The sequence below is a fragment of the Oryzias latipes genome, chromosome 7 (assembly GCF_002234675.1).
Source record: "Oryzias latipes chromosome 7, ASM223467v1".
In the NCBI taxonomy this organism is placed as follows: Eukaryota; Metazoa; Chordata; class Actinopteri; order Beloniformes; family Adrianichthyidae; genus Oryzias; species Oryzias latipes.
Window position 1 is genome coordinate 34,212,619 of NC_019865.2, and position 70,806 is coordinate 34,283,424.

At 44.2% G+C, this 70,806-nt stretch overlaps 3 protein-coding genes and 2 long non-coding RNA genes across 8 annotated transcripts; 3 read left to right on the forward strand and 2 right to left on the reverse strand.

Moving 5' to 3' along the window:
- The first annotated feature begins 4,956 nt into the window (after positions 1 to 4,956).
- Positions 4,957 to 14,467, forward strand: LOC101159720. The gene is made up of 5 exons (XM_004084529.4): positions 4,957 to 5,086; positions 8,988 to 9,237; positions 10,616 to 10,802; positions 10,871 to 10,963; positions 13,760 to 14,467. Exons 1-5 carry the CDS (start codon positions 5,033 to 5,035, stop codon positions 14,151 to 14,153), a joined length of 978 nt encoding a protein of 325 aa, XP_004084577.1. The 5' UTR covers positions 4,957 to 5,032; the 3' UTR covers positions 14,154 to 14,467.
- Positions 14,468 to 14,659: 192 nt separating this feature from the next.
- On the reverse strand, positions 14,660 to 21,187 carry LOC101159484 (LHFPL tetraspan subfamily member 3 protein). 4 transcript variants are annotated; one of them, XM_011492792.3, is made up of 6 exons: positions 20,801 to 21,187; positions 20,211 to 20,431; positions 19,923 to 20,127; positions 16,847 to 16,926; positions 15,640 to 15,787; positions 14,660 to 15,567 (listed from the first exon to the last, which is right to left on the reverse strand). In XM_011492792.3, the coding sequence occupies exons 2-6, from the start codon at positions 20,427 to 20,429 to the stop codon at positions 15,539 to 15,541; spliced, it is 681 nt and encodes a 226-aa protein (XP_011491094.1). In that variant the 5' UTR covers positions 20,430 to 20,431; positions 20,801 to 21,187; the 3' UTR covers positions 14,660 to 15,538. The 4 variants fall into 4 exon arrangements, with proteins under 4 accessions (XP_011491094.1, XP_011491095.1, XP_020555594.1 ...); XM_011492793.3 differs by having other exon boundaries at positions 20,793 to 21,187; XM_020699935.2 differs by having other exon boundaries at positions 20,806 to 21,186.
- Positions 21,188 to 25,126: 3,939 nt separating this feature from the next.
- On the reverse strand, positions 25,127 to 26,550 carry LOC110013560. Its single transcript, XR_002873584.1, has 3 exons — positions 26,244 to 26,550; positions 25,759 to 25,851; positions 25,127 to 25,449 (listed from the first exon to the last, which is right to left on the reverse strand). It is a non-coding gene; the product is annotated as an uncharacterized LOC110013560 (long non-coding RNA).
- Positions 26,551 to 46,155: 19,605 nt separating this feature from the next.
- Positions 46,156 to 56,747, forward strand: LOC111947694 (zinc finger BED domain-containing protein 4-like). Its single transcript, XM_023957112.1, has 7 exons — positions 46,156 to 46,653; positions 46,810 to 47,128; positions 55,119 to 55,181; positions 55,248 to 55,361; positions 55,460 to 55,717; positions 55,824 to 56,446; positions 56,530 to 56,747. The coding sequence occupies exons 2-7, from the start codon at positions 47,045 to 47,047 to the stop codon at positions 56,639 to 56,641; spliced, it is 1,254 nt and encodes a 417-aa protein (XP_023812880.1). The 5' UTR covers positions 46,156 to 46,653; positions 46,810 to 47,044; the 3' UTR covers positions 56,642 to 56,747.
- An 11,753-nt stretch (positions 56,748 to 68,500) lies between these two features.
- Positions 68,501 to 69,190, forward strand: LOC105357956. Its single transcript, XR_002873493.1, has 3 exons — positions 68,501 to 68,579; positions 68,761 to 68,822; positions 68,989 to 69,190. It is a non-coding gene; the product is annotated as an uncharacterized LOC105357956 (long non-coding RNA).
- Positions 69,191 to 70,806: the final 1,616 nt, after the last annotated feature.

The window sequence follows — 70,806 nt, forward strand, 5'->3', positions numbered from 1 at the left end:
GCTCCAGCAATTCTATTTCAAGGTCACATTTACGGATCTTACGCTGTAAATAGACCTTGTACAGCTCTTTGGCAGGCAACTACAAAGACAGAGTAATTCCACAGGATTGGCATTTGACGCTTGCAATACATACCAGATATTAACATAAGAAGATTTATCTGCAGAAATGTCCTTACACTGCCAAGGTTCATGGTGGGGCTGCATTGACCCGCATCTGCAGCAACATCCCCAGCAATACTCTGAAATTGATATGACATTATGTATCTCGTTTAAAACAGGACTTAACAGAGTGGCGGGACATCACATACCTCGATGGGTCTAGGTCTTTCAATATCTGTCACTGCAGATGCGGTCTCTTCATCCTCATCCTGCAGTGTAATTATGTAAAGATGCTTGATCTACCAAACAGACAACTAAGGATCTAACAACATTAATCACTTACAATTACGACAGACTGGTGATGCAGGAGGCTCCATCAGTATGTACTGACCATCGGCATCTGCAATACAATAAAACCAGTCACATCTTCCATGTATATTCTCAAGCAAACACCTAATAAAGGAGAATCAGTATACATTAGACATCATATGCTATAATATTGAATGAAATATACAATTGAAATGCATAACACATAAAAGCAATGCTTTCTAAATGTGTTTGTTAAATGGTGAGTGTATATTTAATGTATTCAACACTGACGACAATAAAATCATCAATTCCACATGACTAATGTGATATACCTACATTTAACTAAGCCACTAATGTTTGTGGCCACGTCTGATGAGGTACCCCCTGGAATCCCTTCCACAACTGGGCGTCCTTTATTGAGGGCCAGTGCCAGCTCCTCAGCCGGGGTGAGGGAAGGTGGAGGTGGACCCCCGCCTGTTTGACGGGCCTCAGCCTTTTTTCTGTTGGCTACACAACCACATTACATGGAATCTTGTATTTCATGATAATTCGGTGCATTGGTATCTTGATATTAATTTTTACCTTGTTGGAGAATGTTTTTATGCTTCATCTTGACTTGTGTCAAGGTCCTCCTCGTTTTGGACGTGTTACAGCTGATAACAGAGGAACCAAAAATAATTAATTAGTCTTAGATATATGTAGACTACTTCTCATCTCCCCATAGGCTTTTTGCATCGCTATGACAACGGAAATAAGATTAAATGATTATACTCACGCGTTCACTCTGTCAGTAATTTTTTGCCTGGCAGCCATTCGCTCCCTCGCTGATGCAGCTGTATTACTTTTAAGTGTTATTATATGTTTGAAATCTTCATATGCTGTCATCAAGATCTCCAACTCCGCCTCGCTGAAGTAGAGGGCTCTTTTTTTCTCTCCATGCGTTTCCATGGTGACTCGTGAAATCGGCGATCCATTGAGAATGTCTTTATATACATGCCGTGCCCGCGCATTAACCCAGGGTTACCAAGTCGAGCGCAATTACGCCAATTCATATCCGGTGTTTTGGAACCGACATACCCCGAGTAAGCAAGTTCAGGCGGATTTCAGCCAGAGTTTAGGCTTTAAGTCAGGCTAGTTTAAACATCCTTCCTGGAATACCCCCCAGATGTCCAGGTTTATGACAATAAAAACATTCTCGATTGTCAACACCAGAAGTGGACATGCCCTTACGCGCTGTTTTTGGAGAAGTTTTTTGTTTGTTATTAGAATTTCGATTTATTGATGGATGGAACACATTTTTATGAGTCAAAATAAACTCATCTGCCAAGACCGCCGCTTTCACAAGACCCGTCACCTTCTGTTCATTTAAATAGATGACCATGCGCTCTGGCAAACATTTCTTAAACTCCTCCAATAGGATAAGTTCTCTTAAATCCTCAAGACTTTTTACTTCCCATGCAGAGCACCACTTATCAAACAAAATACTTTTTTCTCGCGCAAATTCTACAAATGTCTGGTTGGCAGTTTTTACTACATTCCTAAAGTTCTGTCGATATGCTTCAGGGACAAGTTCATAAGCCTGCAACAAAGTTTTCTTCAAAACTTCATAATCTAGACTTTGGTCAAGCGATTAAGAAGAGCAGACTTCTTGGGCTTTACCAACAAGTTTACACTGCAACAGTAAAGACCAAAACTCCTTAGGCCAATTTAATGCAGTGGCTATGCGCTCAAAAGCACCAAAATAAGAGTCAACTTCTGATTCACGAAATGAGGGAACTAATGGTATATATTTACTGATGTCAAAACCGTTCAAAGGAGAGGCAGATGTTTCTGGAGGTGACGTGGCAACAGATGATCTTTTCTCCAACTCAAGAGCTCTAATGCGAAGATGCATAGCTTGTACCTCGAGCTCTTTGTGACGGGTTTCCACTTCTTTAATACGGAGGGTCAACCGAAGATCCTCAGTGGACATATGAGGATGAAAATCAGAACCCGATTCATTTTTCTGTCTGGCATCGAACACACCAGCAACCTCTGCCCCCTTAGGCTCCACAGGATCACCATCCTCATCCTCAGCAACAGGTGACGCAGAGAACACGCCCCTCTCCAAAAGGGCCTCGCACAGCAGCTGCTTAATCTCAGCTTTCCGGACGCTGGTAGAGACTTCAAGGCCAAAGCTGTTAGCAACAAGAATCAAACGTGTTTTTGTACATCCATCTAGTTTGTCCAGCGACGGAGCCGCCAAAAAATCCTCAAGAAAAACATCCATAATGTCCCCACACCACAAAAAAAAAAAACTGCCAACCAGAACTCACCAATGACGAGCGAAGAAAAAAACCAATGGACGAGCCCCCAATTTATGTTACGCCCCCCCCCCCCCCCCCGTTTAGTGGCTCAAAAAGGACGCAACACAAAAATGAAGCCCCATCTCCCTCCAATCTCAAAAGGCAGCACACTTAAAGCAGTTTAAGAGATTTTATTTTGATTGAAACATTAGAGCTAGAGTATTTAGTTCAGAGTGGACCCAGGTCAAAATAACAAACAAAAATTGACCTACCTAACAAGAACCCAAATCTTACCTAATAAAACAAAATAAACCAAAAGACAAGAACTTACCTCCCTAACATAACATAACATAAACATGAGAAAACATGAGTCAAAGTAAATGGCAGTCCACTCCTACAACTCTAAACTCCATATAGTTGGTTTTGGGAGAGGTGGGAGATGTCAAATGAGCCTCCTTTGGTCTTCTTCCTGGTTCCTTTTATAGCAGGTGTGATTCCAGGTACAACTTCTGGCAGCCAATCCACTCCTGGTGTTGGAGCACCACACCAATCGCAGCCCGGCACCTGCACACTGACATTTGCAAGACACAAGAAAAGAAAACCACACAAAGAAAAACGTCCTGGGACGTAACACAGCACTTATTCTTAAAACATGAATCTACATTTTTGTTTTCAGAATAATGACAATGAATGCCAGTCTAACTTGTCAACATTTATTGAACTTTAAAACAATGTCTTTAAAACTGAACCAATGATTATGGTAACATTTTTGTTTTTTTGAGTCTTTGCTCAAGTTTTTGGAGAGTTTGGAGCAAAAGAAGTTGGACTCATTAAATTAAGTCTTCTAATTCTTGGAGTGACACAAAAAGTATTTCACTGCTGCATTGAAATGCAATTTAAGTATGTAACAAATAAAATTGGATTTGACTAACAGTAATTTTCTTATTTCTAGATCCTCACTCTTAATGAGATAAACAAATTCTCTACTGTGTTGATTATGAGAACGGTTTGGAAAGGTGTAGAGCAAAGAGAAGTTACAACAACTTCAAATGCTAAAATATCTTGAATCTCTAAAAACAAAGTTGTAATTCTTTGCAAGTATTAAATAGTTTGCAGTGGAACAGAGTCACAAACCAGTGCTGTGCTGGATACAGAAGGCTTTGTGTCATGTCAGGGTGAGCTAATTTTTATGTCACAAAGGTCAGGAGTGTTTCAGGAGATTAGATTGTAGTAAAGCAGAGAATAATACAGTATAGGGCTGCACGATATGAGGAAAACTCGCGATATGCGATATTGGTGATTAATATTGCGATAACAATATAATTTGCGGTATTTACACAAATAGCAAAACAACCAAAAACATCATTTCCATTTCACTGCAACAGTTTAAAAGTTATACTCCAAATGACCCTCGTCGACATAGGAGGCAAACATCAAACATAAAAGGGCTCATCTGATTGATCAACAACGTAAACAGGTCCTTCCGATTGGTTAAATGCATAAAGGGATTTATTTCATTTGTTCAATATTTCAAGCTGCCATGAGTTTGTTTTAGCACATTTAAGGTAACCATTTATTGCCATTTTCGCTGTTTTTTGCGGTATGTATATTGCACAGCTTAATGTCGCGATAACGATAAATTTGCGGTATATTGTGCAGGCGTAATACAGTATAAAACAACCAAAAAAAATAAATAAGACTCAGCTTCCTGCAAGTGAGATGAGTTCCATCAAAATACAGAGAAAATGGAGAAACTGCTCTATGATGCTTCAGAGTCCTCTAGTTTGTTTCATGCTCAAGATAAAGCTGATGTGCCTGAAAGTGGAGATTCAGCACATACTCTATGCTGACCATCATCTTTAGCATGGCTGACAGACACCAGATGGAAGTGATTAGTTACAACAAATGACAGTAAATGGGAACTGGACTGAACAAGTCCTCCCCCCTGGCGTTCAAATAGGAAACTACCATATGTCATGATATTTTTGCTGTAGTTGAAGTTGTTCAAGATTTTAACTGACTAATCAGATGCCTCAATAACAGTAGTTGCCCTCCCGTTGAACATTCAAAGCATTCGATTGACAGTTCCAAGCTCTGCTCTGAATGGCTCTTATCAGTGTTATCATTTCTCTTCAAATTGATTTAGAATTAATGCTCAGTTTAAATGTTAGCTTGAAACATTTGTATCTGCTTTTATTCACCCCCAGAAAGAGCTGTTGCTACCTTCCCCTCCCCCAACCTATTTTCCAGTTCTTTCAGAGCTCCTCCCTCTGCTGCTACTAAATCCTCCCCCACCCAAACCCTTCCTATCAGAGGAGCATCTGCAGTCGGTCTGCAGCATGGCGTCTCTCAGCCTCCTGATGCTTAGTGCTGTTCTTATCTCTGCTGCTCAGGTAAGGACCACCATCTGTCCCTGTCCTGTTTTGTCTTTCATCTGTCTGTGATGATGCATCACCATGGTAACCTGAGACGACGCAAAAGCATCATCTTCATTGTTTACATCTGAGTCTACATGCCCTGGTGAAAGCTGTTTGAAGGTACGGCCCTGATTTACTGTCCTTCAAAGCTCTGGTTTTCAGCAGAATCAAGAACCGAGTTAAGGTCCAATAATTTCAGGCCGTGGTGGCGGTGGTGGTGGTGGGGGGGGGGGTGAAAAGAGCTGGTAACCCACAGCAACAAGGCAGTTTTTTTTTTTACAGCAGAAGGATTGATGAGTGCTTAGTGTGTGTGCTTATGTGTCTGACTCCATAAGCCTGAAAAAGATTCTTTCATGGTCTCTTGAAGGAAGATCAGGGTTGTTTGCCATGACACAACAGAGCTGCATCCCCCTGGCCAATCTGAGGGATAGCACCCTGACTGTGGATAGTTCTGTTTTTGTTTAACGTGTGATAACATCATTTCTAACAGTCTGACACAAAAAAGACAAACGTCGCAGAAACAACATGAAAGTAAAGGTTACACTAAAAGACCACACCTAAACTATAAACTGAACCTAAACTTAAAGCTAATCTTGAAATCAGCAAAAAGGCCTGGTTCAAATCTCAGCTTTTGATCTTTCTATGTGGAGTTTGCAGGTTGTCCTTGTGATTGTGTTGGTTTTCTCTGGGTACTTAGACTTCCACCAGTGCAGAAATGTGCATTTTGTTTCTCTTAAAGTCTCACTTTAACTACATTTTTTTCTATTGTAAAAGTGTTTCCAGTGGTCTTTCTTTATGCAGTTTTTAGCTAAAATAAAAAAAAACTGTTTCGTTTTTTAAGACATAGTTTTTTTGCAGAGCAGCAGGATCTCACACACATTACAACAGAAAGGTGGGACCACACATACCTGGCAGGGGGAACCAGGCCCTCAGCATGGTGGTTGTGTAACTTGGGTGCTGGCTTCCTTGGCCTAGTGGCCCTCTCTTTGTAGGAAGAGGGATCCCTGAGTTCTCTGGCTAGGCCATGAGCCAGGGATCCCATGGGGATGTCCGTCTCTCTGTGGTGCTGGTTCTGATCCTGGGGGAGCCTGGCCGGCCCATTTTTTTTTTTTTTTTTTTTTTTTTTTTTTTTTTTTTTTTTGAGAGAACCCCAGATCTAGAAAATGGGCCGGCCCATTTTTACTACGCTTGTCGGAGACCCCCACTTCTCTTGGATGTCCTCCTCTTGGGAAGGGAGGAGTGGCCCCTGCCTTGCTCTCTACTGGACTTCCCACGGGGCAGGTGCAGGTGGTAGTTGCATGTAGCATGGGGTGGGTTTCCCTTTGAGGGCCTGGTTCTTGCTTGGGGTTGGGGTCGAGGGAAGATCAGAATTCCTAGGTGGTGGTTGGCTGCTCATTTTCGGGGCTAGGGGCGCTACAGGTGGGTAGGGGCTTCTGTTGGGACCTTGGCACGGTGGAATGGCTGGTCTCTGGCTGGGCTGTGCTTTGCACACTCCGTGCTCATGTGCCACTGCTAGGCGTGGTCATGGTACTTGGTATCAGAATGATACATTTCATCAGGCTTCTGATTGTTGTTAAAACAAATCCCTGTTTCATCATGACGACTCACATCTCTTTAAATAAAAGAAAGAAAAAACAATTTGAACGAATGTAAAGCTATCATGCAAAATAATAGAAACATTTTTAAAACTCAAACTTATTTTTTTAAATTAAAGACTTATCTATGAGCTCTCTCTATTCCGTGTAGTACTTGTTGCACACACACAAAAACATTTTTATTTGACAATTCTAAAAGGCTAAAGTGACTAAAGCATGAGTGAGATAAGATTGCTTAAAAGTGTAGTTCAGGGAGATGCCAGAGCAGACTAAACATAGATTGAAGAGCAGCACTGATTTCTATGGACTATTGTTTTGTGTTTTTTTTAATTAAAGCTTATTTAGGCTCAAATAATAAATGTGAGCCCATTTGTTCAATAAGCCCCAGGTTAAAGGAATTTAACTTTAACCCTTGTGCTATCTTAGATGACCCCCCCCTTCCATTGATGTGTTCCCCCTCAGGGGTTGACATAGCCCAGAAATTTGCACTGGCCCACAGGGCCAGTAGTTTTTGAAAGTTACTGGCCCGACACCGCGCACAGCGAGACCCGCCGCTCCGCAGGTGCTTGCAACTTTAGGGGGGTCCGGGGGCATGCCCCCCCGGAAAATTTTAATATGGTGCAATTTGGTGCATTCTGGTGACATCTAGCACTTATTTATACACTTTTCAATGACTAAAAATAGAGCATATCAAACTTAAATCTGCTCTAGTCTGTTTCAGATGTTTTGAAGAGAGCGCTGCAGTGTAGTAGGAAACACTAGATAAGAAGTTTTCATGCTGCCTCTAATCACTGCTATTTCACATTTGTTCCTAATCAATAGTTAAGAAGTTTTCTTGACTTTTTTCCTCTGACTGCCTTAAGGTTCTGCTTTTTTTTACTGTTGCAAAGTTACATTTACTTTTTAGTTACTTTAGTTACCTAATTAAATTAAATAATTGAAAAATTAAATACAATTAAATTACTGAGATCATTCAGCTAACTAGAAATACTTACTGCTTACAGTGTTGTAAAGAAAAACAAAATTAAGTACTTTGACATTATACTCCATTTGAGTCTGAGATTCAGGTATTTTGAGTTGCCTTTGATTCTTTGACATTCAGCTTAAAGCTTAGTGCATACAGTTTCATCTTCAATGCATTCATTAAATATCTTGCTGTCCATAGTACTAATTCCACCCGTCACTCCATCTAACATATTCCTATCTATTCCTGCCATGTCTTCCACATCTCTGACATGCTTCAGTCTCTCTTCAGTGACGGTGTTGGATTTATGATCATCGCGGTGAAAAACCACCAGGGGGCGCGCTGATATGTGTGTCAGTTTAAATATATCTGCCTAAAATGTAATAATAACCCACTGGCTTGTTCCTTCGTTGTTGCCGTTTAACATTGTTTAGTATTGAATTGTTACATTCAATAAAGTTTGAAAAAAAAATTGAGTGAGCGCGTGCCGCGTGGTGCTCGGCAGTGACAGCCGCGCAAGCAGGCGGGAGAGGAGAAGAGTGATAAAAGGTTTCCCATAGAAACCCTTGAAGTCTAAACACAGGACTAGCAGAAAAAGTGAATTATAAAGACGAGGTAAATCTACACGTTTTCGCAAAATATACTTTATTGTAAAAGGTGAAAAATGTATTAATTGTTAGATATTTTAGTGGCCCGAGCGGACAAGTAAAAAATAAAGTCTTGTGGTCCGTACTGCTCGAAAAACAGGACCGGGCCAGCGGACAAATGGCTATGTCGAGCCCTGCCCCTACCATGACAAAGGTGGATAAAGGTGGAAAGATTTCATGTAATCCATGGACACCAGTGAAGATCACAAATCATTGAAGAAAAAAGGTTCAGAGCACTGTTTAGTGGGTCTAGATGACCCAACTCAATGTTTAAGTGCCTAGGATAGCACAAGGGTTTCGAGTGCTGAGAAAGCTGCATTTAAACTGGATCAGACTTCCATCAACCTATTTTACAAACCTGCTGCTGAATATTTTTTGAGGTCATGGTGGTGCTTGAGCCTATCAAAGCCACTATTGGGCTAAGGTGGGGTTCTCTCTGTTTATCCAGGCTTCCAGGCTGTCCAGGCTACATAACCACACACACAGTCATTCTTAAGGACAATTTAGAGTCACCAATTAGCCTTTGAAACATTTTTTTGGACTCTTGCAGGATACCTGTTAATGCCAATGAGATTTATTTGTTTATAACTCGTGCAGTAAAAATGAATTTACCGTACCTGACTTAGCCTCAGATTATCACTGTTCTTTAACCTTTAACCTTTCTGGTTCAGGCAATTCCTGCAGGTCACGGTGAAAGGCGTGGCCTAGATGTATCAGTGGGCAGAGCCACACACCGTCACAGAAATGTCCCTGACCTGCTGCAGTATGAGGACAAGATGAGGTCATATCCTCAGTCAGAGGCCAGGGCCAACGACCTGTTCTACCATTCACAGGCCTGGAGGGACAGGGGGCTAGGCCAGGCCCTCCAGCGACTGGTGGAGACAGATCAAAGGAGGGAGCAGGAGGAGGACCAGAAAGCAGGTTGGAGAACGATAGAGCAATTTAGCTCGTTGACCATCATATGTCTCTGTTGACGGGGGTGGGGGCTCACTATTGAGGGTAAATGGCAGATACTTGTTTATCACTTTTCTACCTTGATTTAAGGCCCAAAGTGCTTTACAGTCACAGTCCCATGCACACACACATTCACACACTGATGGCGGTTCCACTTTCTTACACTGGAACCAACCTCAACAAGCAAGAGCAACATCAGAATCAGAAATACTTTATTGATCCCACATGTGGGAAATTTGTTTGTCACCATAGCAACTGACAGCAGAGGGAAAAAAAAGACTTAGAATGATATAAAAAAACAAGAACAAAGAAAATGGAGCATAAATGCAAACATCAAGGTAGTATAATTTAAAAAGCTATTTACAGAACAGTGCAGGTGAAAAGATGTGCAAAAGAAATATGCAAAATAGAAAAAAACTAAATAAATAAATAATGAAAAATGTGCAAAGGCTATCTTTTGCATTGTGATTTGTTGTACAGGGTTCTTGCATTGGGTATGAAGGATTTCTGGTACCGGGCAGTTTTGGAGCGGAGCTGTCTGAGCCTCCTAAAGAAGGAGCTCCGCTGTTTGTCCAGAACAGGGTGGAGAGGATGCTCTGGGTTGTCCATGAATGAAAGAAGTCTGTTCAGTGACCTCCTCTCCATCACTGCTTCAAAGGTGTCCTGTTTGCAGCCAATGACAGAACCCGCCTTCCTGATCACCTTGTTCAGTCTGTTGGTGTCACTGACTGCAATACTGCTTCCCCAGCAGACCACGGAAGAGAACAGGGTGCTGGCTACCACAGACTGGTAGAAGATCTCCAGCATCTTGCTGCACACATTGAAAGACCTCAGTTTCCTTAGGAAGTAGAGTCTGCTGCAGGCCTTCTTGTACACAGCAGTGCTGTGGCTCCTCCAGCTCAGTCTGCTGTCGATAGTCACACCCAGATATTTATACTCCTCCACCGCTTCCACATCCTTGCCCAGGATGGACTTCAGTGTCTTGCCCAAAGACACTTCAACACATGGGCGGGCGAGGCGGAAACCAAACCTGCCCTCCCCTGATCAGAGGTTGATCACTCTAACTCTACACCATGGTGAACAATGGACAAAGCTCCTTCTCCAACATATATTTTTTCAAGAATTTGCTATGTTTCAGTTTAAAGTAAGGTTGTACCAAACTCCGATTCAATAGGCAAGAACCAAGGAACCCAGCTAGATTCACTGACTTTGTGATTCATTGCAGTCTTGATCATTCCTAAAAAGCCAGATTATTTAAAATTTGTTTTGAAAAATATTTAAATATGTTTTCCCTTCATTGTAAGCTCAGAAGTCTTCTCTTCTTAACACATCTATCCATCTGCAGTTTATTTGGGTGCTTTGCTCCAGCTCCTGAGTGATGCTAAGGGGGCTGGATTGGGGGTTGAAGAGGATAACCAGGAACAAGTTGTCCAAGACTATGATGAAAGTGGTAGGGGGGTGAGCATTGGGAGGTCCCCTGCTGACTGGCAGAGCCTCATGGAGCTGCAGTTAGCGGAAGCTTTGCTGGACAGGTGAGTCTTGTCAGGTGATTGTCACTGTTGCAGAGAACACAAGTTAACTCACTATTCTTGAATCTCAGGATGGACTTTAAGCTGTTTCAGACTCTGCTGCAGAGAGCTGGACAAACGCAGGGCGTCTCATATAGACCAAGCAGCAAGCAGGACACTCTCAGGTGAGTGTGGGAAGTGGGGCTCAGGTGAGGTGCATGTTCAGATGCATCAGGTGCATCAAGAACTGATGACCAAAGGTGGGGTGCATATTCAGCATTGGTACACAAAAACATTAGAAGATTAACTTAAAAAAATACTAGATTTAGAGGACATGTGACATTTTCCATCCTCCCATTGTTTACACTCTGTCCTGCTAGCTTATCATTCCACATAATGCCCAACATTAGTGCTGCCACAAAAATGGTGAGAAATATTGGAGCTATCCAGCCGTACAGTTTTGATCCAGATGCATCTCAGACTAGGAAAGCAAAGACATTCGAGGATCTATTTGTCTGCAAGTGGATGCCTCAGAATGGAGCAGAAACTGTGCTTGTGGCTTGCCTTTGTATATCCTACATCACATTTACCGGTACAAGCTTTTCCAAACAGCATTTTGTTGTCTGCTTCTGATTCACATCAATTTGAATAAAGAAATACTCAGAGATGCAATTCTGTGAGGAAACTGGATTTTCTAGAAAGGACTGTATTAAATAAAAATATTATTATTAGGTTGGTTCGTTTCCCCTTTTCAGTTTCCAGCACACAGAAATGAATGAATAACAACTCAGAGACAGTTACTTATCTTTTGTAGATTTACTCCGCACAAAGACCGCAGATTTGTACGCAGGGTTACAGACAGATGAACAAAGTCTGAAGGAGTGCCAGGAGTGGCAAATGTATGCAACTTTAAGGAACTTAGTTCAACATCTGATTTGCAGTTTTGGAAGAAGGAGAATTCAATTTGAACCTAATCAGTGGTATAGTGATTAGCATTGTGGCTCCATAATACAAAGATCATAAGGTATATTCATCACAGAACTGGTTGAATGTATCAATACATTTAACAGTTATTGTAAGGCTATTATTTTTAGGGATTAGGTTATAAAAAATAAACTTTAGCTATTAAAAAACTTACTGTTTTCAAAACTAAATGAATCCAAAAAAATGTTACCACTCACCATGGAAATTATAGGTACATCGAAAATGTGTTAACATGGTGGTGCAGTGATTAGCATTATTACCTCACACCAATAGGTCCTTGGTTCATGCCCCATTGGAGACCTTCTTGTGTTGAGTTTCTATATTCTCTCTGTGCACCTGCTTTATTCGAGTTGACTTAAAATTGTTCAATAATAGTTTAAATTGTAAGATAAATGATTGTATGACTCTGTCTGGGGTTGTATTATCTGTAACCCTTGTGCTATCCTAGGCACTTTAACATTGGGAGTTGGGTCATCTAGACCCACTAGACAGTGCTCTGAACCTTTTTTCTTCAATGATTTGTGATCTTCACTGGTGTCCATGGATTACATGAACTCTTGCCACCTTTATCCCCCTTTATCATGGTAGGGAGAACACGTCAATGGAAGGGGGGGGGGGGTCATCTAAGATAGCACAAGGGTTAACAGCTGAGGGTGAATACGACTTTGGCCATAAACAGCTGCAAGAGTAGTTGTACTGAACTAAGAGAAGAGGTGAAAATGGCCTTTGCTCAAAATAGCTGAAGAAGTTTTCATAAGAGAACCAGAATAACTTTTTATTTACCTTTTTTTACAGTAGATTAAATGGAAATGAAAATAGAGTAATATAATCGTAAAAGGAAGCACAGTACAATTACTGTGACATTTACGGTGTCTACTGCATTTCATTTTACAGTAGTACAACTGTTAAATGAAATACAGTAAAGTATCCATGCACTGTTTCATTTTACAGCTTTATCAATTTAACATTAACTGCAAAATTTGAAATAATTCATTGTACAGTAAGAAAGCTATGAAATGCTTTACATTAATTACTGGCATCCAGCTGCCAGTAAAATCTACAGCACCTATTTTACAGTGAACTTTCTTTCCTGATGACATACCAAGTACATTCCTACCTGTCTACATGATGACATAAGCTGTAGTTATCCAGTCATCTGGGAGTACCTCCTGACCACCCAGAACCTGTTTCAACAGCTTCTGAAAAGTCATGCAACTTTGTTCCTGTAACAGTTTCTACCAGTTTGTCCTCTTCTCTACATTTGCCCTTTCTTCATCTGCTTCATCACCAGAGTCATCCTACACACCACTACCCTCTGCTGTTTGGAAAAACTCTCACCTAACACTACAGCTGTAGTGGTTAGGGCGTTTTGTTTTTATGGTCATTTTGGTATTCAGTTCTTAATGTCAGAGTTTAAACACTAAACTAAATGAGGTTCCCCTAACCGTCTCCCCTTGTAAACGGGTTGGGCAAGAGTGCCATTCAAGGTAACCCTTGTGCTATCCTAGGCACTTTACCATTGGGAGTTGGGTCATCTAGACCCACTAGACAGTGCTCTGAACCTTTTTTCTTCAATGATTTGTGATCTTCACTGGTGTCCATGGATTCCATGAAATCTTTCCACCTTTATCCACCTTTGTCATGGTAGGGAAAACACGTCAACGTAAGGGTGGGGTCATCTAAGATAGCACAAGGGTTAAAACTGCCACTCACAGCTAGAAGTGGGACAGGACTGTAGGTGCCTCTGTGGCCTTAAAAAATCAAATAGTGAATAACCAGTGGAAGGAAGACCTCTGTGGGCTGATAATTTGTAGTGGGGGCGTTGCCTTTCAGCAACAGAGATTTTCCAAAAACACTGGGTCATCTCTCATTATCACTCTGATTCTCAGGTCTGTTAGTCTTTGAAGTGCTGGATCCAGCGGAGCAGAGCTGCAACTTTAGCCAATATTTAAACTTAAGGCCAATGGATTGATCCCTAACTCTTGTCTCCTGTCCAGGAGGTTGGTTGCAAGAATAATTTCCACCATTGGCCCCCAAACCTCCCCAGTTCTGGCTCTGTCCGGCCACAGACGGAGAAGGAGGGACCTGTCGCTGCAAACAGCTGAACCTATCAGCCCCAACCTCAGAACCACCCGCCGTGCCCTTGAAGACATGGCTTCTCCGTTGTCCAGCATTGACTCCCCCCTCCTTAGGGTTAAAAGGCTTGAGGAGGGGGATGAAGAAGATAAAAAGCTCCCCCCTTATGGGGCCACACTTCAGAGGATTAAACGCATTGACACCTTGGCTGCATCTGAAGAAACAAACCATGTAAGTCGACGCCACCGAAGAGCTGCTGTGAACTACAACTCAAAACTACAGATGGATCAGATTCTTGAGTACATGAGGGGTTAAGGGGAAGAAGGGGGGGGGGGGGTCCTGCTGTTGTCTTTTTCTCTGCTTTAATGAAAATTCTGTCTGTGTATGGTACAAAATTACCCATGATCTTCTGCAAGTGTCATGTTAGCTCTGTAAAAAACAGCTTCTGAGATCTAACTTGGTCGTACTCACTGTGGCCACCATAGTAACCTACCCCTCCCATGCCATTAAAAAGTTTGTAACCATGGCAACAGCCTCCCAGCTCTGTTATTGGTTGTTTTCCCTGCTGCGAGGAGTCATCTGCTGCAACTGACTTCTGTCACAGAGACTAATAAAGTTAGTGACATCCATCTGCCTTATTTTATTTCATTTGTGGAGTGAGGGCTCCCTCAAGGATTTGTGCTACATTCAAGGACAGCCAGAATTAAGAGCTTTTCTGATTTCTGATGTTTTCAGGCATTCTAGGAACATTCTTTGGATTCATTCTTACAAACACACCGCAGAGAACTTCCAGCGTTTGAAGGACTTCACTGACACAAATCTGTATGTTTAGAAGCATTTTATTAGAACAAACACCACACTATGATTCATATCTTCAAACTTGTCACTTTTTAAAATGACGTAACTAAAACCACTGTCCAATAACATTTGTGAAAAGACACATTTTAGATCTTTCCTATGAAATAAGCTGCAATGGACCATAACTCAGAGATGTTTATATTCACTCAGGCCACATGAGCAAGTTTTGTGATCTTCATATTTCTGCAGAACTTAACTTACACCTTTGGATGGCACCCATATCTAAAACGATAAAACAAAGCCACTCTAACCATGGTCTGCTCTTGCACATTGAGTTCTATGATCCCATGTATCCCCGCTGTAAGATGCTGCTGATTACCTGGATCAGGTGTGTTCTATTTGTCAGATCCTGGAATCACCTGATCCAGTTCATCTGCAGAAGATGGGCAAAACAGGTGTAGGGATCTGGGGGAGCTCCAACATTCAAAACAAGAAAACCATCTGGTTAAAGTGGCATCAGTGTAAGGTTTCATTTCCCTGAGTGCTCGTTCTTACAGGGTACAGATCTGCAGGGTTGTCTCCTGCCTCTCTTCTGATAGTCCAACAAAAAGTACAAAAACAAACTGACAAAATTAGACTCATGACATCAGAGCCCACATTCTGATTGGTCATAACTCTTTCAGACGTAGGAATCACTTCAAACCAGAATGCTGCTCATCAGAAGTCCTGATCCCACACATTTCATCATTTGTCAAGTATTTCCTGTTAACCGCAGCTGCTTCCTGCTTTATGTAAGAAGAGAAGAGAAACCAACATGCCCAGGGAGTAAAATGGAGGAAAAGTCAGGAGATAAAAGTATGATGCTCCATGGATCAGGAGAAGGACAAAGCTCACCAGGAAGCTCAGGCTGTCATCAGCAGACCCGAGGTCACTAAAAACACAGCAATAGTCTTAGATAAAAACAAGACCATCATCTTCTCCTCCTCCTTCTCCTAATACTTACCATCATGGGAATTAGGTGGCAGCAGTGCATCCTGTCTGTTAGCCAGAACAAAAGCCAGGGTGGCCAGGATGGAACAATCCAGAACTCCCAGCACAGCCAAGATGAAGGTCCAGTGGACCGAGCAGTTTCCAAGAGAGAAGCTTCCCACCTGGAGGGAAGGGAGGGCCACATGTTTACCCAGAACAGGTGTCAGCATTTCTTTGTCTAGTTTTAGAAGCTAAAGCTGAATCTGCGGGACAAGTCAGAATTGAAAATGGCTGCTGTGCTCAAACCAAAGCTGAATTTTCTGAATTTTTACATCTCTGTCTGATATATTTGCTATTGTTTGGTTTATAAATTGTATGCTACTTCTGAAGAACAAACTGTTTGCTGTGTTTGTCATACATAGTGACAACAAATTTCTCAAGAATGCCAAGGTCTGCATCTTCTATGGTAGGTGGGTACAGACTCAGTTTGCTGAACACTGGGCTTACTTCAGGACAAACTGCCCATGTTTGCCATGCAGTTGTCTTCCCTCTACCTCGAAAGGCTGAGACCACGTCACAGCCTGCAAAGGCGTGGAAGAAGAGCATGCCACTACATTTCTCTTGGCCAAGGTTCGTGGCCAAGTTGTGAATTGGGAACCAACTAGTGGACTGTCCCTGGCTGAATTCTATCCAAAGCATTTGTAAGCCAATATCCCGAAGACTCGCAAAGACACCAACTGCTATGACAAGGATGTCTGTGTCGCATTCCTTGATCAACACAGACTTTGTCTTCTGTTTGCCTGCATGAACTGCATGTGTGAAAATCCTGGAGTCAGCTTCTTCATGGTTACAAGGATATAGGCTGTCAAAATTGATGGGTTTGTTCGACAGTGCCTGATGTCCTTTGGTCACCACTACGATTTTGTCGGGACACATGGATACAATCTTGTCTGCTAGATACTCAAACAGTTCGGTCTTATTGTCACTGTCTCTGAGGGAGCTCAACCGGATGGGTGGCAGCTTGGTTTTGTCTGTCACTCTATGCCGACTTCATTTACCTCGCTTTGACCTAGTTTCAGCCTTGAGGCTTGAAGTCTTGTATACATAATAGGTTTGTGGTATTTTATGTAACACACACATATAAATGTGTAATGCTGGGGGAGTTTCGTTGTACCTGAACCTCTCACATTTTTTGAGATGAAAGAGTAATTAAACCTGGATGCAAAGTTCTAACTCCTCACCGAGTCTCCACACAGAGCTCGCATCTCTGGACTCTCCCACGAGTCTGGAAACAAAAGACAGGCCAGCGCCAGGCAGAAACCTGTAGACATACAAAAGAAAAGAGTGGTTTGTCTGTGTCCACACAGACAGTCCTGAGCAAGAGAACACAAGAACAATAAAGAGGCTCGAGAGAAAGGTGAAAAGATGTCAGGTAACGCGCAGGAGGCGGTTCACTGCAGAACATGAGACCTAAATGTTTCGTAACCCTTGTGCTATCCTAGGCACTTTAAAGGCCCGTACACACCGGGACGAATATTCGCCAGGCGTTATTTGCCAGCGTTTTTCGCCACGTTTTTTGTGTTCACACCCAGGCGATTTTCGCTGACGATGAGTGGAGTGAACACGCAATTTCATTCCCTGACATTAGATGGCGCTTAATGTAAAACAGAAATACTCCTGTACACAAGGTGGCGCTGCGCAACTTTACGCTTCTTAAAGTCGCTTTTCACTCAGAAGAAGAGAGCAAGTATTTACACGCTTGTCAGAATCAAACAAAGAAAACATGAATATTTCAAGCACCAGTAGCTCCAACTGGTGCTTGGTTCGGGGATATTTTAGAATGTCCGTCATTATTTCTTCGCGGCTGTGTAGACGCTACTTGGCGTCTATCTTCTTCGCTGGTATGTGTGCTCAGCAAGGCAGTTTTGTGTTTGAGCGCCCCCAAGTTGTGTTTTACTGTAACTTCAGAAGCTCCAGACACGTGAGCAAAAGCGCCATTCTCATTGGTCGAGTAGATTTCGACGCGACGCGTCGAAAAAAAAAAAACGAACCCGAGGCGTTTTTATTTTTTGACGCTTTAACGCGTGGCGTTTTTTCGCGTCGGTGTGCACAATCTCGTTGGTGCCCTTTGTTTAGTCACGAGGCGTTAAACGTCGGCGAAAATCGCCGGCGAAATTCGTCCCGGTGTGAACAGGCCTTAACATTGGGAGTTGGGTCATCTAGACCCACTAGACCAGAGGTGGGCACTGAGGGCCGCATTCCTGCATGTTTTCCAGCATACCCTGCTCTGGCATGTTCTAATTGGCTGGACACACCTGAACCAGGTAATCAGCCATGAGTAGGGCAAGACTATCTGGAAATCATGCAGACACACCGGCCCTCGAGGCCTGGAATTGCTCACCCCTGCACTAGACAGAGCTCTGAACCATTGTTCTTCAATGATTTGTGATCTTCACTGGTGTCCATGGATTACATGAAATCTTTCCACAGAACATGTCAATGTAAGGGGGGAGGGTAATCTAAGATGGCACAAGGGTTAAAGCCCTGAGACTGCTCTTTACCACTGTTGTTACTGCTTGCCCAGAATCCCACCGGGTGTTCCATGTGAAAACACAGCAGCTCAGAGACATCCGCAACACCGTGGCGGGGGGGGGGGGGGGGGGGGGGGGGGGGGGGGGGGCAGCAATTTGAAGATTACACAAATGACACAAGAGTCATTTGTGTATTAACCCTTGTGCTATCTTAGATGACCCCCCCCCCTTCCATTGACGTGTTCTCCCTACCATGACAAAGGTGGATAAAGGTGGAAAAATTTCATGGAATCCATGGACACCAGTGAAGATCACAAATCATTGAAGAAAAAAGGTTCAGAGCACTGTCTAGTGGGTCTAGATGACCCAACTCCCAACGTTAAAGTGCCTAGGATAGCACAAGGGTGATGTTGGTCTTTGTTTTGTGTATTTCTCCAACTGATAAAGGGCCATGCTGCTTACCCTCCCCGTTTCAAAATTCTTTGATAACCATTTTTCACTTTCTCCCGGATCAGGGACGTAACAAAGAGGAAGAGTGCGAAAAGCTTCAGCTAGAGAACCTTCTGAGGAAAACTGACAAGAAGTAGCAGGAATATTTGCAGGAGGCAGAGACCAAGTCAGTTGGGAGGGATGTCAAAATGTGAGCGACGCTTTGAAAAAAGATAGAAATGTCTTCATTCCCTCACAGCTGCTCGCTACTGCACTTCTGGGCCAAAGTTCCTCCTTTATCACACTTTTAGCTCTGAGCCTCTGATATCACCGATTTGAAGAAAACTGAAACAGTTGATTTACTGATAGTTAATCATCTGTCTAACAGTAATCCTGGCCGATTTGAAGCCAGAGGCAAGGATTTTGGTGGCACCCCATTGCATCACAGTAAATTTCACAACGAGTGTAAATATGTATATGTGTATATGTATGTATATGTAAATATAATATGTAATAACTTTGTCTCCACAATTTTTTTATTTAAATAATGCTATTGCACATTAAAATACGTAACCCTTGTGCTATCCTAGGCACTTTACCATTGGGAGTTGGGTCATCTAGACCCACTAGACAGTGCTCTGAACCTTTTTTCTTCAATGATTTGTGATCTTCACTGGTGTCCATGGATTCCATGAAATCTTTCCACCTTTATCCACCTTTGTCATGGTAGGGGGAACACGTCAATGGTCATCTTGACCCCATAGGATAGCACAAGGGTCAACTTGAATTACTAAAAAACTACAACACCACCTCCTCAATCTGACAAACCAGCTACGGCAGGTTGCAGCAAAGTCATTTACAACATCTTCCTATGACAACTGTTTTACGACCACATTGTTCACACTTCTGATGTCAAATCCACTTGCATTGCAGTAGATTTCAAGTACATTATAGTCAATTACAGGAAGAGTGGCAGAGATTCTCAAAGCAATTCGCAGCTATCTTATCAGTGAAATGAGATAGCCAGTGAGCTAGGTCTATCCATCGGAGGAGAAGTACTTGATGCTGCTGCATCACTTCATGGTTTTCTGGGCCCATGTGCACGGTTGAATTCTAATCTGACCATTGATCCGATCAAAGCATCTTGCCCATGTAACCGCGGCTACTGTTTCACTGTTGTATTGCAGAGGGAAGATGTCGACATGCCTTTATTGCATCTTTTTTTTTTTCCCTTACAGAAGTGTGAATGTTGGGTGTGCACATTTCCACCTGCTAGCAACCATTTTTTAGGCATATGGACCCCCGTAAAAATGAGGCCCCTGGGCTCTTCAGGAGCCAGGGTCCTGGGAGCACAGACCTGCCGTCAGCTGCAGCCAGGCACAAATCTTGTAGACGGTGACAGCGCTGCAGAACCTGAAGAGACAGAGACAGAGGACGCTGGTCCACACAGCCCATAAAGAAACCCCCACCAGCACTGCAACAGACTGGAAGCACGGCAGAGGGGACAGGCTTGAGACACCCCCTCGGCAGTCTGGGATTGGCCACTCTGTCTCCATACACACCTGAAAACAAAAGATTTGGGAAGGAGGGGGGGTCATGTGGGCGGCAAGCAGGACATCAAAGAACCTGTTATGGACATTCTCACCTCAAACAGTCCTATAGTGCCTTTGGGCAGCACGGGGGCTGCCTGGAGAACTGGGGTGTCGGAAGTTCCGATCCAGGACGGCTGCAGGAGAATGACCACCTGTACAATGGCTAAGCAGAGCGTGCACACGGCCCAGAGCACGCCCACCGCCCTGGCACTGCGCACAAACTCTGTCTGGTAGAGACGGGCGAGGTCCATGATTCCGGGACACTGTGACATCCCTGAGAAAAAAACCATTTTCAGGGTCAGAGAGGACCTTAGCAGAGCACAGGCTTCTTCTGGACATCAGAGCTGAATAAAACAATCACTTAATTTAAACATCCGCCGTTCCGGAATCATCAGCAGCTCCAGAAAAAAGCAGAACATTCAGAAATAATCATTCTAACGTCCAGAAATGTTTGCAGCTCTAGAAACATCTGCAGCTTTGGAAACATTAGATTTTTCATTGCTGAACATCTGCAACAAGAGCAAACGAAAAGCCACCAGCAACCTCAGATCTGCTGCTCCAGAAGACGGACATCTGCTACATCAGAATCAAATTTTCCATCAGCTAATGTTGATCACGGTCACGCGCCTGCACACCTGCTCACCTTACCGCAGAGAAGCACGCAGGGGAAAATCTGAGCCAATCAGCGGCTGATAAACCTCCAAGCGCCAACAGACTGACGTAACGGAGATCAAAAACAAGAAATCCAGCGCAGGAGACGCTGTCCATCAGAGGAAGAGGAGGAAGATGAGAGTCTCAGCGCAGATGTTTAAAATGACGATCTAAGGAAGAGGAGCCGCAGGAGACTCTGCGTGCTCAGCCGTGCCCCCTTTAGGACACCAAAGGAGCTGCAAAACGCAGCAACATTTGGGAAAAGTCATTTCGGCGGAGACCAAATTCATCCAGGAGAACTTAAGTGGATCCGTGATCCAGTTCCAGTTGATGACACGAACAGATTGTACAGCACACTGTATGTGTGTCCGGTGTGTGTGTGTGAGAGAGAGTGCGCGTGCGCGCGTGTGTTTGGGGGGAGGGCTGGACTCTCTGCTCCCCAGTAAGTTGAATGTTAATGTTACATTCTCACAAAATGAGAACAGTACACTCCTCACATTTCTTGCTGATATTTTTATAACTTTTCATGAGACAACACTTCCGAAATCCTATCTGAAGTCATCTCTGCTCTCTTTTCTATCAGATCCATCACCAATCTCATGTCTGTCTCCTTCACCTCTTGTCTGTGTTCTTTTCCACTAAATCATAAGGCCAAGCAAAAATTATTTCATGTTTTAAATAAATTAAACTTCTTGCTAATGCATGTTTTTTTTTAAATTAAGGATACTATTTAAAAATGACTGACCTGGAATGAACTGGCTTTGCCCTGAACGTCCACCATCAGACCAGCCTGTTTCTTTCCTCCATCTGTCCTGATTCTTTTTATCTTCTTGTCTTTCTCTCCATCCTCACAGCTGTTTGATATTAACTTTGTGTTAGGAAGAATAGAGTGACTAAACTATTTGTAAGAATTGAAACATTTTTAATTTGAAATTATATTTTTATTGGATATCAGTCAGTGGTAGGATAGTGCATCGCAAGCTAGGCGAGGCAGACCCAGGCGCTGGAACCTGGAACGAAAACACAAGGTGAGTAAGTTGGTAAGTCAAGTTTTAATGATATTCGGGGTTGCTTGAGATCTTGATATGGCTGGAGGCTGGAGAGCAGCGGGTGAAGTTGTTGGAAGTAGCTTGAGGTAGTTATGGCTCGTGGCGAGGCTGGAGGTTCTTGGTGTTCCGAGAGGTTCTGTGGCTCAGGTAATCCGGTGACTCAGGTGTCCACTCATGGTCAGAATGTCCTGAAGGCGAGGCAATACAAAAGTTAGACGTGAACATGAACACTTGGACTAAACTAGACGAGAAACCAGGTTATGCACCATCAGGGGCAACAAACTGGTGATGAATGCTGGTTCTGGATCTCCTTAAGTAGGTTTGGTCAGTGATGAGGTGAGTGGAAACAGCTGGGAATCATCAGGAGCCAAGCAGAGAGGGGAGGGGGAGGAAAGCTGACAGAGGCACCATGATAGATAGAATAGAATCGATTTCTTTACTGTTGTCAAAGATCTCCAAATGTTCAACTAAAATCCAAAATGTCTTTTAGCCCAAGTGATATTAAAAGCAACAGGCTGTAAACTAAATAGGCATTCAAAAAAAAAGTTTTTTTTCAAACTTTTAACATAAAAAGAAACAAAACACCATCTAACCCACCATCACATACTTCTCCTTTCTGCCCATAGGAGCAGCTTTTATCATTGTTTAGTTTTCTTACAGTCAAAGGATAAAAAAATTTCAGTCTTTTGGTACATCTAGTTAAAGAAATTATTTATGTCCATCTGAAACAAAATCAGTACAAACAAGCTCCTTTATTTTCTCTCCATTATCAGTGATACTGTAAATCCTGCTAAGTACAGCTGCAAGACACTTGTGACCATTTTACTATAGTAGCTTTAGCCTGAATGTTGTCAAGCTTTTCTTCATTCACATTTTTTCCAGTGTAGAGCTGCTCAAAGAGGCTCTGTGTGCTCTGCTGTTATGGCATGCACAACAATGGCCCTTATAGAAAACAACAGACATACAGGAATAGTCTATTTTAAAACCAGCACCTAATTAAAAAGAAACTAATAATTCTAATTATGTTTAATACTGGAATAATTTTAAGGGGAATAAAGCATGTTTTTGCTGGTCTGCTACAATTTACTCTGCTCTGATTCACTCATACCAGAATTCTGCCAGTCTGCATAGTGCAGACGCATACATTTTGTAAACATGGCACCGCAATATGTTGCTCTGTTCAATTCCCTCTGTCTGTAAACCGTAAAAAATATTGAGAAACCTTATAGGTTATAAAATATTTGATTAATCCTAGTGACAATTCAAGGGCAATTATTCCCAGGTTTACATGACCGATCCTGACACTGTCGTAAAAAATCGACTTTGTTTAATCCAGAAAAGTCATGAAAAGAGCTGGAAACCCCGCTAGCATTGAGCTATCTAGCATGCTAACACGGGAGAACAATGGTGATAGTTTTTCATGCAACGTCTTACTTTCTAACATCTTTTTTCACTAGCAGCTACTGGTGGAGCTCCTCATTTGACTGTGCTGGCGACCTCCGGTTACATAAAGTACAAGTTTGATAGCTTACTATAGTAAAATATTTGAAAAACATGAAAAACTTAGCGGCACATTCTGAACTGCTCTGTTGACGTAAGACTTTGTGTTTTTCGGTAGCCAATGAGCTTCTGGATGTAGGGATGTCCCGCCTCCCCTCTCCTTGACTGACATGTCACTGTTTTTAAGTGTCGACAGGTTTTAGAATCAAAACCGCAAAAAATGAAAGCGCAACTCAAAAAGACAATTTCAAAATAAAACTGCAACTCAAAAACAGGATATCAGAAAGGCGAGAAAACAAATCGGCAACTGAGAAATATGATTGTGCTTTGGGTTATAGCTTTTGGTTGCAAATTATAGGTTTTGGTTCTCAATTTATGCATTTTGATTCTCAAATTTGAGGTTTTGATGCGCGGTTTTACTGTTTGCAATTCTTTAGGCACTATATTGACACCATATAAATCAGTGTTTCCTTGATCAAGTCATCTGCTGCACATCTCCAGCTTACAAGTGAATGCCCTGATCTTGTCTGCCAGGTGGGGGAGGTGTGTGTCTCTGCCTTGAAGCTGAAGATTTAAATAATTCAGCTTTCAAAAATTTTAATGAGAAAGGACAGTTTCATCAGAAACTGATCATCATAAAACTTGCTGGCAATGTCATACATATCTTACTCCTCCAAAAACACAGATTTCTTCTCTGAGCTCGAAGACGTGTGACAAACCTTTCCTCAAGAGAGCCACCTGGCCCCGCTGTGGAACACAGCTCCCATCACTTCACAAAGTGTGGAGAACAGCCGCATTTTCAGGGTTCTTGTTTTGTACGAAATGCATCAACGTCTGGGCGGCATTACCGTTCTTCTAAGACGTTAAAACAGCTGTTGACAACAATAATTACATCATCAAATGTCCCGGTTAGAATTAGGTTAATGTAAGTGATGTAGGGCATGCGGTCCGGTAGCGCGGTTTGTTTATGTTCCGCTGCGAAAAAATTCAGACGTCCAAAAATTAGTCCCCCCCCAACTTCTCAGCCTTGTCCCACCAGGTGACTCCCGCCCCCCATGACAGCCTGAGAACGACTGTGATATATTCTTTCGTTACAGCCACTTCAGCTCCGCACACAAGACAAACAGGTCTGTCCTTTATTTTCACGAACAGATAATTTGCCTCCCACCTGTCTTGAAAGCTCCTGTTGTCCATCTTTCATTTGGTCTTTTTTGTGGAGGGTGAAATTAATTTGTCTGATATGACTGGAGCATGGCTTTCAATGACTGTCAACAGAAAAAAATTGCGCTGTCAATGCTCTGGGGTTCAGTGTGTAGTCTGTGGTCAGTGCTCTGACCATAGACTATATTGAATTGCATGGCTGTCGTCCTTCAAGAATGTTTTTACTAAGGATGATGCACAAGAAAGCCCAAAAACAGTTTGCTAAAGACAAAATAGACTGAGGACGTGGATTACTGTAATCATTTGCTGTAGTCTGTTGAGACCAACAGAAACCTACTTGGTTGAGATGGCGTTACACATGCATGGTGTCAAACAGGTTGACTGCAGTGGGTAAAAATCATCGAGGCTTCTGATAGGAACAACCTTGGATTGCTCAGGGGAGGCACAGAGCTTGCCGTAAATCTTGCTGTCTTTTAGTGGCTGTACAGTCAAAAACCACCCGCAGCTTCTTTTTCGTCACGGTTCAGTTGGTACTTCAACAGCATTGCCCTTCTCGATGGTGTTCATAAAGCTCCTGTAGTGTAGTGTAGCTCCTGTATTCAGGAATCTTTACCAAAAATGACTTTTATTCAAGAAGAAGATGGAAACAAATACAGTATCTTGTGGATTTATTCTGAACCAGATGGACACATGAATTTCTTTTACAACAACAAAAACGGCAGAAATGGCTGAGGCCCAAAAGAAATTTCATGGCTCAAGATGTCGTCCTCCTTGTGGACAGTTCTTCCCCATGCAATTTTTGGCTTATGGGGAAAGTGGTGGAAATGATAACTGACTCCATTGGGACGGTGAAAAGAGTAAGGATAAAGACCAGGACCAGTCGGCTTAGAGAGGCCTGTGAATAAACTGTGCCTGCTTGAAGAAGAACTATCTGAAAAGTAAAGACAAAGGAAAGAAGATGTGTATTATGGATATTTGAAGTATCTGGCTCACTATGTTTGAGTTTTTAATTGCTTAGTCATCCTGCCAATCAATTAGGGGGCCGAATTATGCTGGAGCCAAATTCACTGTTTATATTTATTATTTACTTAGTTAAAGTTTGAGCTTCCAATTAAATAATGCCACATCACAGAAACTGCGTTGTTAGATTAAAGCCTGACAAAGTTGGAAGCGACATAGTTTTTTGACCATGTGTTTGTGTAATTTTAATTTTTGGAATAAAAAGTTGAATGAAGAACACCTTTACTTGCGTTTCGTATAACAGTTGCTGGACAGACTTCAAACGGTGGTACAGGAGAAAGTGCATCTGCTTTATGCCTCCGTGGTGTTTTCTCTGAGAACCAGAAGAAGAAAGAAAAGGGGGGGGGGGGGTTAAGATGGGGGGGACAAGGGGGGGTAGTCAATAATAATACAGAGTCATAACATAAGAGTGTCATAAGTAAACTGTATGACTTAGTTCTCACATACACACATCAACACACACCAATAAATAGTCTGCACACAGCTATTCACAGGTTTTAAGTCTATTCATACATAGTAGACTTATCTCACAGGGCGCACCAACTGAAATTAACTTATGCACACAGAGAGAGGTTGGTATTGTGGGATACTTGTTTATCACTTTTGTACCTTGATTTAAGGCCCAAAGTGCTTTACAGTCACAGTCCCATGCACACACACATTCACACACTGATGGCGGTTCCACTTTCTTACACTGGAACCAACCTCAACCAGCAGGAGCAACATGGACTTCAGTGTCTTGGAACCCCCAGGGCTAGGCAACAACTTTAAGCTCTCTGTTCTCGCACTTCATGCAGGTCCTCTGTGGCGTTTCCATGTCAGCCGAGAGATGCAGTCTCTCCAGCGTGTTCTGGGACTTTCCCAGGGCCTCCGTCCAGTGGAACATGCCCAGACCACTTCCCCAGGAGGCGGTCAGAAGGCATCTGGACCAGATTTTCTTCACCTGGGACAGGAGCACTCCACCCACCCAGATATCAATCAACCAATCCAACTTTATTTATAAAGCACTTTTCACATAAAAGTATAACACAAAGTGCTTTACACTATCATAAAAACAAGCATTAAAATAAAATGTAAAAATAGGGCCCCCCTCCCTGCACCTACACACAACCCCCCACTTCCTTCACACCTCCCACCCCCCTAACTGATGGGGAAAGATAATGAGAAACAGGCTGAGTATGAACACAAGATGTTGGAAATACTAATAATTGGAACCTCCCTGTCTGTGAACAGCCGCATTACCAGGCAAATGCAGCATCACAGGCCCCGCTCCACTACAGCTAAGTAGTGATGCAGGTTCCCATCCAGAGCCACAGGGACTGAACAGCAGCCGATCCAGAGGGAGAGGTCCCAACTGAGGAGGCACTGGAAATAAAAATGAGAATGAAAAAGAAAACTTATTGATAAGAGCAATAAACAATAAACCATTGAAATAAGGAAAATTAAAATGAGAATAACCTTAACAATCTATTGTAAGTTCATAAAACAAGATAAAATAGATAAATAAATAAAAATAAAGAAATAAAGAGAAATAAATAAATAAAGGTAGTAAAAAATTATTATTATTATTTTTTTTTTAAACTTGTCCTGTCCAACAGCTGGGCAGGCAGATGAGAGCTGAGGGCCTCTTGTGTTGGACATATTTTACTTTAACAACAGGGGTTATTAATCTTCAGACAAACCAAAGGTATGTCTGAATAAACCCCTTTTGTAATTGAGGCCAAACTTTATTAATTTCAACCATGTTTGAAAATCTTTGGTGTTGGACCGGACGGAAAAGGAAAGAAGGGAAGAAGAGAGAGGGATGTCAGAAAGAGGGGGGTGGGATAGGAGGGTGATCATAGGAGGGGGGAGGGGGGTAAAACCATGAAGCAGCATAAAGCAACAAGCTACTGGATGTTTATCATTACGGTAAGGTACAGATAGAATACAAATCTCAAAGGGGCGGGGCCTGTCCACACACACACTTAAATGTTATAAATACACCTTTTAGCTGCAAAAATGACCACATGTCAACATGTACACAATACAGATAGTGTTCACACACGCATACTTATGCCTACTTGCCAACTAGTGCGAGATATTTCATTCATTCACGCAATTTGGTTCTTACTGCCTTTTACGCCTTGAGACGCTTAGGGCAGCAACGAAATCATTCCACTTCTGACGGTCGCGGGCCAGGGTGATGATGGTTCCCCAGGTGTGTCCAAATACTTTCAACTCGGTTTCTACTGTTCGGCGCCAGGTGATCTTCGGCCGTCCATTTTTTTCTTTTTCCATTCTTTCTTTTTTCATTTTTGTTCCTTTTTCCTTTTGTTAGAGAGGGGGGGGGGGTGATAGTGAGAGGGGGAGGTAAGACCATGAAGCAGCATAGAGCAGGCAGGTTTACTGGTTGTTTATCATTACGGTACGGTTCAAATGTAGTACAAAAAGGGCGGGGCCTGTCCACACACACTCAAATGTTATCAACACACCTGCTAGCTGCAAAAATGTCTTCACAGGAGTATTTCTGTTTACATTAAGCGCCATCTAATGTCAGGGAATGAAATTGCATGTTCACTCGGCTCATCGTCAGTGAAAATCGCCTGGGTGTGAACACAAAAAACGTGGCGAAAAACGCTGGCGAATAACGCCTGGCGAATATTCGTCCCGGTGTGTACGGGCCTTCAGACCTAGCAGTGTCCCTGGCTTGATTGAGCCAACAGGACAATATCATCTTCAAAGAGCAGAGAGGAAATCCCGTGGTCCCCAAACCAGACCCCCTCTGGCCCCTGGCTGCACCTAAAATTATGTCCATAAAGATTATGAACAGAACTTGTGATGAAGGGCAGCCCCGCTGGAGTCCAACACGCACTGGGAACGGGTCTGACTTACTGCCGACTATGCAAACCAAGATCCTTTTTAGGTCATACAGAGACCGAAAAGCCATCAGTGAGGCTCCCCGGACCCCATACTCCCAGAGCATCCTCCACAAGAAACTGTAGGGAGGCCATTCAAACGCCTTCACCAAATCCACAAAGCACATATAGACTGGATGTCCATGATTACATGAAATCTTTCCACCTTTATCCACCTTTGTCATGGTAGGGAGAACATGTCAAAGTAAGGGTGGGGTCATCTAAAATAGCACAAGGGTTAAGAAGGGTGTAAAGCTGGTCCACTGTTCCACAACCAGGACGAAAACCACCCTTTTGTTCCTGGATCTGAGGTTCGACTATCGGGCGAACTTTCCCTGCCAGTACCCTGGCATAGACTTTCCCAGGGAGGCTGAGCCCTAGTAGTTGAAACACCTTCCAGTCCCCCTTCTTGAAAAGGGGAAACACCCCCCCCCCCCCCTTTCTGCCAGCCCAGTAGTACAGTTCCTGACTGCCACGCAATGCTGCAGCGACGTGTCAGCCAAGACACTTCCACAGCTTCCAGAGACTTGAGGCGCTTGGGGGGGTCTTCATTCAACTCCTGGTCAGTGTTGGGAGTAACGCCGTTTAGGTATAACAGCGTTACAAACAGTGTTTGAAGTTAGGTAAGGGAGTAATCTAACTAACTACTTTTAACCCCACTACATTGCAGTTCTAGTTACTTAGTGTAACGTATGTAGCGCATTAGCATCAGCCTGGAGCGCTTCTTCTTTTTTTCCTCTCAAGCGCTTCACAGCGAGACTATCTTCTGTGTGACGTGGGGAGAGGGGTGAGAGTCCAATTCGAGATCATGATTAGCTAGGGAGTTGAGTGGGCGGGTGCATGCTGATGCACTCCTAGATGTGCGTGTTCAGCACAGCAGGCAAGATCAAAACAACAGGAAGTTTTAGCGACAAAGATTGCACTTTCAGGCTGGACATGATTTTACTTTACTTGAAACTAAAGGAACAAATTTATGTTGTGACCCAATAAAAAGACATTACTGACATCCATCTAGTGGTGTTTAAATCAGTCACCAAGCTCCTGTGCGTGTGCTCCGGTGACAAAGCAGCACCAATAAAACAAGATAAAATGGATTTTACAGCCAAGTAACTTGCACAGAACTGAGCAGAATTATTGCAAAGTTATGTTGTTGAAATCATGCTAGTGCTGACTATGTTGAATCAGAGTCATTTAAAGATCAAGGAGAGCCAGACTTTCCCCTCCTGCAGTAATAAGTCCATAATGTACATTGATGACTGTTACACCCCTTTTTTAAGTCTAGGGGTAATTGAAGGGGCATAACATAAAAAGTAAATTGTTTTGGACAACAAATTTAAATGAACAACACGAAACGAATGTCTCCATACAAATACAACAAATGTATTTACAAATTAATAAATAACAAACAACAATAACTTAAGGTGAAGCTGAAAGGCTTCAAGGTGAACCAAGGCCAAAATAAACAAAACTCCATCTATCTAAGCCCAGATAACCATCTTACCTGAACCCAAAGAAAAGGGAAAACAAATACAAACATTGACCTCCCTGGACTAACATAACCAGGAGAAAACAATGGCAGTTCACCTCTACAACTTCACTTTAACAAATTAGACAAAGCAAAACTACAGAGTTGGCCTAAACACAAAACACAAAGAATTAAAAAGTAAAATGGAGAAGCGTGCCAAGCTGCAGTGGAGACCGTCGCAGCCAAGCTCCCTTCTCACAGGCTGGAGGTCCACAAGGTGCTTTTGAAGGCTGCCTCCATCAGCTTGGGTCCAAATGAAGGCCACACCCTTTCCAGCACAACACCTGAAATATAATCAGACACACATACATACAAACTTCCACAAAAACACAAAAGTCCCACTCTGATACAAAAAAAAAAAAAAAAAACCCAGAACAAACAGAATGAACAAAACCAAATACGGCCACAGCCATAACATCCCCCTGCCCAAGATAAAACTTCTTTCCAAAGTATTTATCCAAAGTGGAGCACATATACAAAGTGGTAGCTCTCACAGAGTACCACACAAATTCAAGAAGCGTCAAAAACTTAGGATGCGCCACACAAACCCTTTGACGGCCACACAAGACCCATCACACAAACGCAGTCTAAGGCACACCTGTGTAATAATCATGCTGTTCAATCAGCATCTTGATATGGCACACGTGTGAGGTGGGATGGATTGTCTTGGCAAAGGAGAAGTGCTCACTATCACAGATTTAGACAGATTTGTGAACAATATTTCAGAGAACTGCTTATTTTGTGTATGTGGAAAATGTTTCACATCTTTGAGTTCATACCATAAAAAATGGGAGCAATAACAAAAGTGTTGCGTTTATATTTTTGGTCAGTGTATTTAGCAGAAAACAAACATTAACATGTTTTAGCTCTCAACAAACATTTATGTTCAAAACACTTGACCCCACCCTTCCATTGACGTGTTCTCCCTACCACGACAAAGGTGGATAAAGGTGGAAAGATTTCATGTAATCCATGGACACCAGTGAAGATCACAAATCATTGGAGAAAAAAAGGTTCAGAGCACTGTCTAGTGGGTCTAGATGACCCACCTCCCAATGTTAAAGTGCCTAGGATAGTACAAGGGTTAAATGAAACATTGCTTGTGACAGAACAATACAAACTAACAGTCTTTAGGTTGGTGGGAGGTTGGCTCCAGTGTTTGGGTTAGGTGTCTAAATGTGTGTGTGAATATGTGAATGGGTTTGTGACTGTAAAGCGCTTTGAAGAAGGTAGAGAAAGCACTATACAAGTATACATCATTTACCATAAACAGCTCTTTTTTTATTTATTTATTTTGATTTATGTATTTTGTAACCCTTGTGCTATCCTAGGCACTGTAAAGCGCTATATAAGTATACGCCATTTACCATACCCCATGTCACTAAAATTTTGAATGTACTTAGAGAGTTAGTTCACCATGCCAAGAAAGCGTTGTAGTGAGGCAACATCTGTGTCATGTTGGTGATAGCAGCAGTCGCAGCGGGGTCAGCCTTGTGGCCTTTGCTCGTAAAGATGTGACCGACATAGCAGACTTCATTTGGGCGAAATCTGCATTTAGTTGGATTCAGTCTAAGATTTATTTCTCTCGCTAGCTTGAGCACCTTTTCTAAGTTGACATCATGTTCTGTAGTGTTGCGGCCCCCAACAACGATGTTATCTACGATCACTGAACATGGAAAACCTGCAAAGAGCTGTTCCATAGTTCTTTGGAACACTTCACTGGTAGAGTTAATATTCAAACGGCATCCGTATGAACATGTAACGTCCAAATGGTGTGCTGAACGTCGTCTACATCTAGGACTTCTTGTCTAATTTTGATCTGCCAGAAAGAGTTCTTTGCATCCAGTACAGAAACTACTGTTGCACCTGCCATTTGGGCAACAATTTCCTCAACACTGCGCATAGGATAGTGGGATCTTTGTAACCCTTGTGCTATCCTAGGCACTTTAACATTGGGAGTTGGGTCATCTAGACCCACTAAACAGTGCTCTGAAGCTTTTTTCTTCTATGATTTGTGATCTTCACTGGTGTCCATGATTACATGAAATCTTTCCACCTTTATCCACCTTTGCCATGGTAGGGAGAACACGTCCATCGAAGGGTAGGGTCATCTATCATGCTGCTTCATCAGTGCAGGAATGTGCTGGGATGTGTGGGCGACAGGAGGATTTGCACAGGATGAACTGAGAAAAGATTTAGCAGCACATCTGAGGACAGAAGAGGAGGATGGGACACTAGTCTATTAACATGTGCTTTTAACAATACACATGAAATAAAATTAATAAATAAAAACTAGAGATAAATGCACGATGTAGACTATACATTATATATATTATATATAATATAATATTCAATGTACTTTTTCTGATATGCAAATGATAAAAGTCATTCATTTATAATTTCAATATTATTGTCATTAAAGTGACTCAGTAAACTGCAGTTAATATAGCCTGTGGGAATGTTATGTATAATGACATAATGACTTTAACCCTTGTGCTATCTTAGATGACCCCCCCCCCTTCCATTGACGTGTTCTCCCTACCATGACAAAGGTGGATAAAGGTGGAAAGATTTCATGTAATCCATGGACACCAGTGAAGATCACAAATCATTGAAGAAAAAAGGTTCAGAGCACTGTCTAGTGGGTCTAGATCAGTGTTTTTCAACCTTTTCTGAGCCACGGCACACTTTAACCTTAAAAAAAATCCCGCGGCACACCAGCATCCCAAAAAAAAAAAAGGAGAAACTCATGGTCTGTATTGATCTACAGTACCTCCACAATCTCACATGCATTTTTGAGATAATTGTGTCAGAAAAAGCTGGAAACTGCAGCTGTTTTTTTTTTCTAAAAAATGCGATAAAAGTTAAGTTAGAAGATTTAAAAACAGATTGATGTGTGTTCGTTGTTTCAAGACGTTTAACAACAGATCTCCTTGTGCGCTGTCAATCTCATGACCCAATGCATCATGGGAGATGTAGTGCATAAAACGGCTGGAGATCGGTTTTCGGAGCTTCAGTGTTTTGTTCACTTGTTCCACGGTCTGATACCGGATTCTGTGCAAAGCTACACCGCTAAAGACGAGCTTTAGCTGCTATTTTTGTTAGAACTGAGCGACTTTACGAGCTAAATCGGGACAAGGAAGTGAAGACTTTAACCACTTCTAATTGGTCAGACTGATGACATGTGATTAAGCTCCCCAAGAATGATTGGTGGAGACAGTTAAAGGGACGGGACTTTTCCAAAATACAGCCGAAGGTGCAGCTGAATCGCGGTACTGTACAGTCATTCTTATCAAAATGTCTTTAATAAAATAAAATAAATGTAAAGAAAATGTATTTTACATCTTTTATATTCCTAACTCCTCAGTGTTTTATCAGGGCCTTTTTGGATGAACAGAGAGCTGAAATCCTGGAGATGGGAAATGTTTTTAGATCAGTTAATGAGGACAATTTCCCACGGCACACTTGACCATCTCCCACGGCATACTAGTGTGCCGCGGCACACTGGTTGAAAAACACTGGTCTAGATGACCCAACTCCCAACGTTAAAGTGCCTAGGATAGCACAAGGGTTCCAGCGATTCAGGAGCCGGTGGGAATAGCTGTGAAATCCTTAGCAGCCAGTAAGGAAGCTGGCGTGCTCTTCATCTGCACTCCTCTTCTCCCCCCGCAGCACCTCCTTTGAGCACAAAAGTCTCATACAAACCAGAGGAGTCACATGACTGAAAAATATCTGCGAATAGGTGAAACCGCTAATATTGAAACACAAATAAGCGGGGGAAGACTGTTTAAGGGGGAAGACAAACATGGAATAAATAACTTCTTGGAATATCAGCAACTTAAATCTGTTATTACTAAAAAGTTTAAAACAGACACAACGATTTAAAGCTACCAGATGTAGTTACCACTCTGATTAATTTCTCAATGAATAAAATTCTTTCCAAAATACACAAACTTTTATGTAATTTAGATAATAATATTACGCTTCCGACAACAAAATGGAATGCGGATTTGAGCATCAGCACAGATGAAAGCTTCTGGTCAGAACTTTTTTTTTTTTTAACTTGTCCTGTCCAATAGCTGGGCAGGCAGATGAGAGCTGAGGGCCTCTTGTGTTGGACATATTTTACTTTAACAACAGGGGTTGTTAATCTTCAGACAAACCAAAGGTATGTCTGAATAAACCCCTTTTGTAATCGAGGCCAAACTTTATTAATTTCGATCATGTTTGAAAATCTTTGGTGTTGGACCGGACGGAAAAGGAAAGGAGGATGTTAGAGAGGGGGGAGGGGGTAGGAGGGTGATAGTAGGAGGGGGGGGGGGATAAGACCATGAAGCAGCATAGAGCAGCAAATTTACTGGTTATTTATCATTACGGTAAGGTTCAAATGTAGTACAAAAAGGGCGGGGCCTGTCCACACACACCTGCTAGCTGCAAAAAATGTCCACATGTCAACATGTACACAAAACAGATAGTGTTCACACGCATACTTATGCCTTTAAATCAATTAGTGTGAGATATTTCATTCTTTCAATCATGCAAACTATTAGTGCAAAGGTGAGCTAACACCTGTGCTCAGGTGAGTGTTCATGTTCTTCTAAAATGGATGGTGGAATGTGAAAAGAAGGAGGGGGAGTGCCCAGCCACCCCCACACCAAGACCCCCGCCGCGGCAGCAGTCGCAGCCGGAACCCCCCAACGCCACACGGCAGCAGGCAGGGAACAACCACCCCCCGGGCGACCAAATCCGCCACCCAGGCTAGGGCCAGCAGGACCGCCGCGAGGCCCCCAGAGCCAGAGAGCAGGGAGGCATGGGGGTAAAAAGAGCGCTACCCCAGCCCAACCAGGAGAGCAGCCCCCCCGCCGCGCTGGAAGAGCCCAACGCAGGGCCCCACCCGAAAAGGGCACCCACAGCCCCAGACGAGCACCCCATTACCACCCAGGAGTTCTGGGCATCCCCCCGCCCCAACCCCAGGTACGAGCCAGGACCACCCAAGGGAGACCCGTCCGCACTCCAGGCAGCCACCCACCCGGCCCACGGTTGGTCCAGGGAGGAGCAAGGCAGGGGCCAGCCGCCCCCGCCCGGGAGGGGAGCACCCCGGGGGAAAAAAAGGGGCCCACAAAGGGTGTTGTAAACAGGGCCCGACCAGGCTCTGCCACAGTTGGAAATTTGGCAGGACCCAGCGCCCAGGGGCAAGGACCAGAACCCACCCCCCAGGGACACGGACACCCCCGGCTCAGGTGTAATGTGAACCCCCCCCGCGAGGGGAGAGAGCACCGCCGGGCCCAGGAAACCGGCACCCAGGGGACACAACCGTCGTTGCCAAGGGCCCCGTACCCCCCACCAGGGAATGGGTAGGGGACAGATGGTCCTAGGTCCCACCGTCCTTGCAAAATGTGTGTGCATGTATGTGTGTTTGTCTGGGTGTTTGTGTGCATGTGTGTGTGTTTATGTTGGAATGTATATTTTGAGGGGGGAAGGGCGTGTGTACTAAGGGGGGTGCAGTTAAAATTGGCGGGTAGGGCACTGAGGGAACATCTCCTGATTACTCACAGTGATGTCCCCTCACCCTCCCCACCAAGGGGCCCTAAATGTCGTAGGTGCAGTTAAAATTGGCGGAAAAGAGGACATCTGCTGCTTGCTGGCAGTGATGTCCAAGCACCCCCCCTACCAAGGGTCCTACATGTCTAAGGTTCAAATAAAACCGAATGAGCCCCACTCCATACGGCATCCATGGGAGGGGGACCACCGCCAAGTAGCTCCCCCCACAAAGCGCATCGCAGGCTAAACCCCCCACCCCTTCACCCTAATATGAGGTTATATGAGGAAGGGGGTAAGTTGGGGACAGCTGGTAGACTGTTCCCCGGTGGTCAAACAGTCATCCCCCAGCCCCCCCCAGCATAGGGCCCAGGTCCCCCCCAGCCCAGGGGTCCCACTCCCTGAGCAGTAGCACCACCCACCCCACACAGAAAGAGAGGAGCCAAAAAGCAGCAAGCCCAGGCCCCCACCCCCAAGCGCCGGCCCTAAAAGAGCTCTGGTCAGGCTTGGACGGGACCGATGCAGCCAACCTGCCGGGGAAACAGCCGATTGCCTCAGCGGAGACTCCGTACCATCAACCCCCCAAGGTCCCGTACCAATAGTGGGCCCCCCCTCCCCCCCAAAACGCTCCCCCACAGGACAAGGCCGACAAGCCCCCCTCCCCACCCCACCCAAGACCCCGAAGCGGATGACACCCAGAGGGGGTCCCAAGAGGATTGTCCCGTCTCGTCCCAGAGCCAGGGAAGGGCTGATCCCCCGCCAACCAACCCCACACCCCAAAGGGACTACCCCCACAAGCCAAGCCAGACCACATCTCCACATCCCCCCACCACGCACCCCCACACCCAAGCCCAGAGGTCCACGCAGCGGCCCAGCCCACCCCACCCAGGCACCGGACCCGACCCCCCGACCAACGGAGGCCCCAACGCCCCCCGCCGGGCACCGGAGGCCCCGACCCCCACCCTGAACCACGGCAGAAGGGCAAAGAGCAGCGACCGACCAGGTCCCCCACCCCATAAGTCATGGAGTTAGCTATGGGAGACTAGAGAGACTGAATTCTTTCAAAGTTACTTGAACTTTAGGCTGACATTTTTTCCAAGCAGATTTCTGTGTTGACTTATATTAATATTTTTCTTGTTTTTCCAACTTATTAAAATAGTTTTTTAGCAACACAAAGAGTTATGAAAATGATAGATACTAATCCTCCTTCTATATCGATGGCACTCATGTCACCAATTCAATTCAATTCAATTCAATTTTATTTGTATAGCCCAAAATCACAACAACAGTCGTCTCGATGGGCTTCGAAGTAAAACATGAAATCAAAAGGATCACGAATACAAAGAGTTCAATAGAAAAATACTAAAATGAACTAACAAACTGACTAAGCTATACTGGCATCCCTGCCCTTAGACCCCCCTTCGCGGTAAGGAAAAACTCCCAAAAAAACCGGATTCCGGAAAAAACGAAAAAACCTCAGGGGTGCCCACATGAAGGAGGGATCCTCCCCCAGGACGGACAGGCGATTTACCAGAACTCTTAGAGAAGAATTAACTTATCTATATCTACAACTACATATATAAAAGTCCAGCAGACGAGCTTCATCCAGCCGTGGTTGTAGGGACAGTCAAAGGCGCGAGTCGAGCCGGAGACAGGAACCACAGCCAGGTGTAGGAGCAGGAGCAGAGACGAGGTACTCGGTCAGGCACAGAGCAGAGACGAGCCAGAGATGAGCCAGAGGCAGGATCCACAGCCAGGTGTAGGAGCAGGAGCAAAGGCGAGGTAAACGGTCAGGAACTGGAGCACGGATGAGCCAACTGGAGTCTGGAAGCACTCCCACTCCCCAGGAGGGGAAAAGAGGGACAATACATGAATCGCACTGCACCAAACAGAGGCATGGAGAACTAAATGATAAATTATGATCAAGAATAGAGGAAGGGTAGAAGTAAAAACAGGAAAGAGGACAGAACCCCAGTGCACCATAGTTACCCCAGCTTCAACTTCTAGCAGCCTTTTAAAAGAAATAGTTATTATTAAGTTTAATTTAAACAAACTAACATTAAGTTAAATAATCTCTGAATACTAACTAGTCTGACAATAAGCCTGTCCAAAGAGGAATGTTTTCAGTCTAGCTTTGAATGTAGAAACTGAGTCGGCCTCTCTTACATGAGCTGGGAGTTTATTCCATAAGACAGGGGCTTGGTGGCTAAACGCTCTACCTCCAACCGTACTTTTACTAATTCTAGGAACCACAAGCAGTCCTGCATTTTGCGAGCGAAGTGTTCTGATTGGTTGGTAAGGGACTATGAGGTCCTTAATATAGGACGGGGCCATTCCATGTAAGGCCTTATAGGTTAACAGGAGGATCTTGAACTTAATTCTAGAATCAACTGGGAGCCAATGAAGCAAAACTAACACAGGAGTGATGTGATCTCTTCTGCTGGTTCCAGCTAACAATCTAGCAGCTGCGTTCTGAACAAGCTGGAGACTTCTTAAGGAACTCTTAGGACACGCTGCTAACAAGGAGTTACAGTAATCCAGCCTCGACGTAACAAATGCATGGATGAGTTTTTCAGCATCACTCTTAGAAAGTATATTTCTGATCTTAGCAATATTCCGCAGGTGAAAAAAGGCAGTTCTACACGGCTGAGATATGTGAGCCTTAAATGATAAATCCTGGTCAAGTAAAACCCCAAGGTTTCTAACTGTGGAATTGGGGGCTATACTTATGTCATCCAGGGAGACTATCTGAGCAGACAGAGCATCTCTGAGGTTTTTAGGACCAAGTATAATGACCTCAGTTTTTTCTGGGTTCAGGAGGAGGTAATTAATTGTCATCCAGGTCTTGATGTCACTGATGCAGGCGTTCAGTTTCTCTATCTGGTCATTCTGGTCAGGCTTCATGGATAAATACAACTGCGTATCGTCGGCATAACAATGAAAATTAATGCTGTGTTTCCTGATTATGTTTCCTAGGGGTAACATATAAAGCGTAAACAGGATCGGTCCCAAGACTGAGCCCTGTGGGACTCCATAGTTGACTCGAGTGCTCTGAGAGGAATGTCCATTTACATTAACGAACTGATACCTATCAGACAGATAGGATTTAAACCACTGGAGAGCAGATCCTCTGATCCCTATGTCCTGCTCTAATCTATGGAGTAAAATACCGTGGTCGATAGTGTCAAAGGCTGCACTGAGGTCCAACAGGACCAGAATAGAAAGTAGTCCCTTTTCTGAGGCCAATAACAAGTCATTAGAGACTCTAACTAGTGCAGTTTCCGTACTGTGGTGAGGTCTAAACCCCGACTGAAAGTCTTCAAAGTGGCTGTTGTCCTGTAGGTGGCAGTAAAGCTGCTTAACTACAACTCTTTCTAGGATTTTAGAAATAAAGGGCAGGTTTGATATCGGTCTATAGTTGGCCAAGATGCTAGGATCCAAACTGGGCTTTTTCAGAAGAGGTTTAACAACTGCATATTTAAAAGACTGTGGCACGTAACCCGTTTCCAGAGAGGCATTTATCATTGTTAATATGGGATCATTAATTAGGGGAAAAGTTTCTTTAAAAAGTCTAGTGGGAATTGGGTCTAACAGACACGTTGAGGATTTGGAGGACGTAATAATTGATGTTATTTCCGCTTGATCCACAGCAGTGAAGCAGTCTAATGTTACAGAGGTCTCTATGGATGCCTCCATTTCTACCGCTTCAGCCTGTTGTGGGCTGATAGTAGGAATAACTTGATTTAACTTATGTCTAATATTTGAGATTTTACTATCGAAAAATGTAAGAAGCACACAAAGTGACGGTGAAGCTGTGATTGAAGCCTTAAGCCAGACTGATAGATCGTCACATACCTGCTGCCAGAGAGCCTGGACAGGTGTGCAGAACCACACTGCGTGCATATAACTGTCGGGTAGATTACTGTCACAGTGCTCACAAATGTCTGAGTTACTGAAACCCATCTTGAAAATCCTCTGTCCAGTGTAGTAAATTCTGTGTAGAGTTTTAAAATGGATTAGCTGCAGATTTGGACTTTTTGTCAGTTTAAAGGTGTTTAGACAAAGTTCTGACCAGAAGCTTTCATCTGTGCTGATGCTCAAGTCCGCATCCCATTTTGTTGTCGGAAGGGAAATATTATTATCTTCTTCTTTCTGTTTCGGCTTTTCCCATCAGGGGTCGCCACAGCGAATCATCGTTTTCCACCTCACTCTATCATGAACATCTTCTACCCTAACATTAGCCAACTTCATGTCCTCTATTAAGACATCCATATATCTCCTCTTTGGCCGTCCTCTTGCCCTCCTGCCAGGCAGCTCCATCTCCAACATCTTTCTACCAATATATCCACTATCCCTCCTCTGAACATGTCCAAACCATCTCAGTCTGGCTTCTCTAACTTTGTCGCTAACACAGGCAACATGAGCCGTCCTTCTGATGTACTCGTTCCTTATCCTGTCTAACCTGGTCACTCCTAAGGAGAACCTCAACATCTTCATCTCCGCTACCTCCTCTCAGCCTCTTGTCTCTGTCTCACTGCTACCGTCTCTAACCCATAGAGCAGAGCTGGTCTCACCACTGTCTTGTACACATTTCCTTTGAGTATTGCTGACACTCTTCTGTCACACAACACTCCTGACACTTTCCTCCACCCACTCCAACCTGCCTGCACTCGCCTCTTCACCTCTTTTCCACACTCCCCATCACACTGAACTGTTGACCCCAAGTACTTAAACTCCTGCACCTTCTTCACTTCAGCCCCCTGTAACCTAACGCTTCTACCTTGATCCCTCTCCTTCAGACACATGTATTCTGTCTTACTATGACTGACCTTCTTCTGACCTTGCCTCTTCTTTCCAGAGCAAACCTCCACCTCTCTAGCTGTTCCTCCACCTGCTCTCTACTCTCACTGCAAATTACAATGTCATCCGCAAACATCATTGTCCAGGGAGATTCCTGTCTTACCTCGTCTGTCAGCCTGTCCATCAGCATAGCAAACAAAAAGGGGACTTAAAGCTGATCCTTGGTGTAGTCCCACCTCCACCTTGAACTCCTCTGTCTGACCTACAGCACATCTCACCACCGTCATACTTCTCTCATACATGTCCTGAACTACTCTGACATACTTCTCTGCCACTCCAGACGACCTCATACAGTACCACAGCTCCTCCCTCGGCACCCTGTCATACGCCTTCTCTAAATCTACGAACACACAATGCAGCTCCTTCTGACCATCTCTGTACTTTTCCATCAACATTCTCAAAGCAAAAATGGCATCAGTGGTGCTCTTACGGGGCATGAAACCATACTGCTACTCACAAATCTCCACCTTCTTCCTAAGTCTGGCTTCCACTACTCTTTCCTACAGCTTCATTGTGTGGCTCATCAACTTTATTCCTCTATAGTTGCTGCAGTTCTGCGTGTCACCCTCGTTCTTAAAGATCGGGACCAGAACGCTTCTCCTCCATTCCTCAGGCATCTTCTCACTCTCTAGATTCCTATTGAACAACCTCGTTAGAAATTCCACTGCTGTCTCTCCTAAGCACTTCCATACCTCCACAGGTACGTCATCAGGACCAACGGCCTTTCCGCTCTTCATCCTTTTCAGAGCCTTCCTAACCTCATCCTTTCCAATCTCTGCTACTTCCTGCTCCACAACAACCACATCTTCCTCCCTTCTTTCCCTGTCATTTTCCTCATTCATCAGCTCCTTAAAATACTCCTTCCATCTTTTCTGTACACTCTCCTGGGTTGTTAGCACCTTTCCATCTCTGTCCTTAATCACCCTTATCTGTTGCACGTCCTTCCCATCTCTGTCTCGCTGTCTTGCTAGCCTGTACAAGTCCTTCTCTCCTTCCTTTGGGTCTAACCTGTCATATAGCTCATCGTAAGCTTTCTGTTTGGCCTTTGCCACCTCTCTCTTCACTCTACGCTGCGCTTCCTTGTACTCCTGTCTACCTTCCTCAGTCCTTTCTACATCCCACTTCCTTTTAGCCAACCTCTTCCTCTGGACGCATTCCTGTACTTCCTCATTCCACCACCAAGTGTCTTTACCGTCTTTCCTCTTTCCAGATGACACACCAAGCACCTTCCTACCTGTTTCCCTGATAATCTCTGCTGTAGTTTCCCAGTCATCTGGAAGCTCATCCTGACCACCCAGGACCTGTATCAACTTCTGCCTAAATTCCTCACAAGTTTCTTCATTCTGTAGCTTCCACCACTTAGTCTTCTTTTCTGTTTTCCCTCTCTTCTTCTTCCTGACCTCCAGAGTCATCTTATATTTCCCTTACACACCACCATGCGGTGGTGTGTAAGGGAAATATTATTATCTAAATTACATAAAAGTTTGTATATTTTGGAGAGAGTTTTATTCATTAAGAAATTAATCAGAGTGGTAACTACATCTGGTAGCTTTAAATCGTTGTCTCTGTATTTAAACTTTTTAGTAATAATTGATTTAAGTTGCTGATATTCCAAGAAGTTATTTATTCCATGTTTGTCTTGAAGTTCCTGGGGAGTTATGAATCTTCTATCAATAATTATGCGCTCTAGTGATGTTACGCCCCCTGCTTGCCAAGCTGAGAAGTGAATCATTTTTTTGTTTATAAGGATGTCCGGGTTGTTCCAGATGGGTGTCATTTTGCACGGTTGAAATGATGATTTTGATATTTTGAGAAATTCCCACCAGGCTGTTAAAGTGGCATTTATATTAATACTTTTGAAACAATCCTGTTTAACTGTTTGGCTAATAAATGGTAGATCTGACAGGTTGATCTTTCCACAAAACGCCTGTTCCAAGTCTAACCATGAGTTGGTTTCTGGATTATTTTTTAACCATTTTAAAATGTCTTGTAATCTATTTGCAAGAAAGTATTGGTGGAAGTTAGGTAATTCTAATCCTCCACAGCTTTTTGCAGATTTTAAAGTTTTTAGACTACTTCTTGCAGGTTTATTGTTCCATAAAAAGCTTGATATGGATGAGTCTAATGTTATGAACCATTTTAGTGGCGGTTGTGTGGGAATCATTGAGAAGAGATAAATAACTTTAGGTAAGATTTTCATTTTAACCGTGGCTACCTTGCCCATAAGGAACAGAGGCAGGTTGTGAATGTGTGTGAATGTGTGAGTGAATGTGTGTGTGACTGGGTGAATGGGTCTGTGACTGTAAAGCGCTTTGTCCTTGTAGGAAGAAAGGCGCTATATAAGTATGCGTCATTTACCATTCTATATAAGTATACGCCACAGAGGCAGGTTGGTCCAGCGTGTTAGATCGTCCTGTATATTTTTCAGTAATGGGGTGTAGTATAGCTGCACCAGTTCTGATAGTTTGGGGGAAAAACTGATACCTAGATATTTGATATTTCCTGATTTGACTGGTATTGTGAGTCTTTGCACCGCATTCCTGTTGAGTGGTAATAAAATAGACATTCCAATTAATGGAATAGTCTGATATGGAGGAGAATTCATTAATGATTGTTGCTGTTTCATTTACAGAATGTCATGTCTCGTCAAGTTTCCTGTTGTCTCGTGTGGGGTTTCCTGTTTTGTTTTGAAAGTCTAACCTACCTCTCGTTCCAGACCTTCCCCTTCCTGCTGTGTCTGCTCCCCACACCTGTGTCTGCCTCATCATCCCTGATCATTCCCACCTGTGCCTCCCCTCCTCATGTATTTATAGCCTGTGTTTCCCTTTGTCCTGTGCCTGTTTGTCATGTGCTTTCACCTGCCAAAGCTAGCTTCTCTCTTGATTCAAGAAATTAAATCCTTAAGCTCTGCATCTGAGTCCAGTCCTGTGTTCTGCCTTGTCAGTACAAACAGGCCAGAATGGACTCAGCAGAGAGCAGTAGTTTAACATCCATCCTGCAACGCCTGGAAGCCCGCCTTTCTCAACAGGAGGACTTCCAGAAGGCCCTGGCGTCTTATATGGTTCAGGTCTCTACCCAAGTTCAAGACCTCCGTTCAAGTTCCCCCTGGACAATCCCTCCTCCGGGACCCTCTGCTTCCATCCCAGTTCCTCCTACCTCCATGCCTGTCAGGAGCCAGGAAATCAAGCTCGCCCCTCCCGATCGTTACTCTGGAGAACCTGGACTGTGTAAGCCCTTCCTCACTGATTGTTCTATTCATTATGAACATTCACCCCATGCCTTCGTTTCTGACAGAGCCAGAATCGCCTTCATGATCTCCCATCTAGCGGGGAGGGCTCATGCATGGGCCATGGCTGAGTGGGCTCGTGACTCCCCGCTCTGCTCATCTCTCATCGCCTTCCAGGAGGCGCTTCAGAACACTTTCGACCCGGTGTCAACCAGCCGGGATAAAGCCCGTGAGCTCACCATCATACGCCAAGGGGGGGACTCTGTCTGCGATTACGCCATCCGATTCCGCACCCTAGCAGCCGAGAGCGGGTGGAACTCGGTGGCGCTGTATGATGTCTTCATGAAAGGGCTGGCTCCGCGCATTCAGGAGCAGCTCATTCCGTTGGATTTACCTCAGGGTCTTGACTCTCTGATCGCTCTCGCCATCCGCACGGATAACCGACTCCGTGAACTCGTCTCCCGACGCGGCAGCGGATCATCAGGAGGCAGGTCTTCTCGCGGGGCTGAATCCGCGGAAAGACGAAACCACCGCCGATTCTCAGCCGACCCGCATCCCTCCGTCACGGCGGACAGCTGTGAAGAGCCCATGCAGGTGGGAAGGACACGACTTTCGGCGGAGGAACGACAGCGACGCCTGCAGGAGGGCCGGTGCTTCTACTGTGGGGAGATTGGTCATCCCGTTTTCTCCTGCCCCGTGAAAAAAACAGCAACGGTGAGTCAGATCTCCGCTATGGACGGACGCACACGGAGCCTCACGTCATTAGTGGTGACCCACCACGGCTCCTCCACAGCTCTCGTAGCTCTCATTGACTCCGGGGCTGATGTCAGCCTAATGGACTGGAAGCTGGCAGTCAGCTTAGGTCTTAAGCCACAGCCTCTGGACAGACCCATCCAGGCCCGGGGCCTCCATGGGAGGGGTCTTTTTAATATCACTTATGTCTCAGAACCCCTCAAACTGTCCATAGGAAACCATTCAGAAATCATGTCTTTCCACCTGTTTGAGGGCTCCTCTAGGAAGCTGGTTCTGGGATTTCCTTGGCTGCGTGAGCACAATCCCCGGGTGGACTGGGCGACCGGGAAAATACTAGAATGGGGGCCAGGATGTGACGGACACAAAAGTCCCCATGCTGCAGGTAAACGAACCATCATAGACAATAACCCTGTTCCTGTTCGTTCTGCTCCAGGTCCAGAGGCCCCTGACCTGAGCACAATACCCTCATGTTACCATCATCTGTCTGAGGTCTTCAATAAATTCCGGGCTCTGAGCCTTCCACCCCATCGCCCCTACGACTGCGCCATCGACCTGGTTCCGGGATCCATCATTCCTAAAGGACACCTGTATTCAATCTCAGCTTCGGAACGCCAGGCGCTTAATAAATACATTGACGAATCTCTGGCAGCGGGTCTCATTCGTCCATCCTCATCCGCAGCTGGTGCCGGGTTCTTCTTTGTCGGAAAGAAGGATGGGACCCTTCGACCCTGCATAGATTACAGCGCGCTCAACAACATAACCGTCAAAAACAGATATCCGTTGCCGCTCATGTCCTCTGTTTTCGACCAGCTCCAGCAGGCCAGGGTGTTTACTAAGCTCGATCTCCGTAACGCCTATCATTTGGTCAGGATCAGAGAGGGGGACGAGTGGAAAACAGGGTTCAACACCCCAAGAGGCCACTATGAATACCTGGTCATGCCCTTTGGACTCACTAACGCCCCCGCCGTTTTCCAGGCCATGATCAATGATGTCCTCAGGGACTTCTTGGATCATTTTGTGTATGTTTATTTGGATGACATCTTGATTTACTCCCCGGACCTGGACTCTCATGTCTCCCATGTCTCCGCAGTCCTCCAGCGACTTCTAGATAACCACCTTTACGTCAAAGCCGAAAAGAGTGAGTTCCACGTTTCCACCGTCACCTTCCTAGGTTTTGTTGTGTCAGCAGGGGCGGTAAAGATGGATCCAGCCAAGGTCAGCGCAGTCAGGGACTGGCCGACACCTGACAGCCGAAAGAAGCTGCAGCAGTCACAGAATGTAAATTCCTTAAAAACAGTAATATGTCATATGCATAGAGACTAATTTTATGATGGCTGTGTTTGGTTTTAATTCATATAATGCTCTCATTCTGTCCTGACTGAGAACGGAAATAGACCCAGATGCTGAAACCCGAAAAGATCACGCTTGAAGCCCGTTGGCAATGAAGGATTTTATTTGCCGAGGATGAACGGGAATCCGTGGAGCGGGAGTTCTGTGGCGAGGAGCGGACTGTTGGTAAGTATCCCTCTTGTAGCGGGGTCTTGTTCAGGGGGTGGTCCCAGAGAACTGCTGGTGGAGCGGTGGTCGAGTGTGGCGTGTGGCACGGCGAGGCTGGAGGACTTGGCGTGATGATGGCTGGGAATGAACGAGGTGGAAACTGGACCCAGGCAGGGGGTTGGTTGCAGAGATTTGTCCTAAAGACAGAAATGATAGCTTGAGTAGGAAGTTCAGGAGTAGGGATGGCCCGTTTGACACGGGGCTTCGGCGCGCGGTTCACCTTCATGAAACAGAGTGTTTCGGCACAATGTTTTGAAGCCTGTGTCAACCAGCGCAGATCACGTGATTGATGACGTATGACGCGCCAAATGCATCATTCACCTGAACCAGGTTTCAGATCTCAGGTGTGTTCGATCAGAAGGGCGCGATGTTGTCTATAAATATAGATGAATCCCAAACAACGTTTCCCGACCAGTTCTGTTGTTTCCCGTGTATCGTAAGAATCAACGTCATGGCACCCGGTAAAAAACGTTCTGTGGCTTGGGATCATTTCAACTTGATTTCTCCAAATAAGGTAATACACTATTAACGTTATTTTATTAGTAGCCATTGCTGATTATGTCAGTTTTATGGGTATGTCTGTCAGTTGAAAGGAAACATTTTTATTCTTTCCATTTCTTTTTTAGGTGCAATGTTTAATTTGCAAACATGAATTTGCATTTAATGACAGTACATCCTCCATGATGCGACATCTCCACTCGGTTCATCATGTTGAAACTCCGCAGTCGGCAAATCAAGCCTTCAATCCACCTCATATTGGTAATAAGAATATATCCAACTAATGGCACATTAAGTATGAACTTAAACAGATAGCTCAGTGGAAAAATCAGTGACATGAGTATGCTTAGGTTGTGGGTTCGAGGCTCAGCTTCTACAATTATTATTTTTTTTAATCTTCATATGTATATTTTGCAGTGTCAAGAAAGCAAGAACTTGATTCTGCATTGGTGGATATGATTGTAATGGATGCACAACCATTTTCAATTGTTGAAGACAAGGGCTTCAAGGTAAGGTGGCTAATATTATATAGCATTTACATTATTTATGTCTTTCTGGATATAATAAGCTGTATTTTATTTGTCACTTTTAGGCTTATGTCAACCTGTTGTACCCATCCTACATAATTACTAATAGGAAGGCATTGAGGACAATGGTGGAGGAGAAGTATAAAGCCAAAAAGGAGAAGGCTTTAGATGTGGTTAGCAGGGCCTCTGCTGTCAGCCTTACAGCAGACATGTTTTGCGCTCGCAAAGTTCAGCTGGAGCCGGAGGAGCACGTGATGCTGTAGTATCGCGAGAGCCGACGAGAGGAGTGTGGTGAGTTTACTTGGCGGCGCGTAAGTTGTGAACAAACATTTTTGATTTATTTAATTACACCGCCATATTTAAATAATCCAGAAAGTTTAAAAAATAAAAATCTGAAAAAGTTTGTCAAGCATTTGCCAGCCTGGATGACCTGGAGGACCTGGAGGATCTGGAGAATTACATCGACGAGTGTTTCAATACCTGCCTCACGAAGAAATCCAACACCGCCACTCCGTCCACCAAACGCAACCGTCCCGAAGACTCCCCGGGGGCTGCCTCCTCCCCAGGCAGCAACATGAGTGATATCCTGGATTCAATTGATAAAAGGCTCTCCAGCCTTGATTGCCGTTTAAATCTGCTGGAGAGCCTCCATAAGGAATTCCAAGGTCTGCGAGAGTCTCTGGAGTTCAGCCAACAGCAGGTGCAGGAGCTCGCAGCGGAGAACCAGGCCCCTCAGAGAGACCGTGAAGATCTTGGGCCACGACACCGCCCGTCTCTCTGAGGAAAACCGATCCATCAAGGAAACCCTCCTGGATCTTCAGGCGAGGAGCATGAGGGACAATCTAGTGTTCGCAGGGATTCCAGAAGAGGCAGGGGAAGTCCCGGAGAACATTGTTAAGTCCTTTATAGAGGTCCACCTGAAACTCCCCAAGGAAGAAGTCCAGAAGATCTCCTTCCACAGGGTTCACCGGCTCGGAGGAAAAAGGCCGGACAATCAGCGTCCCCGTCCTATTGTTGCTAAATTTGAACATTATAAACAAAAGATGCAGGTAAAAAGCAGAGGGCGAGAGCTGAAAGACACACATTACAGCGTGAATGATCAGTTTCCAGGCGAGATCCTCCGCCGGCGGAAAATCCTCTTCCCGCTGAGGAGGAAGCACCTGTCTGCTGGAGCCCGTGCAGTGGTTGCCGTTGATAAACTTTTTGTGAATGGCAAGCTGTTCCGGGAACCAGAGGTAACACCCTGGCTGTGCTGAAGGCTTTCAGAGGCGCACTGACATCTGCGCTGCCCAGAAGAAACCCGCAAACTTAGTTAATTGAATAGGAAATAATCGGATCATCAATAATCCACACCTCTCAGGAAAAGTGTTTTTTCTTTCTCTCACATTCATGTTTCTGTTGTTGTTTCGTTGTTTTTGTTTTTTGTTCTTTCTCTTTCCCTCTCTCTTTCCTCTTGTCCCCCCCCCCTTCCCATGTCCTCATATGTGAATCAGGTAAAGTCAACGCAACCACGGTGAGTATTTATTTATGCACGGAACGGGCGCGCGCGCATACTAGCGCGCATAAGAGCATGCACACGCGATCCCGCACACACACGTTGATAAACTGCAAAAACCTCACTTAGGCTCACACAGGACGCACATAACATGCAGCTCATAGCCAAGACACGTTCACCCACAACGCATAGCGCTTGTCAGTGTAGCAGGTACGCACAGCGGGCACGCGCACACGGACGGGCACACGCACTATTTAGCCTTGCACTCTCCCGGTTAGAACAGCTATGAACAGTCTTAACATCGTTAGCTGGAATGTGCGTGGACTTGGTTCTGGGCCAAAGAGATTGAAAGTGTTAAATCACCTGAATGATCTTAAAGCAGATATAGCTCTGCTGCAGGAGACCCATTTATCATTATCAGCTGGTCATCTCCTGTGCTGTTCCCAGTATCCAGCTATGTATTCTGCCAGTTTCAACTCCAAACAAAGAGGGGTTGCAGTTTTGATTAATAAAAATGTTACATTTACTCATAAGGATACAGTTACTGACCCAGAAGGCAGATTTGTAATCATTAATATATCCATTCAGAATAAAGACTTTTGCATCGCCAGCATCTATGGTCCTAATGTTGACGACTCTTCCTTCTTTCACAGATTCTTCACCTCACTCTCAGTTCACTCTGACTCCACAATCATTATAGGAGGAGACGTCAACCTTGTTTTGGACCCTGAACTTGACAGACTCAGCACAGCAGCAAACCAGCGTACATGGCAGTCTGCAAGTATTCTAAAGCAGTACATGAATGATTTGGGTCTCTGCGACGCGTGGCGCTCATGTCATCCAAGCACTAAGGGGTTCACCTTTTTTTCTCCAGTTCACCATTCACAATCTCGTTTAGATTATTTATTAGTCAGTAACTCCCTTTTGAAAGAAATTAAAAGTTCCAACATTCATCCAATTATTATCAGTGACCATGCACCAGTTTCTGTTACTATTTCAAGGGAAGTACCCAGACCCTCGGGTTCAACCTGGAGGTTTAATACGTCTCTGTTAAAAGACCAGGAATTTATTGAATTCTTTAAAAAAGAGTGGGCAACCTTCTTAGAATTCAACGATACTTCTGAAATATCACCAAGTATTCTTTGGGAAGCAGCAAAAGCAGTCATGAGAGGGAAAATCATCTCTTATTCAACGCATAAAAAACGCAAGGAGAAAGCAGATTTATTAGAATTAGGAAATAAAATAAAAACTCTGGAGACTGCTTATGCTGCTTCTGCACAGGAACACATACTGGGGGACCTGAAAAATTTAAAGCTGCAGTTAAATGACATCATCAATAAACAAACACAATTCCAGATACAAAGGCTTCGACTGGAAAGATATGAAAACTCAAATAAATCTGGCAAATTTCTAGCTAATCAGCTTAAAATTAATAAAGAAAAATCAACAATCACTTCGATTATGGACCAAACAGGGAATGTCACCCATGACCCGGTAAAAATTAATAATGCGTTTAAAGACTTTTATCAAAACTTATACACTCCACAGATCAATCCATCAGAACAAAGCATCAACTCATTTCTCAACAATATAAACCTGCCCAAGTTAAACGAAGATCAAATCACAAATTTAGACTCTCCGCTCTCGTTGTCTGAGCTTCATGAAGCTCTGTTACTTATGCCTAATGGTAAAGCACCAGGGCCTGACGGCTTTCCTGCAGAGTTTTATAAGGAATTCTGGGAACAACTGGCACCAACGTTTTATAAAACGGTAAAATTTATCAATGAAAGCCAATCTCTACCACCTAACATGAACTCTGCCAACATTATCCTTCTTCTAAAACCAGACAAAGACCCTACGAGTCCTTCAAGCTATCGCCCCATTTCTTTAATTAATGCAGATGTAAAAATTATCTGCAAAGCACTAGCACAGAGAATAGAAAAAGTCACTCCTCACATAATTGACTTTGATCAAACTGGATTCATCAAAGGCAGACACTCGGATGACAATGTCCGCAGACTCGTTAACATAATAGACTTTGCCACCATCAAAAACCAGGAAATGACTATACTATCACTGGATGCTGAAAAAGCCTTTGATAGAGTAAATTGGAAGTTCCTCATTGCTGCCCTCCATAAGTTTGGGTTTGGAGAATCATTCATCAATTGGATCAAAATATTATATCACAACCCCAATGCATCAGTTAGAACTAATAAACAGACTTCCAACAGGTTTTTTCTTGGAAGAGGAACTAGACAGGGTTGCCCACTCTCCCCCTCGCTTTTTGCAATATTTATCGAGCCTCTAGCTGCAGCAATAAGACAGAATGAGAGTATTAAAGGAATTAAAACCAAACACAGCCATCATAAAATTAGTCTCTATGCAGATGACATATTACTGTTTTTAAGTAATATACATTCTGTAAATGAAACGGCAACAATCATTAATGAATTCTCTTCTATATCAGACTATTCCATTAATTGGAATAAATCTGTTTTATTACCACTGAACAGTAATGCGGAGCAAGGACTCACAATACCAGTTAAATCAGGCAATATAAAATATCTAGGTATTTATTTTTCCCCCAAAATATCAGAACTGGTGCTGCTAAACTACACCCCATTACTGAAAAACATACAGGACGACCTAACACGCTGGACCAACCTGCCTTTGTCCCTTATGGGCAAGGTAGCCACGGTAAAAATGAAAATCTTACCCAAGGTTAATTATCTCTTCTCAATGATTCCCACACAACCGCCATTAAAATGGTTCAAAACATTAGACTCATCCATATCAAGCTTTCTATGGAACAATAAACCTGCAAGAATTAGTCTAAAAACTTTAAAATCTGCAAAAAGCTGTGGAGGATTAGAATTACCTAACTTCCACAATTACTTTCTTGCAAATAGATTACAATACATCTTAAAATGGTTAAAAAATAATCCAGAAACCAACTCATGGTTAGACTTGGAACAGGCGTTATGTGGAAAGATCAACCTGTCAGATCTTCCATTTATTAGTCAAATAGTTAAAAAACAGGATTGTTTCAAAAGTATTAATATAAATGCCACTTTAACAGCCTGGTGGGAATTTCTCAAAATATCAAAATCATCAATTCAACCGTGCAAAATGACACCCATCTGGAACAACCCAGACATCCTCATAAACAAAAAAATTATCCACTTCCCAGCTTGGCAAGCAGGGGGCATAAAACAACTAGAGCACATAATTATTGATAGAAGATTCATAACTCCCCAGGAACTTCAAGACAAACATGGAATATATAACTTCTTGGAATATCAGCAACTTAAATCAATTATTACTAAAAAGTTTAAATACAGAGACAACGATTTAAAGCTACCAGATGTAGTTACCACTCTGATCAATTTCTCAATGAATAAAACTCTCTCCAAAATATACAAACTTTTATGTAATTTAGATAACAATATTTCACTTCCGACAACAAAATGGGATGCGGATTTGAGCATCAGCACAGATGAAAGTTTTTGGTCAGAACTTTGTCTAAACACCTTTAAAATGACAAAAAATCCAAATCTGCATCTAATCCATTTCAAAACTCTTCACAGAATTTACTACACTGGACAGAGGATGTTCAAGATGGGTCTCAGTAACTCAGACATTTGTCAGCACTGTGACAGTAATCTACCCGACAATTACATGCATGCACTATGGTTCTGCACGCCTGTCCAGGCTCTCTGGCAGCAGGTATGTGCCGATCTATCAGTCTGGCTTAAGGTTTCAATCACAGCTTCACCGTCACTTTGTGTGCTTGGTGACATGAGTGCCATCGATGTAGAAGGAGGATTAGGCTCTATCATTTTCATAACTCTTTGCATTGCTAAAAAAACTATTTTAATAAATTGGAAAAGCAAAAAAAATATAAATATAAGTCAACACAGAAATCTGCTGCTTGATCATATCAGCTTGGAAAAAATGTCAGCCCAAAGTTCAAGTAACTTTGAAAGAATTCGGTCTCTCTGGTCTCCCATAGCTAACTCCGTGACTTAGGGGGTGGGGGGGGCATGGTCGTCGCTGCTCCTTGCCCTTCTGCCGTGGGCCGGGGTGGGGGTCGGGGCCTCCGGTGCCTGGCCGGGGGTGGTGGGGGCTCCGTTGGTCGGGGGGTCGGGTCCGGCGCCTGGGTGGGGCGGCCTGGGGCGCTGCGTGGTCCTCTGGGCTTGGGTGTGGGGGTGCGTGGTGGGGGGGGTGGGGTGGTGGTCTGGCTTGGCTTGGGGGGGTGGTCCCTTTGCCTGTGCTGGGGGGGGTTGGCGGGGGGCGCTGCTCGGGGGGGGGGCCCAGCGGCGCTGGATGGGCTTCCCGTCTACACCTGGGGCTGGGATCGGCCCTTCCCTGGCTCTGTGGCGGGACGGGACAACCCTCTTGGGGCCCCCGGTCACTCTGGGTGTCATCCGCTGGGCTGCGGGGTCTGGGGGTGGGGTGGGGTGGGGGTCTTGTCGGCCCTGTCCTGTGGGGGGGCATTCTGGGGGAGGGGGGGGGGGGCACTATTGGTACGGGGCAGGGGGGGTTGACGGGTCGGGGTCTCCGCTGAGGCCATCGGCGGTTTCCCCGGCCGGTTGGCTGCCTCGGTCCCGTCGAGGCCTGACCAGAGCTCTTCTAGGGCCGGCGTTTGGGGGTGGGGGCCTGGGCTTGCTCCGGGGGGGGCCGGCGCTTTCTGGCTCCCCTCTCTCTGTGTGGGGGTGGTGGTGCTGGGCCTGGGGTGTCTGCGCCTCCGGGGGTGGGGCCCCGGGGCTGGGTGGGCCTGGCCCCCTTGCTGGGGGTGGGGGCGGGGGACGGCTGTTTGACCACCGGGGGACAGTCTATCATCTGTCCCCAACTTACCCCCTTCCTCATATAACCTCATAATAGGGTGAGGGGGTGGGGGGCTTAGCCTGCGATGAGCCTTGGGGGGGGGGGGGTTACTAGGCAGTGACCCCCCTCCTGTGGTTGCCGTATGGAGTGGGCCCCCCCTCTTTCGGTTTTATTTGCACCTTAGACATGTAGGGGCCCTTGGTAGGGGGGGTGCTTGGACATCACTGCCAGCAAGCAGCGGATGTCCTCCTAGCACCCTACCCGCCAATTTTAACCGCACCTTAGACATTTAGGGCCCCTTGGTGGGGAGGGTGAGGGGACGTCACTGTGAGTAATCAGGAGACGTCCCCTTAGTGCCCTACCCGCCAATTTTAACCGCACCCCCCTTAGTACACACACCCCTCCCCCCTCAATATATACATCCCAACATAAGCACACACACATGCACACACACACTCTCTCAAACACACATACACGCACACACATTTTGCAAGGAAGGTGGGACCTGGGACCATCTGTCCCCTGCCTCTTCCCTGGTGGGGGGTACGGGCCCCTTTGCAACGGCGGCTGTGTCCCCGGGGTGCTGGCTTCCTGGGCCCGGCGGTGCTCTCTCCGCGCGGTGGGGGGGTTCACATTACATCTGAGCCGGGGGTGTTCGTGTCCCTGGGGGGTGGGTTCTGGTCCTTGCTCCTGAGTGCTGGGCCCCGCCAAATTTCCAACTGTGGCCGAGCCTGGTCGGGCCATATTTACAACACACCTTGTGGGCCCTCTTTTTTCCCCGGGGTTCCCCCCTCCTGGGCGGGGGCGGCGGGCCCCTGCCTCGCTCCTCCCTGGACCAACCGTGGGCCGGGCGGATGGCTGCCTGGGGTGCGGAGTGGGTCTCCCTTGGGGGGTCCTGGCCCGTACCTGGGGTTGGGGCGGGGGGATGCCCGGAACTCCTGGGTGGTGGTGGGGTGCTCGTCTGGGGCTGTGGGCGTCCTTCTCCGGTGGGGCCCTGCGTTGGGTTCTCCCGGCGCGGCGGGGGGGCTGCTCTCCTGGTTGGGCTGGGGCGGCGCCCTCTTTCCCTCCGTGCCTCCCTGCTCTCTGGCTCTGGGGGCCTTGCGGCGGCCCTGCTGGCCCTGGCCTGGGTGGCGGGCTTGGTCGCCCGGGCGGCGGTTGTTCCCTGCCGGTTCCCGTGTGGTGTTGGGGGGAATCCGGCTGCCGCTGCTGGTGCGGTGGGGGTCTTGGGGTGGGGATGGCTGGGCACTCTCCCTCCTTCTTTTCACGTTCCACCATCCATTTTAGAAGAACATAAACACTCACCTGAGCACAGGTGTTAGCTCAACAGACTGAATGACTGAAATATTTCACACTAGTTGGTTTTAAGGCATAAGTATGCGTGTGAACACTATCTGTTTTGTGTACATGTCGACAGGTGGACATTTTTGCAACTAACAGGTGTGTTTATAACATTTGAGTGTGTGTGTGGACAGGCTCCGCCCTTTTTTTGTTTTGTTTTTTTTTTACATTTGAACCTTACCATAATGATTAACAACCAGTAAACTTGTTGCTTTATGCTGCTTCATGGTCTTATCCCCCTTCCCCTCCTATTATCACCCCCTACCCCCCCTCTCTCTAACGTCCCTCTTTCTTCTTCCCCTCTTTCCTTTTCCGTCCGGTCCAACACCAAAGATTTTCAGACATGTTTGAAATTAATAAAGTTTGGCCTCAATTACAAAAGGGGTTTATTCAGACATACCTTTGGTTTGTCTGAAGATTAATAACCCCTCTTGTTAAAGTAAAATATGTCCAACCCAAGAGGCCCTCAGCTCTCATCTGTCTGCCTAGCTGTTGGACAGGACAAGTTCGAGGAAAAAAAAAAAAAGAAAAAAAAAGACATGTGGACATCCATTAACATGGACGCTTACTTGGCTGTAACATGCCATTTTATCACCGAGGAGGTAGGTATCCCCTGCTTTGTGCAATGCTTTGGTTTATGTATCTCAGTTTGATTTTGTTCATTCTAGGTGGAGCTGGCCTCTGTGGTCTTGGGGGTTCTGAAGTTTCCCCAAACCCACACTGCAGCTCACTTGGCTGAGGCCAAAAATCTTCTCATGGAAGAATGGGGAATTAAAGGGAAGGTGCGAGCCAGATCAATAAAGTACAATATCATTCATCAATATGGCCTCCCACTACCTAATATACATGATTTGTGAACATGTTGTAATCTTTCTTCCAGGTGACAGGCCTGGTTACAGACTGTGCTCCCAACATGGTTGCGTGTGCTAATACATTACTACTTCGGTACATAATGTGTTTTGCACATATGCTTAATTTGGTGGTGAAAAAGTCCCTTGCCCAAACCCCTGAACTAGAGGATATCCGAAGTAAGGGGCGTAGGATTGTTGGTCTTTTTAAGTCCAGCACCACAGCGAAGGAGAAGCTGTCAGAGATGCAGCGACAGCTGGCCAGGCCAGAGCACAAATTAATACAAGAGGTGAAACTTTTTTTTTTTTTTTTATCTAAGATAGTACATTTTTTTGCAGTTGTTTATTGTGTTACTTTCTTCTCTCCTTTAAAATGTGCTTGCTGTCTTATCTTAGGTGGAAACAATATGGAACAGCACATTTAATATGTTGGAAAGGCTGTTTAAGGAGAGAGAGCCACTGGGGTCAGCTCTGGCCATCCTACATACAGACCTTCCTCCACTCACCTCAGAGGACTACCAGGCCATACACCACTGCTTGAGCGTTCTTTCACCGTTTCAAGAGGCCACAGTTGAGCTTTCGACAGAAAAACGAGTGTCAGCATCCAAAGTCATTCCCATGGTCAAAATGCTGAAACATTACATCTCAAGCAGGTGTGGTCAGATCACACACCCACTTGGTGAAAAACTGGCCACTAACTTGAAGAACAATCTCTATGAGAGGTTTTCAGCTCTGGAGAAGGTCACTGCTCTGTCAATGGCAACCTTGTTGGACCCAAGGTTTAAAGAGCTGGGGTTCTGCAGCCAAGGCTCTGCCCACACGGCCATAGAGCGACTCACTAAAGAGTGTGCTGCAACAATGCAGGCGCAACTTCCAGAGGCACAGCCACAGTCGCCACCTAGAGAAGGTCCTTCAAGTCAGCAGGAAGATGGTAGTCTCTGGGCCCTGCTGGACAGGCATGTGGGGGTTCAACAGCAGGTGACCAGCACAACTGCCAGTGCAACAGTGGAGGTTCAGAGGTACAGTAAAAATTAGAATCCTCATCATAACTTCTGCTCATTTTAAACTGGTGCATGACAATAGGCTATTAATGTCCTTCTAGGTACTTAAAGGAACCTCACATCCCAATGGGTTACCCACAAAGTTTTATACCCACATCTCTACAAGCTGGCAATGAAGTTTCTATAATCACCAGCTTCATCTGTGCCTTGTGAGAGGATCTTCACCAAGGCTGGCGAAATCGTCAGCCAAAGACGAAACAGGCTGAAGCCCAGCACAGTGGAGAAAATTCTGTTTTTAAATAAAAATCTATGACATGTATCCCACCCAGTCATGTTAGATTCTGGTTCACAAGCACTCATTCTCACTTTATAGATGGCATTCACAATGTAACACAAGCACTTCTCACAAATCTTCAAACATTGTCTTTGTTTTATTTCCACACTGAAGTGTTACAAGGGCAAGGAACTTAGTGGAGTAAATTATGCCACCAGATGCCGCTGTTCTGTGTGGTTTCGAAGCCCCAAATGCTTCGTTCATTTTTCTGGCACATTTACATGAAGCCCCATGAGAGCTTCATGGGGCTTCGATTCCCATCCTTATTCAGGAGTAATCAGAAGTTTACTAGAACACGAGGAGCATGAGACCAGGTACTTCACCATAGTTGGTAACGATCTGGCGATAAATACTGGAAACCGGCCCTCTGATATACTGTGGGGTTGATGATGGAAGTGGCTGCAGCTGGGTCTAATCAGTGGAAGCCTCCAAGGGGACCATGACACATTCTGTCTTATTGCTGCAGCCAGAGGCTCAATAAATATAGCAAAAAGAGAAGGAGAGAGTGGGCAACCCTGTCTGGTTCCTCTTCCAAGAAAAAACCTGTTGGAAGTCTGTTTATTAGTTCTAACCGATGCATTGGGGTTGTGATATAATATTTTGATCCAATTGATGAATGATTCTCCAAAACCAAACTTATGGAGGGCAGCAATAAGGAACTTCCAGTTTACTCTGTCAAAAGCTTTTTCAGCATCCAGCGATAGTATAGTCATTTCCAGGTTTTTAATGGTGGAAAAGTCTTTTATATTAACAAGTCTTCGGAGATTGTCATCCGAGTGTCTGCCTTTGATGAATCCAGTTTGGTCGAAGTGAATAATGTGAGGAATGATTTTTTTCTATTCTTTGTGCTAGTGCTTTGCAGATAATATTTACATCTGCATTGATTAGACAAATGGGGCGATAGCTTGTAGGACTTATGGTTCTGGTCAGAACTTTGTATAAACACCTTTAAATTCACAAAAACTCCAAACTTGCAGCTAATCCATTTCAAAACTCTTCACAGAATTTACTACACTGGACAGAGGATGTTCAAGATGGGTCTCAGTAACTCAGACATTTGTCAGCACTGTGACAGTAATCTACCCGACAGTGACATGCATGCACTGTGGTTCTGCACGCCTGTCCAGGCTCTCTGGCAGCAGGTATGTGCCGATCTATCAGTCTGGCTTAAGGTTTCAATCACGGCTTCACCGTCACTTTGTGTGCTTGGTGACATGAGTGCCATCGAAATAGAAGGAGGATTAGTATCTATAATCTTCATAAACAGGATAATTGACTAAACTGGAAAAATAAGTCAATACAGAAATCTGCTGTTTGATCTTATCAGCTTGGAAAAAATGTCAGCCCAAAGTTCAAGTAACTTTGAAAGAATTCAGTCTCTCTGGTCTCCCATAGCTAACTCCATGACTTAGGGGGTGGGGGGCCTGGTCGTCACTGCTCCTTGCCAATCTGCCGTGGTTCGGGGTGGGGGTCGGGGCCTCTGGTGCCCGGTAGGGGGCGATGGGGGCTCCATTGGTCGGGAGGTCGGGTCCGGTGCCTGGGTGGGGCAGGCTGGGGCGCAGCACGGTCTTCTGAGCTTGGGTGTGTGTGTGTGGGGGGGGGGGGGGGGGTTGAGTGGTGGTCTGGCTTGGCTTGGGGGGTGGTCTCTTTGCCTGTGCTGGGGGGGTTGGCGGGGGGCCCTGCTTGGGGGGGGGGGTCCAGCGGCGCTGGATGGGCTGCCCATCTACACCTGGGGCTGGGATCAACCCTTCCCTGGCTCTGGGACGGGGCAGGGCAACCCCCTTGCAACCCCCGGTCGTTTTGGATGTCATCCGCTGGGGCTGCCGGGTCTGGGTGGGGGGGGGATGCTTGTTGGCCCTGTCCTGCAGGGGGGGAACTTTCGGGGGGGGCACTATCGGTACGGGACCTTGAGCAGCAGGGAGCAGCAGATGTCCTCTTAGCACCCTACCCGCCAATTTTAACTGCACCTTAGACATTTAGAGCCCCTTGGTGGGGAGGGTGATGGGACATCACTGTGAGTAATCAGGAGATGTCCCCTCAGGGCCCTACCCGCCAATTTTAACAGCACCCCCTTAGTACACACACCCTTCACTCCTTAAATTATACATTCCAACATAAACACACACACATGCACACACACGCATTTCACAAGGAAGGTGGGACTTTGGACCATCTGTCCCCTACCCCATCCCTGGTAGGGCTACTGGCCCTTGGCAATGGCAGCCGTGTCCCCTGGGTGCTGGTTTCCTGGGCCCGGTGGCCCTCTCTCCACGCAGAGAGAGGGATCCCTAAACTTTCTGGCAAGGCCAGAAGCCGGGGATCACATCACACCTGAGCCGGGGGTGTCCATGTCCCTCAGGGGTGGGTTCTTGTCCTTGCCCCCGGGTGCTGAGCCTCGCCAAATTTCCAACTGTGGCCAAGCCTGGTCTGGCCATGTTTACAACACCCCTAGTGGGCCCCCCTTTTCCCCGGGGTGCCCCCCTCCTGGGCGGGGGCGTCTTACATCTGAACCTTACCGTAATGATAAACATTCAGCAACTTGTTGCTTCATGCTGCTTCATGGTTTTATCCACCCCTTTCCTATGATCACCCTCCTATCCCCCTCTTTCTAACATCCCTCTCTCTTCTTCCCTTCTTTCCTTTTCCGTCCGGTCCAACACAAAAGATTTTCAAATATGATTAAAATGAATAAATTTTGGCCTCAATTACAAAAGGGGTTTATTCAGACATACCTCTGGTTTGTCTGAAGATTACTTACCCCTGTTGTTAAAGTAAAATATGTCCAACACAAGAGGCCTTCAGCTCTCACCTGTTTGCCCAGCTGTTGGACAGGACAAGTTGGGGGGGGGGGGGGGGGGGGAATGATAGTCTTTTTTATTAGCCCTTGTGCTATCCTAGGTATTTTAACACTGGGAAATCATTCTTCAATGATTTGTGATCTTCACTGGTGTCCATGGATTACATGAAATCTTTCCACCTTTATCCACCTCGGTCATGGTAGGGAGAACACGTCAATGTAAGGGTGGGGTCATCTAAGATAGCACAAGGGTTAGAGAGATGGTGAGAGTTGATTTGCCACCAGAGGCACAGGTGAGCGTAGGAAATGTCCTGAAGTAGCACCGGCTGAAGAAATCTCCAGCAAGTCACAGTTTGTTGTGTTGCAATTCTGCATGCAGATGTTTCTCCAGTTGCTGTTAATACTTTCATGAAAGGTCCTAAAAAGTCCTACAGGAAAAAGCCTCCATTAGGTTTTATGAAATATTTATGGCAATTAATACATCATTTTAGTCAACAGATCAAACCCATTATTTCATATAAAAAAGATCATTTCATGGATAAGCATTGTGTATTTTATTTTTCTTCATTATTTACAATAAAATGGGGGGACATAAATAAAATAAAATGCTACATTTTTCTAAACTTTCTTTTGTTTCTCTAATTTAGACAAAGCAAAAAGAAATAGGTGACAAAGATTTTACCCAGTGAGAAAAAGAAACTCATAGCATAAACTTAGAGAAAAACTACAGGAAAAATATTGACCAATGTTTTATGGGTAGATTTTAAGGTGGTGTAGTTGCTTTTTGAAAAGTCGTCAGTAGACCACACCGCTCGCCATTTGGATTAAAAAAGCCCAAACCAAATGAACTCCTGGGAGAATCCCAAACAATCAAAACCTGCATCCTGGACTTGTCCAATCCAGACATAGTTATACAAAGCAAATAAGTCTGACAACTTGAACCTTATATTGTTGCAAATGTTGTACAAATAGTGGATGTTTTGTCCCATTGTGTGAAAGCGGGCCATTCACCCGTCTTTTGATAAAGCTTTAAGCAGCAGGGGTTGACACCCCCCCCCCCCCCCCCCACTGTACTATCCTTGTGCTATCTTAAATGACCTCACCCTTACATTGACGTGAAGAAAAAAGGTTCAGAGCTCTGTCTAGTGGGTCTCCCAATTCCTAATGGTAAAGTGCCTAGGATAGCACAAGGGCTACATAAGTTTGCTTCCTTCCACTCCCTTTTAAGCAATCTTTGATTTAATATCTAATCATCCTAAGTTTGATATGTCTTTGAATGAATGTATGAATGCTTATTGTATTTTTTGGTGCATTATTCTGTGATTGCTTGAAATAAACCATTTCAAATCAAAATCAACCTCTTCTTGGTCTTATCTAACCTCTTTACTGGTATTGCCAATTTCGGCATCTTTTTCCCAAAGTAATATTAGAAAAAATATTTTCTTTTCTGACAAGGAAAAACTCAGTTTTTTCGTTTGATTACCAAGGTTAGTGATGTTCTACAATGGATGATAAAAAAAATCGAGAGAAAAGGTTCTAATCAGTCCAGAGCAGTTTTTTTTAAAACCTGTGAAAGTAGTGTTTTGTAGTTTTTAGGATTTTATCAAGTTTTCTTAGAGTGAAAAAGTGACTAAAGTTTATTTAGGGCGGCCGTGGTGCAGCGATAGGGTGGTCGACCTCTGATAGGAAGACTGAACGATCATTTGCCCAAGTGGTGAAGTGTCCTTGGGCAAGACCCCACCTTGCATCTGGTGGAAGGTCGCCACTAGTGTGTGAACGTGTGTGTGTGACTGGGTGAATGTAAAAAAAATAAAAATAAAGTAAACTTAATGAGACCGTTGTAAACACAAAACCCAGAGAGACCTACAGACAACATGCTGACACCTAACAAAGCAGTGGCTGAATGGAATGGAATGGAATGGCTTGGAAAGTGTATGGAACGTTCACTTAATATTTGGATCTCATGCTAGTTCAAAAAAAGTTCATTTGACTAAATATGCAGATTTATTAGGATCAAGACAAAAAAAATATTTTGAAAAAGAAGTAGGGAAATTAATTCAATTCTATTTTATTTGTATAGCCCAAATTCACAACAACAGTCGTCTCAATGGGCTTCGTATTTGTAATTGAAAAAGTGAAACGAACTCAAAAGGATCATGAATACATAGAATTCAATAGGAAAATACTAAAATGAACTAACAAACTGACTAAGCTATACTGGGATCCCTGCCCTTAGACCCCCCCTTCACGGTAAGGAAAAACTCCTAAAAAAAGGGATTCCGGAAAAAACAAAGAAACCTCAGTGGTGTCCACATGAAAGAGGGATCCTCCCCCAGGACGGACAGGCGAATTGCCAGAACTTTTAGAGAAGAATTAACTTATCTAAATCTACAACTACATATATATATATAGAAAAGTCCAGCAGACGAGCTTCATCCAGATGAAGTTGGGGGGACAGTCAGGGGTGCGAGTTGAGCCTGAGGCAGGATCCACAGCCAGGTGTAGGAGCGGGAGCAGAGACGAGGTACTCGGTCAGGAACAGGAGCACGGATGAGCCAACTGGAGTCTGGAAGCACTCCCACTCCCCAGGAGGGGAAAGAGGGAAAGAGGGACAATACATGAATCACTGCACCAAACAGAGGCATGGAGAACTAAATGATGAATAATAATCAAGAATAGAAAAGAGGAAGGGTAGAAGTAGATGAGAAAAGAGGACAGAACCCCAGTGCACCATAGTTACCCCAGCTTCAACTTCTAGCAGCCTTTTAAAACAAATAGTTATTAATTTATATTTCAACACATTAACATTAAGTTAAATAATCTCTGAATACTAACTAGTCTGACAATAAGCCTGTCCAAAGAGGAATGTTTTCAGTCTAACTTTGAATGTAGAAACTGATTCGGCCTCTCTTCCATGAGCTGGGAGTTTATTCCATAAAACAGGGGCTTGGTGGACTCTTAGGACACGCTGCTAACAAGGAGTTACAGTAATCCAGCCTCGACGTAACAAATGCATGGATGAGTTTTTCAGCATCACTCTTAGAAAGTATATTTCTGATCTTAGCAATATTCCGCAGGTGAAAAAAGGCAGTTCTACACGCCTGAGATATGTGAGCCTTAAATGATAAATCCTGGTCAAATAAAGCCCCAAGGTTTCTAACTGTGGAATTGGAGGCTATACTTATGCCATCCAAGGAGACTATCTGAGCAGACAGAGCATCTCTGAGGTTTTTAGGACCAAGTATGATGACCTCAGTTTTTTCTGGGTTCAAGAGGAGGTAGATGATTGTTATCCAGGTCTTGATGTCACTGATGCAGGCGTTCAGTTTCTCTATATCCTCATTCTGGTCAGGTTATTGGAAAAATACAACTGCGTATCGTCGGCATAACAATGAAAATTAATGCTGTGTTTCCTGATTATGTTTCCTAGGGGTAGCATTTAAAGCATAAACAGGATGGGTCCTAAAACTGAGCCCTGTGGGACTCCGTAACTAACTCGAGTGCACTGAGATGAATGTCCATTTACACTAACAAACTGATATCTATCGGATAAATAGGATTTAAACCACTGGAGAGCAGATCCTCTGATCCCTATGTCCTGCTCTAATCTATGGAGTAACATACTGTGGTCGATAGTGTCAAAGGCTGCACTGAGGTCCAACAGGACCAGAATAGAAAGTAGTCCCTTTTCTGAGGCCAATAACAAGTCATTAGAGACTCTAACTAGTGCAGTTTCCGTACTGTGGTGAGGTCTAAACCCCGACTGAAAGTCTTCAAAGTGGCTGTTGTCCTGTAGGTGGTAGTAAAGCTGCTTAACTACAACTCTTTCTAGGATTTTAGAAATAAAGGGCAGGTTTGATATCGGTCTATAGTTGGCTAAGTTGCTAGGATCCAAACTGGGCTTTTTCAGAAGAAGTTTAACAACTGCATATTTAAAAGACTGTGGCACGTAACCCGTTTCCAGAGAGGCATTTATCATTGTTAACATGGGATCATTAATTAGGGGAAAAGTTTCTTTAAAAAGTCTAGTGGGAATTGGGTCTGACAGACAAGTTGAGGATTTGGAGGACGTAATAATTGATGTTATTTCCGCTTGATCCACAATAGTGAAGCAGCAGATGTGATATTGAAAGCCCACGAATTGCAGCAAATGTCGAAAAGTATTATTAAACTAGAGCCGGTTACATTCCTCCTTGGTTTCCCTAACACAAAGAATATAACTCAGAAAATTATTCAGTGTCCTAACGTGCCAGAATAAAATATTCTGCTCCACTGGATATCAGAGAAGCCCTCGACAAGATCTGGATGACTCCATTTATTTGTCCATATTCCTTCAGACCTCTTAACGTGTAGTACACTCCACAACTGATCAATTGTGCCTTGAAGCCTTGTCTGGACTATGCAGGTCTTGACCTGTTATTCTTTATAGAGGTTTTTTCTTGAAAAAACAAAAATCAAAACATAGTCCCCAGTTTTAATGTGATAATGACTTGGTGTTATTCATTAAATAATATACTTTATAATAAACATCATATTTTCGGTAACACTTTATATTAAGATTCCTTAACAAGCTTTGTTAACACATTAACAAGCATTATAAATGAATTTATAGGGTGTTAGTAAGACATTTATTAGTACAATAAATCTAACAAGGTTTATTAAATTACTTAGTTAACACATTTACAAGCATTATTATTAGGATGTTTTCAACATGCTAATGATGCATTTACTGATATTATAGGTGTCTAACAAATGTGTCAGTGTTAATAAGCTTAATAAGATTTATTAACAACCTTTGTTAACAAATTAAGAAGTATTATTATTGTTTGGGGTTCAAGTAAGATATTTATTAGCATTATAGATGTCTCACACAAGCCTTAGTGTTCATAAGCTTAATAAGTTTTATTAACGACCGACCGGTAAAGAATCAAACATGGGCGGGGCTTTTCTCGTCACCTGTGTGAAAGCAAAGTCTAAAGAGGCCATTCAATTGGCTCAAAGTGAGCACGCCTGTTTTGCTGATGAGTTTGATTGACAGCTTCATTAGCCAATGGGGACATTAGTTAACCTGCTCATCTTTGATTCTTTTCATAATCAAAAGTGGGCAGGTTAGCGTGTTAGCTTTAGCACGGCTCCTGTAGGTTTATTGTCTTCGGTCTTCAAAAATCACTGGCTTGTGCAACTTTCTTGTGGACTTTGAAGCAAGGCAACAGTGGTTGAATGCAGTTGGCATTGAATGCAGAGAATTGTCTCCTGGTGATGGGATTTGCAATGAATGTTTCACTCAGGATAGATGCTAATACTTTATCCTATTAGCTATGATGCTAGAGTCATCCAACACCAGTCTATATGTTTTTTAATATTTTTTATTTGTCTGAATTAAATTATTATATATCTTTTACAGAACGATTTGTGTATGTTTAGTCTGTTTTAATGTCATAAAGTTCTTTTTACAATCTTTATGCTTTGGGGTTGTTTGTGGTAAAAAACGTCCACACTTTAGATGAGGTGCTGCAAAACAATTAATAAACTATTAACAAAGTTAATTAATACATTTGTAAAGCTTATAAGCAGTTTAGTAATATGGATTTAGAAGACAATGGTCTGACTTTAGTTGTTAATAAATCTTATTAACACTTACAGGAATTTGCAAGACATCTATAATGCTAATAAATATCTTACTAGCATCTGACACATTAATAAAGCCTATTAATTTGTTAAGTTAGTTAATAAAACTTATTAAGCTTATGAACACTAAGGCTTGTGTGAGACATCTATAATGCTAATAAATATCTTACTAGAACCCCAAACAATAATAATACTTCTTAATTTGTTAACAAAGGTTGTTAATAAATCTTATTAAGCTTATTAACACTGACACATTTGTTAGGCACCTATAATATCAGTAAATGCATCATTAGCATGTTGAAAACATCCTAATAATAATGCTTGTAAATGTGTTAACTAAGTAATTTAATAAACCTTGTTAGATTTATTGTACTAATAAATGTCTTACTAACACCCTATAAATTCATTTATAATGCTTGTTAATGTGTTAACAAAGCTTGTTAAGGAATCTTAATATAAAGTGTTACCATATTTTCTTGTGCATCTGTTATTAGTTTAACATACTGCTGTTCTTTTGTTAGAGCTCAGCATAAATGAGTATACTCTACTACATTTAGAGTCCTTTCAGAATCAACATTTTCTGTGAAATGCTATACTACAAAATGCACCTACCAGTCATAGTCTTAGGAGAAAAACAACTCAAGACTACACAATTCTAAATTAATAGACATTCAAGCACAGGTGAGTCTTATGATTCATTTAATGGGTGTCCAGCACACAGCTGACTCATGCTGTTGGCAATGGCTCCCCATGGAAGAAAAATGTCACAAAATCTGGGAGAGGAAATCATTTCTTTGCACAAAAAAGGTGAGGGTCACAAGAAGATCAGCAAAGCTCTACATTTCAGTCAAAATACTTAAGCAAAAAGGATCCAAGAATTTAAGAAAGATGGAAGCAACCATCTTACAGAGACGTCCAGGCCGTCCACGGAAGCATCTTCTGATGAGAAGAGTTGAAGAAAATAGCCATTCAAGTACACTGCTAAAGCAGTAGAAAGCCAAACTGGAGTGACTGTTTCCCGTGAGACCATACGGCGCACACTGCAGAGGAACGGCATGCATGGTTATAGTCCACAAAGGAAGCCTCTCCTACAGCCCATGCACACAAAAATAAATAAAAAAATTAAAAAAAACAATTAAAAGCATGCCTAGAATTTCCTAGGGCCCATGCTGAAAAAGATGAAGACTATGACTCAATACTCTGGAGTGAGGAGACAAAGATCACCTTTTTTGGAACTAATGGTTTTAAAACTCTATGGCGTTGCAAAGGTGAGAATGGCTAAGAAAAATACATGGTGCCTACAGTGAAACACTGTGGTGGTAGTGTCCTGATGTGGGCTGCATGACCACTGCTGGTATGGAGGGGCTGCATTTCATTGATGGTATCATGAACTCAATGTGCTGCTCTATACTGAAGGAGAAGATGCTGCTATCACTTCATCTGCTTTGTCGAGTATTTTTCCAACACGACAAGGATCCAAAACACACATCTGAAGCTACTGTTGCATTTCTGAAGAAGATCACAGTGAAGATGATTGAATGGCCAAGTATTTGTCCTGATCTGAACACAATCGGACACCTGGGGAGTTTTGAAGAGCAAGTTGAGCATCACTCTCCATCCAGTATCCAGGCTCTAAAAGTGGTCATGCTTGAAGAATGGAAAAAGAGATGTTGCAATATGTCAACTTGTTCAATCCATGCCTAGAAGATTTGGTGATGTCCTTTAAAACCACAGTTTTCATACAAAATACTAGATGTAGTAGTTTTGGCTGCAGGGTATATTCATTTTTGATTTAACCAATTTAAGTCTAACTGAAGATTATGTGGCCCAAGTCCGATCATTAATCTTAATTTCATGTTGTGGAGTTAAAGTGTTCAATAAAACTCAACTTTGTGTGAAGTTTGTAATTTTTTTTCTTCCATTGAGCTACTTATTAAATTAGTACTTTTTAAAGGGGGTGTCCTCATTTATGCTGAACACTATACTGTAGTCTTGTCTTTTTTCACATACCCATCTTGTTTTGTATAAAAATGAATGTATATCAAAACCAAAAAAAGCAGAGGTTTCACACAAAAGACCCTGTGAAACCAGAAAGACTGGCAACAGGAAATTACCTCAGCAGCCAGAGGACGTCTGTCACCGCACACATAACCTGAAGGGAAGGGCAGGGGGCAATGAGCAAACTTTCCAGAGGGACTGTGCGACAAGGAACTGTGATAATCACCAAATGGAAAAAAGGAAAAATAAAGCAAATGTAGCCAAAAGAAAATGTAGCCAAGTGTGCCAAGTGGTTTAGCAGAAAAAACAAAGAAAAGGGATGCAACAACGCCACCCAGGACAGGGTCCGGCGAACCCAAACGCGCTTCAACCCAGGCGCAATGAGGCCAAGATGTGGTACCAGTTTAAACACAAATTTATTAACACTAAAATGCATTGAAATTAAAGGACGCAATCACACTCCTCCCACATTTTTGATGGGGGAGGAGTCCCTTCGAGGGCCGAATCTTACCAATGGAGTGCTGGGCCAACCCGTGTGGAGGAGATTGGCAACCAATTAAAACAAAATAAAAATAAAAAATAAGATAAAACACACACACACACACGTGGAAAAAAACAAAAAAAAATACCCACAACAACTCAATCTGCACACACCCCAATTAAGCCTCCACTGTTGTCACCCGATACGCTCCGTCCTTGCACTCTGCCCAAAAAATAAATAAAATTTAAAAGGCGGCGGGGGGGGGGGGGGGGGGGGGGGGTATATATAAAAACAAGGGTCTGCAATTTGGTTTGAAAAGAAAACAATGCCCACCCTCACTCACACCAACACACACCATAAAACCAAGAGGTAAAAACAGGATAAAACCAGCACCACACAGCAAAGGTAGGTTGGAAGGGCGTGACACCTCTCAGCAGGTCCCAAGTCCAATCACCATGGAGCAAAGAAGGCTTGACACCACTCTGTTGGCTGCAGCAGAAGCCAAGAAGATGAATGTCTGAGCTCAAAGTACTGCCTGAAGTCCACTGGCAGGAGCTGGAGCACCGAAGCCCAGAGCTGGTGTGACAGACAGAGCTGTGGGTGGTGGTTTGTCCCTCATGGTGTTCCATAGTTTAACATTCATGGCCAGCACCTGTCTGTTGAGCTGTGATTGGCTCACAAGGCTGATAAATAGCAGCAGTGGGAGTTCCATCTAGATGCTGGTTTCCTGGTTTGGCCTTGGTGGGTGAGCTTGACATGTGGACCGGTTTTACTAAAGCTTACTAAAGCTTTTAATTGAGTCCTTTTACTTGAGTCCTTTTACTAAAGTTTTTAAGCATTTGAGTTTGCGACATTTTAAATTCTATTTATATTAACAGGTGGTGGTATGAGTTCTGACCCTGGTGCATGAGAGGTAATATAAGGGTTTGTAAAACATGTGTTTGTCCCAGGGGAGAACTAACTTATTTTTCTTTTTCCAGTAGAGTTGCCACTGCTGTTTTGCTTAGTGTTTTTAGTAATTGTTTTTAATGTTTTAATCAAGCTTGACACCCTTGCTTTTATCCATTTTTAAACAGTTTTGTGCTCATTTTTAGTATCTTGGTGTCTTGACCTGGCTGAAGGTGGCTGCCTCCTCCTCTTATCCTTATGGTAGCTGGTGGGTGCCATATTTAGTATTGTGTAAGGGGGACACCCCCCCCCCCCCTGTTTTCAGCCCATAAATTAGTGGTGACCTGCTCAGGTGCACCTCTTCTGTTTTGTATTTTCTTTTAATCACTGTTTGGGTTGTGGTGTGTTTTTGTGTGCATTTGGGCCCTGAGCAGGTACTCCTGGTGAGAGTTGGATCAGAGATCTCCCTTGGTGGTGTTTGTGGCTACCCGCCAGTGCAGTGGGGCTGAGGCGATCCAGGAGGCAGCCGCCCTCATGCAGTGTTGGAGTGCGGTCCAACTGTCCGAGTCTATTTTAACTTTCTCTTTTATGGAATTTGTGTCAAGTTTTTAATAAATTGTATATCTTTAACCTTTATGAAATCCAGTCTCCATTTGGGGTGCACATGTAAGGGGGCATACGGTCACACTGGCAGCCCACTGGCTGAAACAAGCCGTAACAGCTGTGTGATTAAAAAATAAAATAAATAAAGAAAAATCAGGAAAGCCAAACAAAACAGTGTCTATACAAACATAAATCTGTTAAAACCCAATTAATGTTATAACCAAACAGGCAGAGGTTCAGACCAAACTGATCAACTGAGCAGTGAGGAGAAACTCATCCACACCGTAAGCTCACTGGGGCGTGGAGGGGAGCTCCGGATGCCAGAGCTCTTTTCCCAGCTAAAAACACGTTTGTTAAAATAAAAAAAAACCCAAAGCAGATTCACAGGGAGACGGCAAAGCCACACTTACCAGGAAGCACAGAGGGTTAGCCACAAGGAGTCTGAGCACCACACACTAGTGCTCAAGCGTTGGGCCAAACCATTTTTAAACTGCTCCCAAATAGTCAGGGGGATTGCCTGGAGCTGTGCAGCGTCATACTGCTACACAAGGTAAAGGGCAGCAAGCACGCTCACAATACATGCACTGACAGAGAAACAGAAACCTAGAAAGAGAGGTAGTCTCAGCCAAGGATGAGGGAGAGCCAGCTCAGTCACATTTTTTATAGGCAGCACAGGTGCTCATTTAGCAGCACCAGGATGGGAGTGACTACTCCTGTGCAGCAACCTATTTAATCCATCCTGCCACAACTGCAGCAGCCTGGGCCGCAGCTCGCTTGGACTCCCGGTACCTGTCAGCTGCATTGGGAGTCCTACAGACTTGGTTTCAGCTTGACGGTACCTGTTACTTCCGGTAACTTTCCGGTAACGGTGCAGAAATGAACAGATCTGATAGAAATGAATAGATCTGAAAGTAGGAAGAGAGTATGTTACGCAGATCAGGAGGGAGGGAATTCCAGAGTTTGGGGGGCCTAGCAGCTGAAGGCTCTGGTTCCCATGGTGACGAGTCGGGCCGGAGGGACAGAGAGCTGAACAGAGGAGGAGGAGCGAAGAGAACGAGAAGGGGTTTTAATATGGATGAGGTCGGAGAGATAAGGAGGAGCCAGGTTATGGAGGGCCTTAAAGGTGAACAGGAGGAGTTTGAATTGGATTCTGGAGGTTATTGGAAGCCAGTGCAGCTGATGGAGAACCGGGGTGATATAACTGAAGGAGGGGGTTCTGGAAATGATGCGGGCAGCTGAGTTCTGGACGAGTTGGAGCTTATTGAGGGTTTTTTGGGGGAGACCAAAGAGGAGAGAATTACAATAATCTAAACGGGTAGTGACCTGACTGTGGACCAGGATAGAAGCAGAGGGGACAGTGAGGGAGGGGCGTAGACGATTAATGTTACGTAGATGGAAGTGGGCTGACTGAGTAATGTTATTGATGTGGGACTGAAAAGATAGTGAGCTATCTAGGATGACACCCAGACTCTCTACTCTTTCTTCTCAGTGTCCAACTTCTTCTTAGCTAGCCTCTTACTCTGTACACACTCCTGCACGTCCTCATTCCACCATGACGTCTTCTTATCAACTTTCTTTCCTGATGACACAGCAAGTACACTCCTCCATAATCACATAAGCTGTAGTTCTCCAGTCATCTGGGAGTAAAA

Excerpts from the sequence above, each read along its gene's own strand:
- LOC101159720 (XM_004084529.4), top strand. The coding sequence starts at position 5,033 with ATGGCGTCTCTCAGCCTCCTGATGCTTAGTGCTGTTCTTATCTCTGCT. Across the intron at positions 5,087-8,987 it reads TTCTTATCTCTGCTGCTCAG|GCAATTCCTGCAGGTCACGG; the intron begins GTAAGGACCACC and ends TTTCTGGTTCAG. Across the intron at positions 10,964-13,759 it reads AGCAAGCAGGACACTCTCAG|GAGGTTGGTTGCAAGAATAA; the intron begins GTGAGTGTGGGA and ends TCTCCTGTCCAG.
- LOC101159484 (XM_011492792.3), bottom strand. The coding sequence starts at position 20,429 with ATGTCACAGTGTCCCGGAATCATGGACCTCGCCCGTCTCTACCAGACA. Across the intron at positions 16,927-19,922 it reads CTGGCTGCAGCTGACGGCAG|GTTTCTGCCTGGCGCTGGCC; the intron begins GTCTGTGCTCCC and ends GTATGTCTACAG. Across the intron at positions 15,788-16,846 it reads GAGCTCTGTGTGGAGACTCG|GTGGGAAGCTTCTCTCTTGG; the intron begins GTGAGGAGTTAG and ends CCTTCCCTCCAG.
- LOC111947694 (XM_023957112.1), top strand. The coding sequence starts at position 47,045 with ATGGTGGAGGAGAAGTATAAAGCCAAAAAGGAGAAGGCTTTAGATGTG. Across the intron at positions 55,718-55,823 it reads AGCACAAATTAATACAAGAG|GTGGAAACAATATGGAACAG; the intron begins GTGAAACTTTTT and ends GTCTTATCTTAG. Across the intron at positions 56,447-56,529 it reads GCAACAGTGGAGGTTCAGAG|GTACTTAAAGGAACCTCACA; the intron begins GTACAGTAAAAA and ends ATGTCCTTCTAG.